Here is a 72,089-nt window from a genome sequence, read left to right on the forward strand (position 1 = left end):
GACGCATTAAAGACTTTATTTCCCTATTTTCTCCCTGAGTTGTACATTTTCCTTATTTCCTTTTCTCTTGTAAATAAACCTTTTATTAACCCTTTTGCGTGTGTCTGTAGTAGAGTATTCATAAGTCCCCTTAAAGCACGCGGGTGAGGACCCACAGCCAGGAACCCGTTTAATATCGGGGTTGCTCTATAACATTAACAGAGCAGGTTCTCTAAGCAGATTCTCTAGCACTCCGTTATGCGTCTTACCACATCAACCTCCCTTGAGAGTCAGCACTGTGTCTTACACTCTTTTCACCCTCTTCTGGGGAGGACCCAGCACAATCCCTTTTACATAGTGGGTCATCAAGAATTTCTTGTTTATGATAGTGGTGATGAAATAGCTTGAGAGAAAGTGACTTCACCCATGTGTGTTGAATTTTTATTTTCTTTAGGACAACACACCCACTTAGTGAAACTCATATTCCGGGAATGTTCTAGAACATTCCTTAGAGCCTAGGGGTCCTGCTCCCTTCAATCACTCACCCTGCTGAACTCTCAACAGTCCCACCTGTTAACAGGTGTGGCCCCACACATGGGCATGTGCCTGCTTGTTCTTGGTACAATCTGAAAATCTCTCAAAGACATTGCTTATGCAAACTATATCCGAAAAATATTTCTTCCACCAACCGAACTAGTGCCTGAAATTTCATTATCACTAATTGTTTTTGAAGATTTATTTATTTATGCATACAAGAGCTGGGGTACAGGCCACAGGTGTGGGGTCAAGATGATTCAGCAGAGACAGAGGGGGGAACAGAACAGGTGGCTTGGCCGAAGTACACTGCTGAGGGGAGCAGTGGGTGAGTCAGGAGAGGTCTGCTGAGCCATGTGGGTTGCTCCCTGGCTGGCCAGGGGATTGAACTCATGCTGCAGAGGCTGCGGACAACTTCACAGGTTGCGTCTTAACTGGTTGCGCCGCCAGGGAGGCCCTCACTTAATTTTTTTGATTAAATAAATAATAACTCTGTTACTGGGGAGAAAAAATACATTGTTAATCATCATCTAATGACACATATTAGTTCTGCTTAGTTTATCTGCTAAGTTTTCCTCTGCTCTGAGGTCCTGCAGCATTTAGGATATCCCTTTTATCATTACGCTCACCATAGTGTGTTAGAATGATCTCTTTCCCTGTTTGCCTAAGCCACTGTGAGCTCCTTCAGGCTGTCTCCAAAATCTAGTACAATGTCAGTGTGGTTCGTAGTGGGCCCTCAAAAATACTGTTGAATTAAACTTAAGTCACCTGATCCTTAAGGAAGCCCTGGGGAGTGCCTAAAAAGGCAAGCCAAGGGATGTAGAGTATTACATCCCCTGAGGAACTGCTCCGCCAAATGCACTGCTTGATTAGATTCTGCATGAGGTGAGAAGCCCACCAACGGCAAACCTGCTCCTGTCAAAACTTTGTCAACCTTGACCAGTGACTCACTTTGATGATGGGTAGATTCTGGTTCCACTAAGATGAAGAGAATTACCCTCAGTAATTAAAATGCACCCCAGCGACAGATCCCTCCTCTCCTCCCATACTGTAGTGTTCTCTGTCCCAAAGAGATGGAGCCTGATTTCTGAGGATAGGATCTGCATTGTATACACTTGTTGTGTTCTTAGAAGTCTAGCACAGAGTCTGGAACATATTAAGAACTAAAAAATAGGGCCTCCCTGATGGCACAAGGGGTTAAGACGCACCACTATGAAGCTATCTACAGCCACTGAAGTATGACGAGTTGGATCCCAGGCCAGGGAGATACCCACATGGTGAGGCAGACCTGTCCTGTCTCGCCTGCTGCTCCCCTCAGCAGTGTGTTCCAGTCAATCTGCCTCTTCTGCTCCCCACTCTGTCTCTGGTGAGTCCTATCACCCCCCACACCTCTGGCCTACAACCCAGTTCTTGTATGCATAAATAAATAAATCTTTTTTTAAAAAAGGAGCTAAAAAATAATAGCTAGCGCATTATATAGTACTTCCCATGTGCCAGATACATTCCTGTATACATTCGATATGTATTAGCTCATTTACACAACATAAGACAGATACTATCATTTCCAGATTACAGAGGAAACCAAAGTACACAGATGTTTATATGACTTGCTCAAGGTGACCAAACTCCAGTCCACGCTTTTAAATACTTTGCCCTGGTGCATTTCTTTTTTCTTTCTTTTTTTTTTTTAAGATTTATTTATTTATGCATGCAAGAACTGGGGTACAGGCCAGAGGTGTGGCGGGTGAGCGGATTCACCAGAGACAGAGCGGGGAACAGAACAGGCAGACTGACCGAAACACACTGCTGAGGGGAGCAGCGGGCGAGGCAGGAGAGGTCTGCTGTGCCATGTGGGTTGCTCCCTGGCAGGCCAGGGATCGAACTCGTGCTGCAGAGGCTGCAGATTGCTTCACAGTGCGGTGCTGAACCCCTTGCACCACCAGGGAGGCCCCTGCCCTGGTGCATTGCAATGGGAGAGAATGAAGAAATCGTTCCCTGAACCGTCTTTTCACAACCGGTTGTTAGCACGTCCCGCCACAACGCTTGAGGCACTTCAGGGCTGTCTGTCTGTCTACACTGTCATGTGCGCAGGGTCATTCCCTACCTCACCCGCCTCAGGTCCTAGAACAGCACAACGCGCAACGTACCTGTGGTCGCCAGGGGGCGCTGTGTCCACACAGTTCTCGTCCCTCCCTCCAGGCCTGCGGCCCGAGAGGGGCGGGCCCGGCCTGGGCGGGCCCGGCGTGGGCGGGGCCATCGTGGGCGGGGCCACCATGGGCGGGGCCGCGTCTCCGGGGGCAGCTATCCCGGCGGGCCGCGCGCGCGGCGGCGTTTGAATGGCCCTGAGTGGGGCTCGGCCGGATCCGGGGCCGCCCTAGCTGCCGGGCGCAGTTCGTCACCGGCCGCGCCGGGCCGAGGCGCCGCGGTACCATGAGGCGCCGGTAAGTGACCGCGGGGCCCGCGCTAGCGCCGCTGCCTGGCGTGGGCAGGGCTTCTCGGGCCCGGCCGCGCCCCGGGCCCACCTGCAGGCCCGCGGCCGCCTCGGCTGGATCGGGCCGCGGCGGGGCGGCGGGGCGGCGGGGCGGCGGGGGCGGGGCGGGGCGGGCGCGGGGCCTCCGGGGTGGCGCGGGCCCCGTCTCCGGCCGGGCTCCGGGTAGAGCGCCCGGACCCGCCGCGGCCAAGGAGGTGCGCGGGCGCCGGCGGCCGCCGGGCGGGGGGTCAGGGCCCGGGGCGCGGGAGGGGATCGGGGCCCGGGAGGAGGTCAGGGTGCGGGGGGGGGGCCAGGGCCTGGGGGTTTGTGGGGGGGGGTCAGGGTCCGGGTGGGGCGCGGGGGGGATCAAAACCCGGGGGGAGGTCAGGGCCCGGGTGGGCCGCGGGGGGGTTCAGGGCCCAGGGGCGCACGGGGGAGTCAGGGCCCGGGGGCGCAGGGAGGGGGGTCAGGGCCCGGGTGGGGCGCGGGGGGGTCAGTGCCCGGGGGGTGCGGGGTGTGATCAGAGCCCGGGGGGAGGTCAGGGCCCGGGTGGGGCGCGGGGGGGTGTCAGGGCCCAGGGGCGCAGGGGGGAGTCAGGGCCCGGGGGCGCAGGCGGGACCCGCCGGCCCTCGCTGTCCGGGTGGAGCCGACACCGCGCCCGGCTCCGCGGCAGGTCGGGGCGCGCGGGGTGCCCGGCGGCCGCCTGGCCCGGCTGCCCGTTCCCTCAGGACAGGGCCGGGGCCCGCGGTGAGCGTCGGTCCAGCGCCCGACTTGACGTGGCCGCGGCCGCACCGCGGTGCCAGGGCCTGTGCTTCCTGCGCGCTGCCCCGCGACACCGCCTGGGCTGCCCCGCGCTCGGAGAGGGGCCTGCATGTGCGATGACAAAGAGGTGGCTTGTCTTCTCGTGAGAACCGAGGCGTCTCTGCTGCTTTGCGGATTAAAAAATAATAACCAATTAGTTCTTTAATCGCCTCCGGTGGAGCCCTCGAGAAAGGCTGAGTAGCCGCTGCGCCTGGTCGCCTGCCCCCGTGTGCGCAGGTGACCCGGCGGTGGGGACCCAGCTTCAGACTTAAATCCCGAGTTTTTACCCGGAGGCCAGGCTGGTAGTGGGCTCCGGCAGGAAACGATGGTTCATGTGTATTTTGTTCTTCTCTATGCTCCACGCTGCTTGGAGAGCTTTGCTTTGGGACCTCCGCTTTCCCCTTATTGTTATTCCCATTTCGATGAGGAAACTGAGGCACAAGAGTTAAGTGACTTACACAAGGTCACACAGCTGAGCTAACCAGGACCCAGTGTGACTCTTTGAGCTAAGCTTTTCACGCTGCTCCTCTGCCACCGTCTTTAGTTGTGGGTCTTTTGGTTTCCAAAGCTCTTTCTTCTCTCCACTGGGCAAGTAATGGCCATGCGAGGTATGTTTGTGTGCACATGCATTTCACACACTATTAAATTCAGTTCTCTGCTCGTGATCATGTTTTTGTGCCCTGAACATAAAGTCCTTTGGATATTTAGGGGTAAATAGGAGTTCATAGAGTTCATGTTTGGTTTGTGGTTTTTAATTTTAATTCCTTTGTCTCCTCATATCCTGAAAGTGTACAAAAACTTGTGTATGTCTTAAAACACACCAATGTATGTTAATGTTTTCCTTGCGAAAACTGATTGAGTGTTTACTCTTGTTTGGGATGATTATGCGTCAGGTATTGCTCCATGATGAGAAATATGTTTCAAAAGCAAAGTCACTTCATATGTTTACACAAACAGTAGAGTTTAAATTTCATTCACCAGCTGTCAAACTCTGATTGCCTCTATGCCCAGCACAGTGTTAGGCCCAGTAGGCTGCCCAAAAGAAATGTGTCAGGGCAACAAACCTTAGGGAGGTTAGTCTACTTTGGGATATGACATTAACAGCTCCATGTCTCTATCTACAAATGTACATGTGAGATTCTTCACTAGTGCAGGGGCTGCCTGCTGAACTGAACAGAGGCGTCTGTCACCTTCTTGACTGAGGATCAGTAAAGCTATAAAGAATTGACAATTGAAGGATAGTAGGAGAACACTGAATAGGAGTGTGGATGCAGAATTTTAGTGAGGAAACTGTGTTCATAGTCTTGGAACTGAGAATGAAAATGATTTTTCTAAGGAACAGTAAGTCTGGTCTACTTGAAAAGTTCCTACAGAGGAAAATAAAGTGGTGTGGGCAAGGCTCTGATTAGTGTTGTATGAGACAAATCAAAGTTGAGAGATGATTTTGGACATTTGTTTGGTTCTCAGCTGGAAAGAGAGAAAGTGCTGGTGCCTCTAGTGCATAGAGACAAGACATGCTGCTGAATAGGACCCTCTTCCCAGCCCTCCATTCCCCCCCAAATAGCAGTAATGCCCCAATCAATGTCAGTGGTGCTGAGGTTGAGAAACCCTGGTTTTTTAAATTTTATTTGTTTTAAACATTTATTTTATGCATACAAGAGCTGGGGTACTGGCCAAAGGTGCAGGGATGGGTGTGTGAGAGAGGATTCACCAGAGACAGAGTGCGGAGCAGAACAGGCAGACTGAGTGAAATACACTGCTGAGGGGAGCAGCAGGGAGACAGGAGAGGTCTGCTGCGCCATGTGGGTTGCTGCCTGGCAGGGGGTTGAACTCCTGCTGCAGAGGCTGTGGTTAGCTTCATAGGTTGTATCTTAGCCCCTTGCACCACCAGGGAGGCCCAAGAAACCCTGTTTTAAGCTAATTGTTTATATGGCGAGCCTCTCTTTCATGTACTGTAGATACGTATGAATGATGAATTTTAGGAGCTTGAGTACAAGCAATATTGAAGTTGGGGGAGAAGCTGGCTTCCAGACGCAAGAAGGAGGTTGATGAAGGCCTAGGGGAAGGGAGAGGCAGTCAGGAGATGGATGAGAGCAGTGAGACATGGACAGATAGTGGTAAAATGAGACAATTATTTAAATAAAAGTTTTTAGGTTTGAAAATTATGCACGTTCACTGTAGGAAATGTAGAGCAAATGTGAAAAAAATTAAAACTGCGTATAAACCTCCTCATCCTCGAGAGAACAGCTGTTAGCATTTTCATGTGTTGGTTTCTCCTATCTTTTTTTAGGCTGGTAACTGTGTTCCTTTTTATAAAACTAGGATTATACAAGTTTTTTCTCCCTGTGGATTTTTTTCTCTTTTTGACTCAGCATATCATGAATATCGCTCATTCTTTGAAAAAATGTTCTTTTTAATGGTCATAGACTTCTTTGTGTGTGAGTTCTTTTGAAATCAGGAGTTTTGCTTTTGTATTCAAAAGAGGCATTTTGAATTTTAGAACATGATGATTGGTTAACGCCATAGAAAACGAGAGGCGGTGAAATTCTATGGTATCTCCAAGGTTTTAAATCTAGGAAGCTAATAGAATGGGGGAGCTACTAAAATAAATTGGAATTATTACAATTATTTTCATATCATATATGTAGCTGCCATTCACAGAAACGTGAGATTTTAATGAGGGCCCTTAATACCTGTCAACTAACATACTCCCTTAAACTACTAATTAATTCATCTTCCTTTTTCTTTTTTTTAACCTTTTGTTTTTGTACTAAATTTATTTTTCAGTTATTTTCTTAGCAAGTCTTCCTCTCTCTGGAAAGTTTATAAGAAATATTTTTTCTACTGGCATGCTAAATAAGGCCCAAGATTGCTGTTCAGGAGTCTTTAGATTGAAAGGTTAAAGGATTATTTGGGGTTTTTTAAAGTGTTTTTACTACGGTTTCTAAGTCAAAGGTGAATATTATCTTTTGGGGGTGAGGGAGGAAGAATTATCTTTAAAACTGCCTGCTCAGTGATTGGATGCCTTATAACATCACGCCAGTCAATATTACATTGCAATTTTTTTTAAATAGAGGCATGTTTTATTTATTTATTTATTTGTTTGTTTGTTTGTTTTGTTTATACATGCACTGGGTACAGTCAGAAGCACGGGAGGGTGAGAGAATTCACCAGAGCCAGAGTGGGGAGCAGAGCAGGCAGAAGGACCGAAGTACACTGCTGAGGGGAGCAGCGGGCGGCAGGAGAGGTCTGCGCGCCATGTGGGATCCTCCTCCGGTGGCCGGGGAGTAGCCAGGGATGGAACCGGCGCCGCAGAGGCTGCGGGCAGCTTCGCAACCCAGCGCTCAACCGCTGCGCCACCAGGGGAGGCCCTACATTGCAATTTTAACATTTTTATACTTGTTCATCTGTATCAGTTAATATGGTGCTTTCTTGGGCCTCCCCTGGTGGTGCAGGCGGTTGAGCGCTGCACTGTGAAGCTGTCCACAGCCTTTGTAGTGCCGGGTTCGATCCCGGCCAGCCGGCGAGGGTCCCACATGGCGCAACAGACCTCTCCTGTCTCACCTGCTGCTCCCCTCAGCAGTGTATTTCTTCAGTCTGCCAGTTCTGTTCCCCGCTCTGTCTCTGGTGAATCCTCTCATCCTCCCGCGCATCTGGCCTGTACCCCAGTTCTTGTATAAATAAATAAATCTTCAAAAAAAAAGAAAAAAAATATGGTGCTTTCTGGAAAAATGTATTTAGGAAGGTCATGATACTTTTACATGATTTTGCTGTTTACTTCATGCTTATTTCTAAGTATGAATAACTGCTCAGAAATGAAAAAAACATGACACTGTATTTAACAGAATACTTGCAGAATCATTGGCCACCCTATCATAAATTTGCTTGCTTCATGGCAGTCTCTCCAGTTTTTAAAAATTTTTATTTATATATTTTTTGCATCGTTGTTCATTTTTATTTATTTATTTTTTTAAACTCACTTCACTTTCCTCACTTTTTTTTTTTTTGAATATTTATTTATTTATACAAGTACTGGGTACAGTCAGAAGCGCTGGAGGGTGAGAGAATTCACCAGAGCCAGAGCGGGGAGCAGAGCAGGCAGAAGGACCAAGGTACACTGCTGAGGGGAGCAGCGGGCGGCAGGAGAGGGCTGTGCGCCATGTGGGACCCTCGCCTGGAGGCCGGGGATCAAACCAGCGCTGCAGTGGCTGCAGATAGCTTCATAGGCCCTGTTTACTTTGTTTTTATTGAGTCTTGTGAGTTCTTTGTCTATCTTTGTGATCAGTCCCTCATCAATTGTATGGCGTGCAAAGATTTTTATCCCAGTCAGTGGAGTCTCTTTGTTTTGGTTAATGTCTCTTTTGCTGTATGGAAGCTTTTTAGTTTGATGCAGTCCCAGGTGTTTATCTTTTCCTTAACTTTCTTTGCTTAAAGATGTTACTGAGGTGTATGTTTTGTAGTGTTTTACCTATATTTTCTTCTATATATTTTATGGTTTCAGGTCTTATGTTCAGATCTTTTATCCATTTTGAGTTGATTTTTATGCATGGTGAGAGGTAGTGGTTTAGTTTCATTCTTTTGCATGTCATGTGGTGGTCCAGTTTTCCCAGCACCATTTATTGAACAAACTGTGTTCCACTGCATATTCTTGGCTCCTTTGTCAAAGATTCGCTGTCGGTATATGTGTGGTTTTATTTCTGTGCTTTCTATTTGATTCCATTGGTCTGTGTGTCTGTTTTTGTTCCAGTACCAAACTGTTTTAATTATTATGGTTTTGTAATATAGCTTGAAGTTTGGACGTGTGATACCTCCATTCTCCTTTGTTTTCATCAGTAGGGCTTTGGCTATTTGTGGTTTTGTGTGGCTCCATATGAATTTCATCAGTATTTGTTCTATTTCTTTGAAGAAAGTCATTGAGATTTTTATTGGAATAGTGTTGAGTGTGTAAATTGCTTTTGGTAGGATGGCCATTTTAATAATGTTAATTCTTCCAATCCATGAGCAGGGGATGTCTTTCCATTTCTTTAGTCTCTCCAATTTTGTCTGAATGTTTGCAGATACTCTCCAGAAAGTCTTTGAGATCAGTCATTGAAACCGCTTTAATTTCTCACTGAAGCTTGGGAATGTTGTCCTAGATTACTTTGCAGACTCTCTAGTGGCTTCCTTGAGGGAGATAGATATGCTCCAGATGTTCCAGAGTTTTCAGTGTGGGATAATGCCTTTTAGTTTTCATCTGGTCCCTCAGTTTGCATTCTTCAGGACTGAAAGACAACATTAATTTATCAGCAGTGGCAGAAGTATTTCTCTGTCGTCATTGACGCTGCTTCAGCTCTATCATTGCTATTACTAGTTCCTTTCCCTTGTGTTGTAAATTTGTGTTAGTATTTGTCACTTGATGTCTGAGGTTTTTGTTTTGTTTTTTTTTTTTTTTTTTTTTTAAGATTTATTTATTTATTTATTTATACAAGCACTGGGTACAGTCAGAAGCGCGGGAGGGTGAGAGAATTCACCAGAGCCAGAGCTGGGAGCAGAGCAGGCAGAAGGACTGAGGTGCACTGCTGAGGGGAGCAGCGGGCGGCAGGAGAGGTCTGCGCACCATGTGGGACCCTCCTCCGGTGGCCAGGGAGTAGCCCGGGGATCGAACCGGCGCCGCAGAGGCCCCGGGCAGCCCCGCAACCCAGCGCTCAACCGCTGCGCCACCGGGGAGGCCCTTGATGTTTGAGTTTTTGGGCTTCTCTCACTTTTAGTAGTTACAGAGTCCACAAAGCCCTGGTGAAAAATGCTCAACATTTTCTGAATTTCTCAGTCATGATAGTGAATGTGAGTTTCTGGTTCTCCATGAATCATCCATGTTCCTTACCATTATGACAGACCTGAGCACGGGTGCTGTGCAGGCAGTCGGTGCTCTTGATCTCTCACAGAACCTGCTCATACCCTGTAGCTGTCTCCAGGGTCCTCTGCCATCTTACCCCACTCCAAGGGGGGATGAAGATGGGGAAAAACTGTCCCCTCCTTTTACTGTTTTCTTCTTTTGCACCACTCTCATTCTAGGCTCCCCAGCTACTGGATTATTTTATTTTAATCCTCACAACACTACTCTGAAAATAGGAGGTAAAGTAACTAAGATTACATAACTAGTAAATGGTTAAAGCAAGACTTAAATCTAAGAGGTCTGACTCCAAAACTTCTGTTTTCTAGCTACACCATACTGCCTGACCTTTTCAGTTTAATCGGATAAGAATAGTACAACTTCATGTTAAATTTTTGTAAGACAGATTGAAACATAATATTGCTTACTATCTGTCAAATTTTCAAAGGTGAAAAACTGATGATATAGAATCTTATGTTTTCAAAGGTGCTTATGGTGGTCATTTCCACCTCTTGGCAGGAGTCCGATTATGGAAGGCAGCTCTCCAGCTCTGCCGCATCTGCCAAGCTTGTGTATTTGTCCAGTTTCGTAAATATAATAATTTTAAATAGAAGCTTACAAACATAATTTCTGTGAAAATTAATTAGAATGCTTTGGATAGATTGAATGAAGGCAGGTAACTCTAAAACTGTCTGTCACATTTGTTGTAAATTAGAAGGCCAACCTAAATGAAGTAAAAGTATAATAATTTAGAATTTTGTACTGGTAGTGCTTTGTGAGTGTTACTAAGTTCTTGAGGCACTTTCAAGACATGGAAAGAAGAAATCATATATGGTGCATATGCATTATATTGTTTTAAATTAAACTGTCTAAAGTACATGACTATCTCTCCATTTTTTAAAAATGAATTCTGTTTTAAATGATTTCTTTGAACAAGCACCATTCCCAGTCATGTTATGGTAAAGGGCTTTTACCATACATTTAAGAGCTCTGTATTCTTTTTTTTTTTTTTTTTTTAAGATTTGTTTATTTATGCATACAAGAGCTAGGGGACAGGCCAGAGGTGGGGGTGGAGAGGTGAGAGAATTCACCAGAGACAGAGTGGGGAGCAGAACAGGCAGACTGGCTGAAATACACTGCTGAGGGGAGCAGTGGGTGAGTCAGGAGAGGTCTGCTGCGCCATGTGGGTAGCTCCTTTGCCAACAGGGAGATCGAACTGGTGCTGCAGAGGATGTAGATAGCTTTATGGTGCTGTGCTTATCAACCCTTTGCACCACCAGGGAGGTCCTCTGTGCATATTCAGAACATCATCTTATCTGTATATGTATGCATCTCCAGAGACTCTTCTTTAAAAAAAAAAAGGAAAAGGAAAAAAATAAAACAACAGTACCATTCAACTAGAAATAACAATGATTAATAATAATTCCTTACTGTTATACATTGCTGATGAGAATGTAAAATGGTAAAATTGTTAAAAGTTTGGCCTCCCTGGTGGCCCAAGGGGTTAAGCAATTCACAGCCTCTGCAACACGAGTTCGATCCCTGGCCAGGGAGCTACCCACATGGCACAGCAGACCTCTCCTGACTTGTCCACTGTTCCCCTCACCATATGACTGAGACATTCTACTCCTAGGTAGTGACCTAAGTATCTGTTCATACTAAGACTTACACATGACTATTAAAGATTTTTTTAGTTATTTATGCATAATTGAACTGGGATACAGGCCAGAAGTGTGGAGGGTGAGAGCATCTACCAGAGACAGAGTGGGGAACAGAAGAGGCAGATCCACTGAAATACGCTGCGAGGGGAGCATCGGGCGAGACAGGAGAGGTCTGCTGCAACATGTGGGTTAGCTCCTTGGCCAGGGATCGAACTTGTGCTGCAGTGGCTGCAGATAGTTTCATAATGCTGTCATAGTGCTTCATAGTGCTGAGATTTAACCCCTTGCGTCACCAGGGAGGCCCACACATGACTATTAATATCTACTTTATTAGTAATACCCAAACTGGAAGCAACCCAAATGTCCATAGCAGGTGAATGGATAAACAAATCATGATATAGCCACAAAATAGAATGCTGCTCTCCAATAAAAAGGAATGGGCTATTGATGCATGTGATAACATGGATGATTCTCAAAGTAATTATGCTTAGTGAAAGAAATTAGAGCCCCCCTCCTCCCCCCACAGAGTATATATGATATGATTCTGTTTATATAAAATTGTAGAAAATGTAATATATGGTGACGAAAAGCAGATCAAGGGGTTGAGGAACAGACAAAGGAAATCTTTGGAAATGATGGATAGGTTCACTATGATGGATGGGTCTGTACATAAAGGTTTTTACATAAGTATGGTGGTGTTTTTTCCCTTTTTATGTAGAAGAACTGGGGTGTAGGCGGGGTGCAATCCTCTGGTGAGAGGATTCACCAGAGACAGAGTGGGAAGCAGAATGGGCAGATCCACTGAAATACACTGCTGAGGGGAGCAGCGGGTCAGACAGGAAAGGTCTGCTGTGCCATTCAGTTTGGTTTAAATACGTAGTTTTTTGTGTCAGTTTTACTTTAGAATTGTAAACAAATAACTTCTGTATCATATATGCAGCTAATATTCAGATTTCCCTGATTCTTATACATTAAAAACAAAACAAAACAAAATACCAAAAACTAGGACTGAAGCAATGTTTGCACACTGTATTTCATTGATGTCTTCTAATATATAAGTTCCTCATTTTTCTTTTCTTGTACAATATTTGTGGAGGAAACTGAGTGTTGTGTTCCTGGATTTTTCTAAATACATCATCCTATTAGAGCATAGAATTTCTGTTTTCTGGATTTTTCTAACTACCTCATCCTGTAAGAGCATAACAGGCTCCTCTATCTTCTGGCTTTCCTTTAAGCTGGTAGTTGGTGACAGGTAATTGAAGCTTGATTATGTTCAGGTTAGATTTTTTTGGAACAGTACTTAATAGTAGTATCATATTGTATTTTCTGTTATATTACATCATTATGCATATATGATGTATGGTTTTTATTTTTCTTATAATGCTAAAGCTGATTAGTGATTTGAATGTTGATGGCCTGATCTATCCTTTATAAAGTTCCCTGTCTACTTTTGTATCTATCTGTGCTTACTTTTCATGATCAAATTGAACAATCAGTACCAGAAAATAACTGAAAATATGTAAAGAAAGCTCTAGTTTCTGATTTTTGAGTGCATTTATACTGATTTTATTGAATTAGTCGTTTCCATGATCAGTTTTTGCCAATCTGAGTTAAGAAAAAAAGTGTAAATTGGTTTCGTCTTTACATATGTATGTCTATATATATATGTGTGTGCATGTGTGTACATGTATGTGTCTATATATATCTTTATATAGCTTTGAAAAACAGTGGGCTTCAACACCAGGAGATCCACGAGAGGCGGGGGGTGCATATATTGGTGCATAAACAATCGAAAATGGGGCCTCCCCGGTGGCGCAGCGGTTGAGCGCTGGGTTGCAAAGCTGCCCGCAGCCTCTGCAGCGCTGGTTCGATCCCTGGCTGCTCCCCAGCCACCGGAGGAGGGTCCCACATGTCGCGCAGACCTCACCTGCCGCCCGCTGCTCCCCTCAGCAGTGTACCTCCATCCTTCTGCCTGCTCTGCTCCCCACTCTGGCTCTGGTGAATTCTCTCACCCTTCTGCGCTTCTGACTGTACCCAGTGCTTGTATGAATAAATAAATAAATCTTTTAAAAAATTATAATTTCTTTAAAAAAAATCGAAAATGATTGTTATTTTAAAAAAATATTTATTTTTTTGCATAGAAGAACAAGGGTGTAGGCCAGAGGTGCAGGGCCGAGGTGTTCAAAAGAGGATTCACCAGAGACAGTGGGGAGCAGAGCAGGCAAATTTACTGAAACACACTGCTAAGGAGAGAAGCTGGTGAGACAGGAGAGGTCTGCTGTGCCATGTGGGTTAGCTCCCTGGTGGGGATCTAGCTGTGGCCTTCGAGGTGATAGCGCTGAGACATAACCCTAGGCTACCAGGGAGGCCCCCTTTGGTTATTTAAATAGAGACTTTTTCTTCATTTCAGTTGTATAATATCCTGTTTGTTTTCAGTATTCAAATCTGGTATGAGATATATTCCTAGATACTTAACTGCCCCTCAATTTAGTAACCTGCCCCTGCTGCCATTCTAGTAACTTGTACTATCTGTTCCATTTCTGTAGCATTTACTGTTTTATTTTTATTGACTTTCTTATCATTCTTCCTCACTTGGCCATGAGTTTCTTGAGAAATAAGCAATGTACATGTCCCCCCAACCCCCAGCATATAGTAGGTGCTCAGCATGCTTAATTGCATACATATGCTGCCTTTAAAAAATGAACCTTAAGGGCCTCCCCTTGTGGTGCAGCGGCTGAGCGCTGGGCTGCGAGGCTGCCCGCCGCCTCTGCAGTGCCGGTTCAATCCCCAGCTTCTGGAGAGTGTCCCACATGGCTCAACAGACCTCTCCTGCCGCGCCCACTGCTCCCCTCAGCAGTGTATTTCATCGGTCTGCCTGTTCTGTTCCCAGCTCTGGCTCTGATGAATTCTCTCACCCGCCTGCGCTTCTGACTGTACCTAGTGCATGTATAAATAAATAAATCTTTAAAAAATAAAAAAAGAACCTTAAAATACTAGTACTTTGATATACAAATTTACTCACTGTAGAGCTTGTGTGTATGTCCCCTCTTGTGAGAAGTTTTGCAGTCTGGCAAGAGGAGATATACCTGGATCAATTAGTGCTAAGTCATGTCTTATATTTATGCCCTCAATTATTTGTTGGTTGTTAAAGTCTTGACCCACATGATAATTGTTAAGTGCCATTAAAAGGTGGTGAAGGAAGAGATCAGTGAAGGTTAGGAATCAAAAAAAGCTGCAGAGAGGAAAATTTGAACTCAGCCATGGTTAGAGAGGTTGTGATAAAATGGAAAGGGACATTTCAGGGAGAAGAAACATTTTGTTTTCATAAAAATGAAACATCAGGAGCGCAAGTATTATTAATACTAAGCAAAACAAAAGCTTCAAAAGTGAGACCTAGTATTATAAAGTATGTGTGAGCCCTAGTGTTATAAAGTATGCTTTCGTTGCGTAAGGATGCTTTTAATGAGCTTACGAGTCCCAATCCTGGTCTGTTTCCACTGTGAAAGCTTTAATGTGGTGTCTTATTTTGCCCTCTTCTCATAACTTGACTGTTTACAAAAAAAATAATTTTGGATAATATATGATTTCTCCACATATAAGTAAAACCATCTGATATTTATTTTTTTTCTTCTGACTTATTTGCTTAGCATTAATCCTTCCAGCTCCATCCATGTTGCCTCAAATGGCATGAGATTTTTTTTTTCTTGCTGAGTGGCATTCCTTTGTGTATATACACCACATCTCCTTGATCCGTTCATCTCTCTAGGGTCCTTCAGGTTGTTTCCATGTCCTGACTATTGTAAATCGTGCTTCAATAAACATAGAAGTGCAGGTTTCCTTTTTGTATTGCTGTTTTTGTGTTCTTTGGGTAGATTACCAGGAGTAGAATAGCTGTGTTATGGCAGATTTATTTCTCGTATTTTGAGGAGCCTCCACCAAGCTTTCCAAAGTGACTGGACCAGTTTACATTCCCACCAGCAGTGCAAGAGAGTCCCTTTTTCCCACATCCTTACCAGCACTTGTTTCTGGTTTTTGTTTTTTTTCAATATGGGCCATTCTCACCCATGTGAGGTGGTGTCTCATTGTGGTTTTGATTCGCATTTCCCTGGTGACAAGACATGTTGAACATTATTTCATATGCCTATTGGCATTTGGATTTCTTCTTTGGAGAGGTATCTATTAGCTCTTTTGCCCATTTTTTAAAAGATATTGCTTATTTTTGCATAGAAGAACTGGGGTGTAGACCAGAGGTGCTGAGAGGATTCACCAGAGACAGTGTGGGGAGCAGAACAGGCAGATCTACTGAAATACACTGCTGAGGGGAGCAGCAGGTGAGACAGGACAGGTCTGCTGCGCCATTTGGGTTAACTCTGGGCGGGGATTGAACTCAGGCCATAGCAGTAATAGTGCTGAGGCTTAACCCCTAGAACATCAGGGAGGCCCTGTCCATTTTTTTGATTGGGTTGTTTTTGTTGAGTTGTATGAGCTCTTTGTAAATCTCTGTTATCAGCCTTTTATCAAATGTATGGTGTGCAAATATTTTTTTCCCATTTAGTGGGGTGTCTCTTCATTTTGGTTCCTTACTGTCTCTTGCTGTAGAGAAGCTTTTTTGTTTGCTACAGCTGTCTATATTCTTATTTGTTTTCCTTGCTTCTGGAAATGAGTTCTTAAAGGTGTTTCTGAAGTTTATGTCATGGAGTGTTTTGCCTGTGTTTTTGTCTATATATTTTATGGTTTTAGGTCTTACATCCAAGTCTTTTATCTGTTTTGAGTTGATTTTTGTTCATGACGTGAGATTACAGTGTAATTTCATTCTTTTGCATGTGGCCATCCAATTTTCTCAGCACCATTTGTGTCTGAGACTTTTCTAGTTTCAATGTATATTCTTTGCTCTTTTGTCATAGATTAGTTGACCATATATGGGTGATTTTATTTCTGGGCTATCAGTTCAATTCTATTGGTCTTTTTTTTTTTCTGTGCCATGCTGTTTTAATTATTATGACTTTGTAGTATAGTCTGTAGTCTTGACATATAATATCCTCATTCTTTCCTTTTTGAACTTTGGCCATGTGGGGTTTTCTGTTTCATTTCTTTGAAAAATGACATTGAGACTTTTATTGAAATTGCATTGAATCTGTAAATTGCTTTGGGCATAACTGATTCTTTTGATCTTTCTGTGAAGTTCTAGTATTCCTGTTCTGCTTTCCCCAAAGTTTGCCTGCTACTTTGTAATTATTTTGATCAAAGTATTTCTCCTTAAATTTGCCAGTTAGCTCATTTGCCTTCCATTTGTTTTATCCTAATTTCCTCTTCTACTTTATTGTTGCAAGTTTTATCCTTTTTTTTTTAAGTGGGGGAGGATAAGTACACAAACATTCATAACACTTATGCATGAATATAGTATTTATAATCCTTAGATATTTCCTTATATGAGGAAAATTAGGCTCAGCTGTTTCCAAGGTCGCATAGCTATTTGAGAGAGCTATATCAACCTTCAAGGTCGAATGAGTCTTTAATTTTTCACCCAGGTAGTGAGTTGTGATACCTACTGCAGAGTAAGCAAAAAGATTCCCAGGGAGATAGGAAGGATTTGAGGAGTCTGGAAACCTTTACAGACCTTTTAACTTTCACTGTTCTCCAAGAGAAAACACTTACCTATGTTATTGCACACAAAGGGGATCTGAGGGCATATCACATCCTCTAGGCCAGGACTAGCTCATACATTTGAGTGGAGCACAGGGAAAAGGAGGCTGCTCTTCGTATTTACCAGTTAAAACAGTTATACATTTCATATACTTCAAGGAATGTTTCTGGGACATCCAAGACTGAAGGGTGGACCAATTTCTTGGGGAAAGAGAATGGGTGTAGGCCCAATGGAGCCATATTTTTCACTTCTGTCAAGCAAATGCCAAGTGTCCAAAGAGTCTAGTGAATAACCAAGATTGTCATATGCTCTGCATCCCAGTTTTCCAAAGTTAGCTTACTAAGGTATCATTTACATGATTTTTGACATGTACCCAATTGTTGTCATTACACCAATGAAGATTTATAAAATATGTGTCTCTGCAAAAAGTTTCTTCTTACACTTTTATGGTTAACCTCCCCCTTCTGCCAGACTTCAGCAACCATTGATTTTTTTCCCTTTATATAGTTTTGCCTTTTCTAAAATGTCATAAAAATGATTTTTTACTACATGTTTCCCTTTGAGTCTGGCATCTTTCATTTGGCATAAATGCATTTGAGATTCACATTGTCACGTTCATAAGTAGTTCATTCTTTTTTATTGCTGAATAGTTGATACATTTTTTAACTGAATTTTTATTTTATTTTTTATATTTATTTTTTAAAATCTCTCATTTTTATTTATTTTTTTACATCATTGTTCATTTTTAAACTATTTGCTTCCCCCCACCCCCTCAGGTGTAGACTCCATAGAATTTCCTTCCCCAATGCACCCGTGCACCATCACCTCAGTCCCCTGTGCTCCTCCCTCCCTCCCTCTGCTCCCTCTTCCTCCCCTGCAGTCTGTCTCTGATTTATAATTGTCCATTTTTGCTTTGTTGTGTTTTTCCAGAAAGAAAAAAAAAAGTATTGATGGTTTCACTTATACCAGGAATATAGGGAAACCAAATAAGACATCAGTGTAAAAATTAGTAGCAGTTGATACATTTTATGGAAAAAAAAATCTAGAAAAGTAAATGTTTTAATTGAGGAGGGTGACCATACATCCCAGTTTGCTTGGAACAAACCTGGTTTATGCCTATTCACTCAGCATAAATTTGAGAGTGAAGTCGTCTTTCACTCTCTGATGTGTCCTTGTTTGGATAAATTATACAGTCATTGTGAACTGAGTGAGAAGATATCGTCTGAGTTCATTTGCAGTCCTGTTTTTCAGATTTGTCTTCCACAATACCAGAATTGTGTTTATTTGTGTTTCAAATAAATATTGAGTGATAATAGCAATAATAATGTACATGTTATTGCAGCACTATTTACTATAGTCAAGATATGGAAACAACACATGTCCCAAAATAGATGAATGGATCAAAAGGTTGTAGTATATTTATACAATGGAATATTACTCAGGGATCAAAAAAGACAAACTCATGCCATTTTCAGCAATGTGGATGGAGCTGGAAGATATTATGCTACCCAAAATTAGAAGGAAAAAGATAAATACCAGATGGTCTCATATGTGGAATATAGAGAAACCAAACAAAACGTCAAGAAAAGGACAAAACTAGCAAGCTAACCATAGAACTGAGGCATACAGCAAAGAAAGGAGGGGTAGGGGGGCAAAACAGGGGAGGGGTGAACACAAAGGAACATGGTGATGATTCATTGGTGATACAGTGGCAGAAGAACTATGGGGACTGCAATGATGTAAGAAAAAATTTAAATAAAAAAGCAATAATTATGTACATGTAATCCCATTTTAATCTTCACAAACAATAGTCCTTTTTTTTGCATTTAAGATTCACAATAGAGTAAATGACCTGCCAGAAATCATAGAAAGTGTTAGAGCCTGCATTATTTGTCTACACATCATCTTTTATATTAACTGAGAGGCAGTCTAATGTACTGGTTAAGAGTAGGGACAGTGGAGACAATGCCTGAATTTCAGTCCTGACTCATTACTTTTTTGCTGTTGGATCTTGGACAAAGTATGTACTCTTTCTGTACCTTTGTTTCCTCGTGATATACTTACAATGTCTGTGGCTCGCATATGGTAAGCTATTGATAAAGGCTATTTTTAATGATATTATTGCTATTTAATTAATACCATTGCGGTGGAACCTCCCCCAACAAAAAAACCCAATCTCTCCCCATAGAAGAAAGTAGTACAGAATATTTGCCTTTTTCTCTTCTAATTAAAAAAGTTATTTTTCTCTTAATAGTATGCTATCTGGGAACCTCCCTGGTGGCACAAAGGGTTAAGCACCGCACTATGAAGCAATCCACAGCCTCTGCAGCACGAGTTCGATCCCTGGCCGGACAGGGAGCAACCCACATGGCGAGGCAGACCTCTCCTGTCTCACCCGCTGCTCCCCTCAGCAGTGTACTTCGGTCAGTCTGCCTGTTCTGCTCCCCACTCTGTCTCTGGTGAATCCTCCCATCCCACTTCATCTCCGGCCTGTACCCCAGCTCTTGTATGCATAAATAAATTTAAAAAATTATGCTGACTATCAAGGGCTTTGCCATTTTGATAGTTTAGTCTTTGTGAGTCAATTGCACAAACCATGTTTGTTGAAATATCTGTTTTTCAAACTGAATACTTACCTGTTAAAATTTTCAAGAATGCAAAATGGTGACTAAGGTTGGGGATCAATTAAATAAAATTATGTGGGCTTCTGAGAGCCTTTAAATGTATTTAATCTCCAACATGTAGATAAACTTGTAGCATATCCACACGTATTTGAACAGAGCAAAACATCTTTTGAAATCTATGTGGATACTCCAAATGTAATTTGGAAAATACTGTAGTAAGTAGTTGTAAGAGCAGGACAGGACACAGTGCAGGTTTTCTGATCTAGCAGACCAGGTAAAGGAGAAGTCAGAGTCCTCAGTGGCTTTTGCAGGTCTTTTATTGGGATTCAGCAGGCATATGGCAGGCAGGGGTGCTGAGGGGCCGGGAGGCTGGCAGTCCTCCCAGCTCCCAGCAAATCCGTACTCTCTCTGGGCTCTCTGGCGTTTTCTGATTCTGCTTCTTTGCTTCTCTCATTGGCTTCTTTCTCAGCTTCTTCTGGCGTCCCCGTGACGCCACCCTTAAAAGCACAGTCTCAGCCCAGGTGAATCCCTGCTACCTATGCCCACAGCCTATTCCAGGTGCCGCCATCAGGCATGCATTCAGGACCGCAAGGATCCATCATCTATCCTGATGGCTGAAGGGCAGAAAAGCCTGACATTTTCTTTACCCTACAGTCCACCCCCTCAGGGTTTTCTGCCATATAGTCTTCATATATACAATTTTCTTAGCAAAGAAACAATGCAGCCATGGCCCACAAAAGCAAACACATCACAATATAACAAAATACAACAGAACACAAATAAGTCCAGGCAGGGCCCCGACCTAGTGGCAAAAGGCAATTATTGGTGCCAGCAGATGAGCCACCAAATCTGCTGCCAAAGGCAGTGCTCATACGAGGGAGGGGAACCACTCATGGCATCTACTGTAACACGCCAGGAGCTGTCAGGCTTCCTGGCCTTCTCTGGCTGTAGTCTCGGCTACAAGCCACATGCAGCATCCACCCCCAGGATGCACTCGCTCTGGGATTGGCGATTCTATTCTGTTGGGGGTAATCGCCAACCCTCAGGGTTTCTGCCTGCAGTCGCTCCAACACTCGGCCTTCATAGCCACCCATGCGACTCGCAGACCCCTGCACTCAAGCCAACCCACTGCACAAGCACATGGGTCGGGGATCCAAACTCTACATGTGGCTTGGGCTCCACCCCAAGCCACGTTCCCCACCCATTCCTCAAGGACGGGTTCCTCAGCTCCTCACCCTCACTCGACAATGAGCAGGACATCACTCACAGGTGATTTTACGAGACTCACAGGTCTTCAGCATACTTAGGCTGCTTAACAGCCGCTCAGGGTTTCCCAAACTTAGCATCAGCACCAGCTTTTGCCTTCTCAGTTGGCTTTTCTCCTCTGCCTGGCTGCTGGGCATACACAGGCTGCTTTTGGCCATCCAGGCCCACTGGCCACCCCCAGATTCTCAAAAAAAAAAACCCATAACCTGCCAAGGTCTTCCGCCTTCTGGCGGGATTGTCAGTCCAAGTTCATCAGTCCGAGTCCATTAGGCCTCTCCCTGCCATCAGCACCAGCGAGCTCCAAATTGTGGTCCTCTCTTCCCAACGATTCTTGCTGCCTCAGGGGTCATTGGCTGGTCCTCTCGGGCATCTCCTCCATGCGAGGTCTCGTCCCATAGCTCCCGGACCGTATCCATCTTCTGTGCCGCCATGGCGCCTCCAGCGTCGTCACAGGCAAACACTGTTACTCCTTAGTCCCTCCAGGTCTTCGGAGGGCTCCAATACCCTTCTGCATGGATCATCTTGCCGACTTACGCAATTGTAGGGGCAGGAATGGACGACTGTGCAGGTTTTCTGATCCCATGCAGTCCGGGTGAAGGAGGAGTCAGAGTCCTCAGTGGCTTCTGCAAGTCTTTTATTGGGGTTCACCAGGCATATGTGTGGGGTAAAGAAAATGTCAGGCTTTTCTGCCCTTTCGCCATCAGGATAGATGATGGATCCTTGTCCTGAATGCATGCCTGATGGCGGGCACCTGGGATAGGGTGTGGGCATAGGTAGATGGGATTCAGCTGAGTTGAGACTGTGCTTTTAAGGGTGGCGTCACGGGGACGCCAGCAGGAGCAGCAGTAGTAGCAGCAGTAGAAGCCCAAGCAGAAGCCGAAAGAGAAGCCGAGAAGCAGCAGAACGAACGCTAGAGAGCCCAGATAGAGTGAAGACTTGCTGGGGGGCTGGGAGGCTGGCAGGCCTCCCAGCCCCCCAGCCAGCACCCCTGTCTGCCATATGCCTGGTGAACCCCAATAAAAAACCTGCAAAACTACTGAGGACCCTGACTCCTCCTTTACCCGGTCTGCATGGGATCAGAAAACCTGCACTGTGGCCAGTCCTGGCCCTTACAATATGGCAGGCAGGGGTGCTGGGGGGCCGGGAGGCTGGCAGTCCTCCCAGCCCCCAGCAAATCCGCACTCTCTCTGGGCTCACTGGCGTTCTCTGCTTCTGCTTCTTTGCTTCTCTCATCAGCTTCTTTCTCAGCTTCTTCTGGCGTCCCCGTGATGCCGCCCTTAAAAGCACAGTCTTAGCCCAGGTGAATCCCAGCTACCTATGCCCACAGCCTATTCCAGGTGCCGCCATCAGGCATGCATTCAGGACCGCAAGGATCCATCATCTATCCTGATGGCTGAAGGGCAGAAAAGCCTGACCTTTTCTTTAGCCTACAGTAGTAGGGAACTTTTGGAGATTTGGAGCTTTTGCCATGAACACTACAGGTGGTGGTTGTATAGAATGATTTACAGGGACCAAGGAGAGATTGGTTGTAGAAAAATCATAATTCTTATAGTAATTTAGACTCGAAGTGATAGGGTTAGAGTTCTGAAAGTGGAAAAAGAAAGGTCATCATTCATTATATATGTTGAAGGATGATTCAAGAAGACTTGGTGATTGGTTGGAATAAAGGAGACAAAATAATTCCCAGGTTTTCAGTCTGAAAGAAATTTCATGCTAGTAATTTGAAATATGGTAGCTAAGAAGGACATTAACATTGGAAGAAATTGAAGAGGTTTGTTTTAGTTGTGTTGATTTGAACCTAGCAATGGCAGATCAGGAAGCCCAGGTTCACAGTACTTGAGAGAGACTGGGTCTAGAGAAGTAACTGAAAATATGAAAGCATATTTTTCTAATTTTGGTATAGAAAGAAAATGTTGCTGAAGGAAAACAAAACAAAAGGAAGTGAGGGAACAAGGAGAGTCAAGGTAGTGCTGCGTCATGTGGATAGAGAGACTCAGGGAGGAGAGTCGGTGGGAATTAGTAATGAAAAGCTAAATGGTGATGAAGAATGAGCAAAGCCTTTAGAGGCGGCTTAGCTCCCATTGATGAGCATCATCTGTGCTATAAAGGCTTCCTTCAAGCTGCAGTTGTTTTTGGTTTGTTGTGTTTCTGTTTTTCAGGTGAGGGCAAAATAAAAGCGAGGTTTCAAAGGGTTAAAGAGAAAATGGAAACTAAAAAGCACTCATTGTAGGACTTTGGCAGGACCGAAGTAGAGAAGAAGTAAGAAGGTGATAGGGGAAACCTGAGTGTGTTTGAAAGCAGGAGAGGAGGAAGAAATTGAAGAAATTGAAGTTTTGTGTGGGCGCACAGTTCTAGTTGAGGTGAGAGGCAAGAGTTAAGAAAAAATATTGATAGATGAATTTGTCCTAATTTTGGAGAAGTTAACATTTTTTTCTACCAAATGTTACTTATTTTGGCATTTACACCTTTCTTTTTTGTTTTTCTATGAGTTGTATAGTTAAGCTATTTTTTATAAGATAGTGACCTCATTCAATTAAAATATTTCTTCAGATTAAAAACAATTCATGTTCATTGTAGAAAATAGAGGAATATGCAAATGAAGAGGGGAAATGTGTTATTCCATTAGCAATGTATAACTTATTTACTAAGAAAGTTAATTTTTTATAAAGCCCTTTTGAATGGACTGATGATATATCTTTTGAAATGGATATATGTATTGGAATGGGTATGTATATGTATGTATCTATAGATATATATGAATTTATATCTGTATATATCTTTGGAAAAACCAGGATTATACTGTCCATTCAGTGTTCTGCTTTTTTTAATTCCTTTTTTTAAAAACTTTCTTTCACTTATAAAACAATCTTAGAAAAATAGGCATTGATTTTAGGCAATGATCCATTTTAGGCAATGATCCATTGGGATCAAACTTGGCGTTCACAGTTCCTTTTTCATCCCCTTGTTTTTTTTAACCTGATCCAGCTTCCATCATTACACATAAGTGCTACAGCTGCCAAGGCAGTAATTGAGAGTCTGGTAGCTAAATTTTAGAGGAAGGAATCAGTACCACATTCCCTAAAAACTATCCCCCCAAAATCTCATCTTTACCTTCTGTTCCTTTTCCCTTCACAGAAATTCCTGAAGGAAGAAAATCCATGTTCATCCTTCTCTTTCCTTTTTTTGTATGGGAGCTGCCTCATGGGTAACATGCTTTGTCTTTAAGCTTTCTCAATCCACTGGTGGACTTTAGAAGAGAGAAGGAAAGGTCACCTGTAGCGGGTGAGGGAAGCCTAGGAGGTAGGGATTCCATGTAACTTGTGTTCACCTGTCCCTTTTGTTTTCTCCTCAGAAAAACTACTACTGCTCTTATTTAGCTTTTTGGGTTGTGCAGGGTGGAAAATATTTATTCTAGGTGGGAATGAATTGGATTCAGTTAATGAAAATGAAGATGTAGTTGAATGGCATAGATTCAGTGCCCTAAATTCTGCCACTAACTAGCTGAGTGTCTTTAGGCTAGTTACTTGATCTCTCTGAGTTAAAAAAAAAAAAAAGATTGAAGCTTTAAGTTCTAAAACCTTTATTTCTTGTTTATGTATTTTATTATTATAAGGTAGTGGTTATAAATTGCTTTCAGCCTTAGACCTTTGGGGAATACCATACATGCCTGTATAACAGCAAGAGTGACTCACTATTGAGTGAAATTGGAGAATTATTGATACCAGGAATATTAATTATAATTCTCTGCTTTTGATTTTCAAGAAGATGAAATTCCTAGTGAAATGCTATACTGTGGTGTATTAATGTGAAAGGAAAGCTTAAGTTAATTTGATCTTGTGCAATAACTTACATTATTAGAGACAGAAGTCCAGACTTGTTTCATTCCTGTACGATGAGTTTTTCTCATTGTTGTGATTAGGAAGGGAGTATCTGAACACTCAGAGACATTTAATCTCTTGATTAGGCTGCCATTGTAGCTGAAGATATGAATAGATTCTTTTTTGTCTTTCTGATAGAAGATAGCTACCTCATAAAGGGAAGGCATCTCTCCAGTTCCTTCTGTGGGCCATTGTTTTTCTATCTTCACAAGAAAATACCTGTATCAATCACTGTATTGTCTTTTTTTTTTAAGATTTATTTATTTTTATTTATTTATACAAGCACTGTGTACAGTCAGAAGCATGGGAGGGTGAGAGAATTCACCAGAGTGGGGAACAGACAGGCAGATGGACAAAATACACTGCTGAGGGGAGCAGCGGGCACGGCAGGAGAGGTCTGTCGCTCCATGTGGGACCCTCGCCAGCGGCTGGGGATCCAACCACCAGCGGCTGGGGATCCAACCGGTGCTGCAGAGGCTGCAGGCAGCTTCGCAACCCAGCGCTCAACCGCTGCGCCACCAGGGGAGGCTCCACTGTATTGTCTTTAAGAAAAGATGCACTCCTGTCAATACTCAAAATAGTTATAAGTAGAATTAGCATTTTGGACTCTTCCTAGAATCTCCAAGCTCTTGCTTTTATTTTAAGGCCTGACTTCCTTTTGCTCTTTTTTCATTAAAAGATTTTCCTTTCCAGTTCCTCTAATCCACTGTCTTTAACCACTTGTAATTCCATTTCAGATTATTCTCTTTTTTTGCATATAATCAAATGATACTTCAGAAACACTTGCAAGCCTCAACACTTACTTTAATCTATTTGAATAGTACTATCAAATGCTCTTGGGTAAAAAGGAAAGTATAATTTACATACCATAAAATTCACTTGTTCTAAATGTACACTTCACTGATGATTATATATAAAATTGTGCAATCATCAACTCCAATCTAGTTTCAGAATATTTCCCTAACCCCTTCACCCCCGGGGGCTGCTATCCCAGCTTTCAGCAACCATTAATCTACTTTCTGTCTCTCTAGATTTTTTTTTTATGGACATTTCATCGCATAATATGTGGTGTTTTGTTCTTTCAGGAAGCATGATAGTCATATGCATTGTAGCATGCATCAGTACATTGTTGCTTTTTGTTACTGAATAGTATTTCATATGAGTAGTACCACTTTTTCTTATTCACCTGTTTTGGTAGACATTTGTGCCATTTCTACTTTTTGGGTCTTCTAAATACTGTTACAAACATTTGCATACATGTTTTTTATGGACATAAGCTTTCATTTCTCATGAGTCAATATGTGAGAGTAGAATTGCTGGGTCATATGGCAAATCTATTTAACATTTTTAAAAATTGCCCAGAAAATCTCCAGAGTTTCTATAGCATTTTATATTTCCACTATAATATATTAGGTTTCCCAATTTCTTTTTTAAAAGATTTATTTATTTATTTTATACAAGAACTGGGGTACAGTCAGAAGTGCGGGAGGGTGAGAGAACTCACCAGAGCCAGAGCGGGGAGCAGAGCAGGCAGACCGACCAAAGACACTGCTGAGGGGAGCAGCGGGAGAGGCAGGAGAGGAGGTCTGCTGCGCCATGTGGGGTTCTCCCTGGCCGGCAGGGAATCAAACCGGCATGGTAGAGGCTGTGGACAGCTTCGTAGCGCTGCGCTCAATCGCTGCGCCACCGGGGAGGCCCCAAGTTTCCCAATTTCTGTACATCCTACTCAACATTTGCTACTGTCTGTTGTTTTTTATTAAGCCCTTTTCGAAATTGTGAAATAGGGCCTAATTATCTTTTCTTTTTTTTCTTTTTCTCTTTTAAAAGATTTATTTATTTTTTTATACATACATACATACATACATACAAGCATTGGGTATAGTCAGAAGCGTGGGGAGTGAGAGAATGCACCAGAGCCAGAGCGGGGAGCAGAGCAGGCAGAAGGACCGAAGTACACTGCTGAGGGGAGCAGAGCAGTGGGCGTGGCAGGAGATGCCTGTGCGCCATGTGGGACTGTCGCTGGCGGCCTGGGATCTGGGGATTGAACCGGTGTTGCAGAGGCTGCGGGCAGCTTCACCAGCCCAGCGCTCAACTGCTGCGCCACCTGGGAGGCCCTGAATTGTATTTTTCTAATGATGGAAAGTCCTCCACCTTTAAAAAATGCTACATTATATTTTCTTTAAAAAAAAAACAAAACAAAACAAACTGATTCTAGGAAGAAGTGAATACAGGTGTACCTCATTTTATTGTGCTTTGTAAAATGTTGCACTGTTTATAAGATCTTCCACCAACAAAAAGATTGACTTAAAGACTTAGATGATGGCTTGCAATTTTTTTTAAGATTGATTGATTTAGTTTTAAAGATTTGTTTATTCATACAAGAACTGGGGTACAGGTCAGAGGTGTGGCGGGTGAGAGGTTTCACCAGAGACAGAGTGGGGAGCAGAACAGGCACATTGAGTGAAACACACTGCTGAAGGGAGCAGCTGGTGAGTCAGGAGAGGTCTGCTGCGCCGTGTGGGTAGCTCCCTGCCCGGGGATCGAACTTGTGCTGCCGTGGCTGCGGATAGCTTCATAGCTTGTGTCTTAACCCCTTCCTCCACCAGGGAGGCCAGGCCACCCATTTTAAGCTTTTAGAATTAGATTTTCAACTGATAACTATAGTAATCTTTGTTTTGTATCATTAAAAGATTTTAGAATCTTAAACAGATATCTATAGCACTACTATTTTAGGAATATAATAAACTTAATGAAATAGGACCATTACTCCAGCTTCAAATTATTATACTTTTGATAGTCATTCTGTAATATTTATTTTAAAAATGTGGCATAGAATACCTCTTTCCTCCAATTACTTTGATTTCTAAAGGTTTGTTTGCAGCAGAGACAACTCCAGTTTTATTGATAAATTGGATACCCATTCATTGGTATATTACAGATTATTTACTAATCAGATTATATCTTTCAAGTAAAAACAAGGGTCTGCTCTTATAGTGGTTAGTTTCTAAGAATACTGTGGATTTGATTCTCTTTTCAGGCCTTTCAGGTTTTGCTTCCTTTATATTTCAGTGGTATCTGATACATACACATTTAAAATTGTTATTTTATCTTGAGGGAGTAAATAATGTTTTGCTTTGCCCTTATATCTTTATTAGATATTAATAAAGCCGGACACTCCCTGGTGGTGCAAGGGGTTAAGATGCAACCTGTGAAGCTGTCCGCAGCCACAGCACGAGTTTGATCCCTGGCCAGGGAGCCAACCCACATGGCGCAGCAGACCTCTCCTGCCTTGCCCACTGCTCCCCTCAGCAGTGTATTTCACTCAGTCTGCCTGTTCTGCTCCTCACTCTGTCTCTGGTGAGTCCTTTCACCGCCCCCCCCCCCACCTCTGGCTTATGCCCCATAAATAAATAAATCTTTTTAAAAAAGATATTAATAAAGGCACTTCTTTTTTAAGTCAGTATTTGGATGTAACATCTTTTACTTTCCTCCCTCTACCACTATATTTTATTTTTATTTATTTTTAGAGATTTATTTATTTATGCATACAAGAACTGGAGTACAGACCAGAGGTGCACGGGGTGAGAGGATTCACCAGAGACAGAGTGGGGAACAGAACAGGCAGACTGACTGAAATACACTGCTGAGGGGAGCAGTGGGCGAGTCAGGACAGGTCTGCTGCGCCATGTGGGTAGCTGAGCTCGTGCTGCAGTGGCTGCGGATTGCTTCATAGGTTGCCTCTTAACCCTTTGTGCCACCAGGGAGGCCCACTTCTACACTATAGTTTGATTTCTTATACATGACATATTGTTAGGTTGTGTTTTTTATTTACCAATCTCTGACTTTTGTAATAAAATTTTTATTTATTGTAATTATTGATATTTTTCCACCATATTTTAAAATTTCTGTTTCTCTATTTTTCTTTGTTTTCTTTTTCTTACCTTCCAGTTCTTACCTTACTTGAACATTTTAAAGCATTCCATTATGATTTATCTGTCTTTTGAGGCTATCTCCTGAGAAAGCTTTTTTGGCACTACTTCTAGATATTACAGTATATATATAGCTTATCAACAGTCTTCTAGTGTTGTCATTTTACTAGTTTGAGTGAAGTGTGGAAACCTTACTTTTTTTTGCTTTCCCCCCACTTACAATGTAATTGTCTTAAATATTTGCATATATTTTGAAATTCATTAGTTTTATAATTTTGCTTCAACTTTCAAATATAATATGCCTTACCATTTTCGTTTGTCTCTCTGATGTTCTAAGATTCCTTCTTTAATTTTCATTCATCTGAAAATGTCTTGCTTTCTCATTCATTCCTCGAAGATATATCCTCTGCATATCAGGCTGGGAATGACAGTTCTTTCCTTTTAGCACCTGAAAAATGTACCTTTGCTTTGTGACTCTCATTTCTCTCCCTCTGTCTAATGAGCACCAGTCATTTATGTGAAGACTTCTGCCTGCATTCTGCTAACTTGCTGCAGTGGTCATCCTCTACTTTTGGTGCACAGCCTCCGTCATGGGATCTTCCTTCATAACTATCTTGAAAATTCCCAACCTATTCTCTCCTATAGGATCTCTGTTGCTTGTATTTCTCATTATCGCCTATTAAATTTCTGGTTGCTATGGGAGAGCATTTTTTTTGAACTTTGAATATCTGAAGCTATCTTTCTTCTACACCCATACTTGATGGATAATTTGACTGTATATAAAATTTCAGGTTCGGGCCTCTTTGGTGGCGCAGCGGGTTGAGCACAGCACCGTGAAGCTGTCCACAGCCTCTGCAGCATGGGTTCAATCCCAGCCGGTTGGCAAGATACACACATGGTGCAGCAGACCTCTCCTGTCTCACCCACTGGTCCCCTCAGCAGTGTATTTCAGTCAGTCTGCGGGTTCTGTTCCCCACTCTGTCTCTGGTGAATCCTCTCACCCTCTCGCACATCTGGCCTGTACCCCGGTTCTTTTATGCATGAATAAATAAATCTTTAAAAAAATAAAATAAAATTCCAGGTTCCCTAAGAAATTTTGAGGCGCTGTTCTATGTTTTTACTATTTGTATGTGACCTAATTTGTGTTCTAGGGTTTACTGTTTTGTTTTTCCTGTATGTTTTCACCTCCTCTGGCTGCTTTTTAGTGCTCTGAAATTTAACAGTGATATGTGTTGTCAGTCTATTTCATGCGGAATGCTGACCCTCATTGTGCCCTTTCAATTTAGAAATTAATGTCTTTCGAACCTGTACAGTTGGTTTGAATTACTTCTTTGATTTCCTGTTTGCTTTCTCTGTACTCTCTGAAATTCCATGTATTTGGATGTTGGTCCTTCTAAGACAGTCTTATGATTTTTTCCCCCTTTATCTTTTACCCTTTATTCTAGGAGATACCGTCAAACTTTCTCTCTCAGCTTCTGTTGAGTTATTCTGCTATCTTGTTATATCATATTTTTAGTTTCCAAGAGTATTTGTTGCAAGGCAAGTGATAGAAAAAACTTTAGTGGTCTCAGCATCTAGTATGTTAACTTGTGCTTGATCCTCCTTTTTAGAATTTGTTCCTCTCATGCTCATTTTTGCTTGGTGTTTCTCATGCCAAGGACTCTTAAATTTATCGTATTTCAAAATGCCAGTCTTCTAGAATGGAAAAGGGATTTTAGGGACCTGTCATAAATGGATACGTCATCATTCAACTTTTTTTTGTTTGTTTGTTTTTCATTCAACTTGTTCTTAAGCCCATCTTCATCCGTACTTTTTTTTTTTTTTTAAGATTTATTTATTTACGCATACAAGAGCTGGGGTACAGGCCAGAGATGCAGGGGGTGAGAGGATTCACCATGGTGAGACAGTGGGGAACAGAACAGGCAGACTGACTGAAATACACTGCTGAGGGGAGCAGCGGGCGAGGCAGGAGAGGTCTGCTGCACCATGTGGGTTGCTCCCTGGTGGGCAGGGATCGAACTCGTGCCGCAGAGGCTGCGGATTGCTTCATAGTGCAGTGCCTAACGCCTTGCACCCCTTCATCCATACTTTTTGAGGTCCTTAGTATTGCCAATTACTTAGGGATTCTGATTTTTCACCTTTCCTCACTGCTTATTTAGGATTAGACTCTCAGATCTGCTAAGCTGTTTATCACTTCGCCGTTGCACTTTCCACAATGTTGTTGCCATTGTCCCACCTTCTCTTTGTCATGTGTGTTTTACGCCTCTAAAAGCTCTTTAACTGTCATGGTACTGGGCTTTCAGGGGAGGATGGAATTAAGTGCATATGTGTCCATTATCCTTAATCCAAAACCCCTTTTTAAGAAAAAAGTATACCTTTTAGGCGAGACCCTTTATGATCTAGCTTCTGTCTGTCTTTTCCAGCCTCATTTCTCCCATTCTGCTGCCCACACCAGCCTAAGCTCCAGTCACATGCATTTCCTTGAGAAATTGCCAGACAGACCATGTTGCTTCATGCCTTTCATTCTGCACATGATATTTTCTCAATATGCTATTTGTCCTCTAAGACTCTCTTCAGTGAAGCTTTGCTGACTCACATGGGTGCCCCTCTGTCAGGGTCCTTATTGTATTATTATAAGCATTTACTTTATGTTTTAAAGTCTCATCCTACAAGTTTCTTAATCTGTGGGTGGAGGTGGAAGGACTCACCATGGGTTAGTGGCAGAAAATGTTAGACTACCCTGAAAATATTGTAGAATTTCATGTGTTTGTACCTAAGAGACATTTTCTTTTTTTTAAGATTGATTGATAGATTGCTTTATACAAGAACTGGGGTACAGGTCAGAGGTGTGGGGGGGATGAGAGGATTCACCAGAGAGACAGAGTGGGAAACAGAACAGGCGGATTAACTGAAATACACTGCTGAGGGGAACAGCAGGTGAGTCAGGAGAGGTCTACTGCGCCATAGGGGGGTAGCTCCCTGGCTGGGGATTGAACTGCTGCAGTGGCTGTGGATAGCTTCACAGTGCTGCGTCTTAATCTCTTGCGCCACCAAGGAGACCCTTCTAAGACACATTTTCTGCTAGGGGTGTGCATCAGAAATACTTGTGGAGTTATTTGTTTGTTTTTAGTGTAATTGCTGTGGGCTTCACCTTGAGATCTGAAGAGTTCCAATGTGCAGTTAGAGCCCAGAAAGATGTCTTTTCAAAAAAGTTCCCAGAGACCTTCCTGGTGGCACAGGAGTTAAAAACAGTGCATTCAAGCTATTGCCAGCCACTGCAACATGAGTTTAATTCCCCTGCCTGCCTGGCAGGTGACCCACATGGCACAGCAGACCTTTCCTGTCTCGCCTGCACCCCTCAGTAGTGCATTTCAGTCAGTCTACCTGTTCTGCTCCCCATTCTTTCTCTGGTGAATCCTCTCACCCCCCACACCTCTGGTCTGCACCCCAGTTCTTGCATAAATAAATAAATAAATAAATCTTTTTTAAAAAAAAACTTCCCGAATGATTTTTTAAGAACATGATCTCTTTCTATCATCTGTATGAACTCCAGTTCCTGGCATAGAGTAAATGTTCAGTAATGTATAAAGAAAGAATGAGGGAGGAACTTGTGTTCAGACCATGACCTGAAATAAATTTCCTGTGTGAAACCTGAGTGCAATAGGGGAAATCACTAATTTCCTCTGTTTTATAAATGAGATATCACATGTATTTTATAACTTTGGATGTAATTGGAAAAATAGGAACATGTGGATTTTTTTTTTTTTTTGAAAGTTAGAGAAAGCTTTAGAGAGCTAGCTATAGGGATGAAAGAAAAATTTAAGGATTAAGCATAAAACAAGTCAGATAGGGCCTCCCTGGTGGTACTAGGGGTTAGGCACCCACTACGAAGCAATCTGCAGCCTCTGCAGCACAGTTCAATCCCCAGCCGGCCAGGGAGCAACCCACATGGTGAGGCAGACCTCTCCTGTCTTGCCCTCTGCTCCCCTCAGCAGTATATTTCAGTCAGTCTGTCTGTTCTGTTCCCCACTCTGTCTCTGGTGAATCCTCTACCCCTGCATCTCTGGCCTGTACCCCAGCTCTTGTATGCATAAATAAATAAATCGTTAAAAAAAAAAGACAAAACAAGTCAGATGCATGTGGTCTGATTTTGGTTCCTCTGACTTACTGTGATTGCATTCCTGTGATTTGATTTCAAAATTTAGGCTTCTTTACATTTGGATACCAGATACCATACATACCTATTATATAGACTTGATTTTATAATGTATAAATTCAAACTTAATATATGGCTAGTGATATAGAAAATGAGATTGATATGTTGCATTGGCAAAAAAAATACACGCTATGTTATAACTGGTTGCAACTAAAAAGAATAGGAAGAGTTTTAATTTCTTGGGATGCTTTACCTTGTGCTTCCTCTGTGTTTAAGGTTTAAAAGAACGTGTAAGTTAGAACTGTAATCTTCTGCTTTACTTGTAAGCCTCTTTTATATAGTATAAAGCTGTTATATTTTTGTATGTGTGTTAAGAAAATAACCAGACTCTTTGCTTTTTGTACTTTCCATTTTTTTATTTTGTTGTCTAGGTATTTAAGAGATTATGGCATCTAAAACCCACAATGTTAAAAAACGAAACTTTTGTAATAATATTGAGGATCACTCCATTGATCTTCCTAGAAAAAGAACCTCTAATTTCACTAATAAGAACATGAAGGAGGTAAGTTCATGGCTTCTAGGTAATTGATAAGACAGTATCATAGTCTGTTCAGTTTGCTGTCACAGAATACCACAGCCTGTGTAGCTTATAAACAACAGGAGTTTTTTCTCACAGTTTTGGAAGCTGTTAAGGCCAAGATCAAAGCCCTAGCAGATTTGGTATCTGGTAAGGGCCCAATTCCTGGCTCCTAGATGGCTGTCTCTTTGTGTCCTTGTATAGTAGAGGAGGCAAGAGAATATTATGGGCTCCTTATGCCAGTTCAGCCCATGAGGTCTCCATCATCATGACCTAATTATCTCCCCAAAACCCTATCTCCAATACTCTGACTTTGGGGTTAGGATCTTCACAAGGATTTTTGGGCACAAGAAATCATTTTGTCCATCACAGATAGTCTAAAACTCTTAGATATTCTGTGATATTCTAGAATAATGTATGAATTGTTCTGGTTAAATTCTGCTTACTGTCTAGAACTAAGTAGAATTAGTGAAATATTGGAAATTGTTTATATTCCAAAAGTTCTAAAAATTTTTTGGCTATAGAATACTGCTTTGACGTGATATGATTTGAACATTAAGAAGAAAAGAAAAACTCAGAGATGCTTTTATTTTCTAGTGCAAGACTCATTAGCGCTGATATATTTCTTCTAAACCATACTAAAATTCAACTTTCTTATTAAGCATCCTGTAAATTTAACATGTGGGGAGTGGCATGGAAAATAGGGAGATGGATATATTGCTTTCCCAAAAATAGTGACACACTATGTTGTTGTAATTAATGATTGAGATTATAGCATTAAAACTGAAAAGGATTTAACTGAAAAACCTGACCAATTTCAGATTTGTTGATATCAATCACATAGTTTATATGTCGTTGTTAAAGATCTTAACTATGCTGCAGTTACCTACTTTTGTTTTTCAGGTTAAGAAATCTCCTAAACAGTTGGCTGCTTACATAAATAGGTAAGAGCTTCTTTAAAGTTTGTGGGAAAGAGCGAATATTGAAAGCTAGTTAAGAGTGAAAATAGGGGGCATCCCCTGGTGGCACGGTGGTTGAGCCCTGGGCTGCGAAGCTGCCTGCAGCCTCTGCAGCGCCCATTCGATCCCCGGCTGCGGGCGAGGGTCCCACATGGCGCAACAGACCTCTCCTGCAGCTCCCGCTGCTCCCCTCAGCAGTGTATTTTGTCAGTCTGCCTGTCTGTTCCCCCTTCTGGCTCTGGTGAATTCTGTCACCCTCCTGCGCTTCTGACGATACACAGTGCTTGTATAAATAAATAAATCTTTTTTTAAAAAAAAGTGAAAATAGGAAAAATAAACAAGTACTCTCTTTTATTATAATACTAGTATTGTCCAGCTGGTCCTTTGTGGAAGGCATGGCACTAACTACACCAGCATTATCACTAAAATCCTTACAGCAGTTGTACTAGATAGGTATCGTTAGCCCTATTATGAGAAAATTAAAGATCAGAGAAGTGAGTTGTTCCTAGTCAGAACCCAGAAAGTGGTAAAAGTGGCATTCATTCTCAGACTCATTATTTTAGTGAGTCTATGCATTCAAAACTATATTAACAAGAATACCGAGATCATGTTTATCTATTTATTTTCTCTCTCCTACAAGTGTAGGAGAGCTTTTGAAAGGCTATTAATCTGGGGCTTCCCCGGTGGCGCAGCGGTTGAGCGCTGGGTTGCGAAGCTGCCCGCGGCCTCTGCCGCGCCGGTTCGATCCCCGGCTGCTCCCCGGCCACCGGAGGAGGGTCCCACATGGCGCGCAGACCTCTCCTGCCGCCCGCTGCTCCCCTCAGCAGTGTACTTCGGTCCTTCTGCCTGCTCTGCCCCTGCTCTGGCTCTGGTGAATTCTCTCGCCCTCCCGTGCTTCTGACTGTACCCAGTGCATGTATAAACGAACAAACAAATAAATAAATAAATAAATAAAAATGCCTTAAAAAAAAAAAATGAATATTAATCTGACAATAGGTTGAATGCAGAAGCAGATATGAGAATCCATCTGTCTTCTGCTAAACCAGATATTAAAATTTTTGCAAAAATGTAAAATTTTTCTCACTCTATTTGTTTTAGAAAATAAAGGAGTTTTTTTGGGTAAAATATTCTATGTTAAAATGTAATGAGTATTATTTTTTAAAATGGATGAACAATTTTTCTCAGTTTTTGATTCTGATATAGTAAATGTCAGTAGATACTGCCCATATAAAAATATTTCTTATCAGACCTCAAGAAGTTGAGCGCAAAATATCTTGAAACCAAAACATTTGAGAACTACTATCCTAAACCATGAAATTTGCTCTTTTGTGGTTTATCTTACTCAAATAAAATTAAATATACTACCTGAATTAAATAAATTTTAAAATATTGGATAATTATTGTGTCACTTTGTTAAAGGATTAGGCTACTAGAAAATGTTTTCATTTTCTTCCGCAAAGCCTATAATGTTTCATTTTAAAAGCATCAGTTATTAGGCCTTATTTTATTGTCATTTGTTGTAAAATATCCTGTTCCTTGCTTTCCAGATGGTTTCTTTTATTTTCTTCTTCAATCTAAGAGTTGAGATTTTTTAAAATGCTGCTTACTTCTAATTTAGTAGGTGTTACCACAGAATGTGGCCTAGTAAATCTTTCTGTTTAAAAACTTTTTAAAATTTTCATGTTCTTACTCATTTATGAAAATCCCTTCTTTTTACAGAACAGTTGGACAAGCTGTGAAAAGTCCAGATAAACTACATAAGGTGATCTATCGCAGAAAGAAAGTTCATCCTTTTCCAAATCCTTGTTACAGAAAAAAGCAGTCCCCTACAAGTGGGGACTGTGACATGGCAAATAAAGAAAATGAACTGGCTTGTGCAGGCCATCTGCCTGAGAAATTACGCCCTGATAGTCGAACATATGTGGTTAACTCCAGTGATTCTAGTTCTCCACAGACAGAAAACCCATCATCAAAATATAGTACATTTTTTTCTGAGGTAAGTAATTTATATGTTTAACTTTATTCTTGTTTTACTATTGGGTTTTTTCTTTACCATACTTTGCAGAATAACAGAGTAGTCCAAATAACAGAATAATTCACCACCTATTGAATTCAGACTTATTTGAATGCTAGTAACTCCCTAACACAATTTCTAGAATAACCAAATTTGAATCACCAGTTTATTCCATTTCTCTCAGTTAGTGATTGATACATGAGTTGGAATGAAATGATTGACAGGCTATTATATTTATCCATAATGACAGATTGGCCATTAGAAATTTAAAGGGAGGTAAAGAAAGAATCTTGCCTAAAAAGTGTACCACCGGAGTCAGACTCCAGGCACATTGTGATGGGTTTTCAAAATCCTAGTGGAAGCTTTGTTCTGATAAACCTGCTGACATGTGATGTTCTTCTGGCTCAGGTAAAATTAGTTGTTTCAGCAAGCACAAGGTGACTTGGAGGCTGGTAAAATATTGTAAAACTTGATTGTGATAATGGTTATACATTTCTGTAAATTTATTAAAAATCATTGAATTATTTACTTTCAATGAGTGTTTTATGTAAATTATACCTCAAAAAAGTAATTAAAAAGATATTTGAAGAAATGACAATAAAATTTAGAAAGACACAAGTTTACAATAATTTTTATTAAATGGGTCTTCTTGGTGGCGCAAGGTATGAAGTCTCAGCACTATGAAGTTATCTGCAGCATGAGTTGAGTCCTGGCCAGGGAGCTACCCACATGGCGCAGCAGACCTCTCCTGCCCACTGCTCCCCTCAGCAGTGTATTTCAGTAGATCTGCCTGTTCTGCTCCCCACTCTGTCTCTGGTGGATCCTCTTCCCTACCCTATCCCCCCACCTCTGGCCTACACCCCAGCTCTTCTATGCATAAATAAATAAACCCTTTTTTAAAAAAAAATAAATGTTTGTTATACATGTCGTGAAAGTTAAACCCAAAAGGAAAAAGTTACTCATAACCTCAACATTTGGAAATAATATTTTTAAATTATTTTTCTTCATGCTATACATATTGTTTGATAACTTTATGTTTATATTATTTATTTTTAAGGATTTATTTATACAAGCACTGGGTACTGTCAGAAGCGCGGGAGGGTGAGAGAATTCACCAGAGCCAGAGCGGGGAGCAGAACAGGCAGACTGACGAAATACACTGCTGAAGGGAGCAGCAGGCAAGGCAGGAGAGGTCTGTGCGCCATGTGGGACCCTCGCTGGCGGCCGGAGAACGAACCAGCGCTGCAGAGGCTGCGGACAGCTTTGCAGCCCAGCGCTCAACCACTGCGCCATCGGGGAGGCCCCAATGTTTATATTTAATATGGTTATTTTTCCATGTGATCAAATAAACTTCTGTAGTTTTTTATGAATATATAACATTACAGTACCTTAGTTTCTTTGTTATTTGGTAAACAGTATTGTTTCTGGCATGACAGCTTTAAAAGCATTTTATGTGGCAGATGAGCAGACAAAAAATCTTTTTAAATTAAAATAGTCATAAGTGTATATAAGTGAATGAAGATGAACATCATATTTAGGATAAATATGGACTAAATGAAAGGAAAGTGTTATTAACTAAAACCATAATGAAATGAGGTAAGGAAAGATTCTAAGTGAAAACATCTTTGGGGCCTCCCCGGTGGCGCAGCAGTTGAGCGCTGTGCTGCGAAGCTGCCCTCTTAGCCTCTGCAGCTCCGGTTCTATCCCCAGCCACTGGTGAGGGTCCTACATGGCGCACAGACCTCTCCTGTCACGCCCGCTGCTCCCCTCAGCAGTGTACTTTGCCTGTCTGCCTGTTCTGCTCCCCACTCTGGCTCTGGTGAATTCTCTCACTCTCCCGAGCTTCTGACTGTACCCGGTGCTTGTATAAATAAATAAATTAAAAATAAAAAAAAGAAAACATCTTTGTAAAAATAATATCTTGGAATAATAGAAAGTTAGCAATGCTAGGGGAGGTGAAGGAAGTGTGTATATTATCTGTAAGAAAAGAGGAAGCAGGGAGAATTTGATTTAATAGTGAATTATCATGAACCCTGGAACATATGATGATAACTTAACCTTAGTGTTAAAGAGAAATTACTGTCATTCTAATTCATCCACAAATATTTATTTGTGGATAAATAATGCTGTGTAATGTATTCTGCAGCCTCTGAGAGATAGATTAGTAAAAAACAGTCCCTCTATTTTCATGTAGTTATAGAAGTGATAAGGCCAACATTTGTCAGATAATCATAGAAACAATATATGAAGGAAAAGAATATGTGAGTAACCCAGAAATCCAGCCAAATTGGAACCTACATTGATTCTTCAATTAAAGTGAGGGAATAAGCACAGTGAGTGCAAATACCTTGAGATGACGTTTCAGTTGTACATTTCAATTAATGCCACAGTGAGACATGTTTTCAAGGACCTCCTTATACTTTGCTCTCTCATTTTGACTTCACCAATCTTCCTTAACCTTGCACTTAGTTAATAGTTTATTGATTGCTCTTTTGTTGTTTCAAACCTTTCTTCCTGATTTTCTAGTACCTGTTCTGAAAGCCTAAACCTAAGAGTGATACTGTATCATTTTGTCAAAGTTCAAATAAATATAACCTTTGATTTAGCTATTTTAATTCTAAAATTAGTCTATTTGTATATGTATGTACATACATCAAGATGTTCATTGATGCATAGTTTTAATAGGGAAAAACTAGAATCAACCTAAATAGGTTACAGTACATAAGAATATAATTATTGGGCCTCCCTGGTGGCGCAAGGGGTTAAGAACTGCACTATAAAGCAGTCCACAGCCTCTGCAGCATGAGTTCGATCCCCGGCCAGCCAGGGAGAAACCCACATGGCGAGGCAGACCTTTCCTGTCTTGCCCACTGCTCCCCTCAGCAGTGTATTTCAGCCAGTCTACCTGTTCTATTCCCCACTCTGTCACTGGTGGATCCTCTCACCCCCTGCATCTATGGCCTCTACCCCAGCTCTTATAAGCATAAATAAATCAATCTTTAAAAAAAATTAGAATTATAAAAAAGAATGTAATTATTACTTAAAAATGAGATTTATCTATGTTTTGATATTAGAAAATCTTCATAATAAGTGAAAAGGCAAGATTTTGAAAAATACAAGTATTATTTTAATTTTACGTGTATCTAATTTGTCTTTGTCTAGAGAATGGTTGAAAGATACATATCAGTCTGTTAACTGTGATTACTTTTGGAGAGTGTAACATTAGGTGGTGATTTTTTTTTTTTTTTATAAAGAAGGTAGAAAGTGGGCCTACCCTGGTGGTGCAGCGGTTGAGTGCTGGACTGCGAAGCTGCCTGCAACCTCTGCAGCGCCGGTTCGATCCCTGGCCACCAGTGAGGGTCCCACATGGCGTGACAGACCTCTCCTGCTGCGCCTGCTGCTCCCCTCAGCAGTGTGTTTCATCAATCTGCCTGTTCTGTTCCCCGCTCTGGCTCTGGTGAATTCTCTCACCCTCCTGTGCTTCTGACTGTACCCAGTATAAATAAATAAATAAATCTTTTTAAAAAAAAAAAGTAGCTTTAAAAAAAAAAAAGAAGGTAGAAAGTATTCACTTTTATCTTTTACAGTTATGCATTATTTAAACTTTTTACAAGAAGAATATACTACATAGAAAAAAATAAATGAATTAAATACTTGTCACAGAACAGAATTTCATGACTCCTAGCCCTCTTCACTAGTAATGACCAGCTTATATATTTATTTTTTCATTAATTCACTTTATGAAATGAATTGTAGGTTTGTTGGTAAGCTAAAATGATTTATTTAATAAATTAGTGAGATTTAAAAGAAAAATGATAGCAAATAATGTATTAAAAATGCCCTCAATTTATTCGTATCATTTGTTTACTATGTTCATCTGCAACTTTGCATAACTTTGAAACGTCTACTGGAGTAATATAATTGAAAAAAACTATTTCATGTCATGTTTCAGTATGTTTTAACAAATTGATTACTGCCTTCCAGGTTTCTCAGGACCATGAAACAATGGCACAAGTTTTGTTCAGCAGGAATTTGAGATTGAATGTAGCTTTAACTTTCTGGAGAAAAAGAAGTATAAGTGAACTGGTAGCTTATTTGGTGAGGTTAGTGTGACTTTTTATGCCTTTTGTTAAATAAAAGTAATTTCCAATGTGTTATCTTGAAGTGCCTCTTCTTTTTATGTTATTATTGGCTAAAATTTTTAACTTTCTATGTTTAGCTTCAGTAGAGATAATATGGTTTAAATTACATTCCTCATCAGTCTAAAAGTAACCAAAATACAGAAAACCATGTGCTTTGTCAGAATGAACAAAGCTGTTACCTTTTCAGACTAAGTTGCATATCTATAAAACGAAGAGATATCAATATGGGAAAACTTAACCTTTAAAAATCGCCTTTATTTGAAAATTTTAATCATTTTAATCATTACCTTCCTTGCTGTTTTCTAGTCTCTTCTCAAATGTTACCTTAGTATGATCTTTTTTTTTTTTTTAAAGATTTATTTATTTATGCATACAAGAACTGTGGTACAGGCCAGAGGTGTAGGGGGTGAGAGGATTCACCAGAGACAGAGTGGGGAGCAGAACAGGCAGACTGACTGAAATACACTGCTGAGGGAAGCAGTGGGCAAGTCAGGAGAGGTCTGCTGCGCCATGCGGGTATTTCCCTGGCCAGGGATCGAACTCGTGCTGCAGTGGCTGCGGATTGCTTTCATAGGTTGGGTCTTAACCCCTTGTGTTACCAGGGAGGCCCAGTGAGACCTTTTTTGACCACGTTCTATAAAAGTATGTATGTCTTCACTATTTCTTTCCTGTTTTAGTTTTCTCAGTAGCACTTAACATTAGTAATATACTCTATATTAATGTCACTCATTTGTTTTTTTTTTTTTTTTTTTAATAGAGGCATGTTTTATTTTATTTATTTATTTGTTTGTTCATTTGTTTTGTTTATACATGCACTGGGTACAGTCAGAAGCGCGGGAGGGTGAGAGAATTCACCAGAGCCAGAGCAGGGAGCAGAACAGGCAGAAGGACCGAAGTACACTGCTGAGGGGAGCAGCGGGTGGCAGGAGAGGTCTGCGCACCATGTGGGACCCTCCTCCGGTGGCCAGGGAGCAGCCGGGAATCGAACCAGCGCCGCAGAGGCTGCGGGCAGCTTCGCAACCCAGCGCTCTACCGCTGCGCCACCGGGGAGGCCCATGTCACTCATTTGTTTTTTATCTGTCTGCCTTCTCCCCCCACTACACATACACACACACACACACACACACACACACACACACAGAGAGAGAGAGAAATACAAGCCCTCTCTTTTCAGGACTGTGTCCCTAGCACCGCACTCATCTTAGACTCTGGGATTTGCTGAATGAATGAATTTCTCAAAAGCTATGTTAATGTTATCATATTAAATAGGAAATCAGCTCTCTAAACAATGCTATTTTTTTGTACCCACAGGATAGAAGACCTCGGTGTTGTGGTGGATTGCCTGCCTGTACTTACTAATAGGTAAATCTGAATATTTTTCATAATAAGGTCAGAGAAGGACAAATTATGTCCTGCACATATTTTTATAATTTAGTATTTCTTTATTTTAGTTTACAGGAAGAAAAACAATATATCTCACTTGGCTGCTGTGTAGATTTATTGCCTCTAGTAAAGTCACTACTTAAAAGCAAATTTGAAGAGTAAGTACTAATTCCTATTTTTCTTTCAAAATCCTTCTCTTTGTGACTTATGAGTGCATAATAATAGCTTGAGCTCCATGAGACATACATGGTTTCTGTTTTCAAGGAGCTTAGGAATATCCAATTAGGAAAAGAATATGAAATAGCTCAAGAACAATTAAAAAACCACTTATAGATAAGTTACATATGTACATTTTCAAGGCGGGGAGAGATCAGTGTGTCTATGTGAGGTTTTGGGGGGGCAAGGGTGGAGGGGAAGAATCACCTTTTGTAAAGGCTTCTTGAATGAAAACACTTGAATTTTGTGACAAAATGTCATTTCAGATATGTAATAGTTGGTTTAAACTGGCTTCAAGCAGTCATAAAAAGGTGGTGGTCAGAGCTGTCATCCAAAACAGAAATTATAAATGATGGGTAAGTACACATTTATAGGTAAACTCATGCCACTAAATTTTTTTTTTCTTATCATTGTTGTTCATTTTTGTACAGTATTTAGTTTCTCCCCTCAGGTGTGGTCCCCGTGGTTCTCCCACCACCAGAGCACCCGTGATCCATCACCACAGTCCCTTGTGCTCTTTCCTCCCCTGTTTTGACCCTCCTTCCTTCCCCTCCCTTGCTGTTGGCCTCAGATCTATGGTCAACTTGAAGGTTTTGTCTTTTTCCTGAACCTTTTTTCGGTTGCTCTATATTCTGCATATAAATAAAACCAGCTGATACTTATCTTTTTTCTTCTGACTTACTTCAGCTAGCATAAATCCCTTTCAGCTCCATCCATGTTGCAGCAAATGGCATGAGTTTGTCTTTTTTTGATCGCTGAGTAATCCTCCATTGTGTGTATGCACCACCTCTTGCTCCATTCGTCATGTTGGGGCATTTGGGTTGTTTCCCTGTCTTGGCTCTTGTGAAGAGTGCTGCAGGAAACTAAGGAGAGCAGGTTTCCTTTTGAATTAATGTTTTTGTGTTCCTTGGGTAGATTCTTAGGAGTGGAATCACTGTTAGATCCAATTTCAGTGTTCTGAGGAATTCCTCACAGCTGTCCATAGTGGCTGGACCAGTTTGCATTCCTACCAGCAGTGTTAAGAAGGTTCCTTGCCTCCACATCCTTGCCAGCATTTGTTGTTTCCAGTTTTTTTAATGTGGGCCATGCTCACTGGAGTGAGGTGATATCTCATTGTGGTTCTAATTTGCATATCCCTTATAATTAGTGATGTTGAACATTATTCCATACGCCTGTTGACCATTTGCATTTCTTCTTTGGAGAAGTGTCTTTTTAGTTCTGCCCATTTTTTTTTGATTGGGTTGTTTCACTTTGATTTTGTTGAATTGCGTAAGGTCTTTATAGATCTTTGATATCAGTCTCTTATTAGTTGTATGCTGTGCAAATATTTTCTCCCATTTCATGGGATGTCTCTTCCTTTTGACTACTGTCTCTTTTGCTGTCTACAAGCTTTTTAGTTCGATGTAGTCCCAGCTGTTTATCTTCTCTTTGTTTTCCTTGCTTCTGGAGCTGAATCCTCAAAGATGTGTCTGATGTTTATGTCGTGGAGTGTTTTGACTGTGTTCTCTTCTATATATTGTGTTCTCTTCTATATATTCTTACATTCAAGTCTTTTATCCATTTTGAGGGTTTTTTTTTTTTTTATATGGTGTGAGACAGTATTCTAGCTTCATTATTTTGTATGTTGCAGTTCCAGTTTTACCAACACCACTTATTGACAAGGTTTTCCTTGCTCCAGTGTATATTCTTTGCTCCTTTGCCGTAGATCAGTTGACCATATTTGTGCGGTTTTATTTCTGGGCTTTCAATTTGATTCCATTGGTCTGTGTGTCTGATTTTGTTCCAATACCATCCTGTTTTAACTTTAATGGCTTTGTAGTACTGTTTGAAATCTGGGAGTGTAATTCCTCATTCTTCCCCCTTTTAGTCAGGAGAGCTATTGCTATTCAGGGTGTTTTGTGATTCCATATGAATTTCAACAATATTTGTTTCATTTCTTTGAAGAATTCCATTGAGATTTTTATTGGAATTGCATTGAATCTGTAAAGTTGCTTTGAACAGGAAATATTTTTCCATTTCTTTGGGTCTTCTAGTTCTTCAAATGCCTGTTTGTTTTTTAAAGTCTGCTTTAATAACTAAGTAACCTATACTTCCGTAATAGACATGTACTATTTTAAAGAGATGTTTGACTTCATATAGTATAATTTTCTCCTCATAAATACTTGAACATTTTAAAACTGTTTTCATTAGGAGTTTTTGCCACCAAAGTTCATATCGTATTATACTGGCATCTTTTTATTTCATCTAGAAATATTCAGATTTTAAAACAACAATTAAGTGGATTGTGGGAACAGGAAAACCATCTTACTTTGGTTCCAGGATATACTGGTAATATAGCTAAGGTAAGCTTTATTTAAACTTAACATGTTAAACTTAAGATCTGTATTTAAGCTTATTTTAAAGTTAGGAGTAATATGTTAGTAATCTGCATTTGTGAATGAATCTTTCAAATCTCTCAGCAAAATAATTCAGTTCTGTTCTAATAAGGTCTGAAGTTAATTTCATATCAGTAAATGTTTGACATCGGCTAGATCTAAATGTGAACTCAGGAATTAGCCATTGAATATATTTCATATACAGAAACACAGATAATGTGCAGAAGATATTTAATGACTTAGTTTCAATTAAAGAAAAATATTTGAAAAAAAGTTAAGACTCCAGGAAAGAATGTATCAGAAAAGAAAGTGATGCATAGAAAGCAAGAGGTGAGGAACACATTCAGAAGGTTTGGGCTATTCAATTTTACTGGACTTTTGTTGATATCATGCTTTTTAGGGAAAGTAAACTGTTCAAACCACAGGATGAATCTGACATTGGTCTATATCGATTTGTTTTTCTTAGTATTTTAATATTTAAACTCGAGAAAATATTGCTAGTAAAAGTATTATTTCAGTAAAAAAAAATCATTGTTAAAAAGTGTTTCCATGCTTTTACTGGGCATACTACTGCCATAAATGGGCTTTAGTCAGAAATATAAAAACATTCTTTGATTTAAAAAAAACAGGTGGCTTTTTTACATAGACTTGTAAAATTCTTCTTGTATACCTTCAAGAAAATAATCAAAATGATATTAACCCGAAAGTTCAGGAGACTATTAAAAAGGCAAAGCATGTTTAGTTGGATTCAGAAAATTGCATTTCAGGTTACACAGATTTCAGGTAGAAAAGATGTCTACAGGTGGGGCAAAGCCAGGTTTTTCATGGGAAGAAAAGAGGAAGATTAATTAAAGGGGTCAAAAACAAAAAGTTTGTAGTTAGGATTTGGAAGCAACCTAAGTGCCCACTATAGCTGGTAGGCTAAAGAAGAAGTGGTATGTACACGCACAGTGGAATACTGTTCAGATTTAATGGAAAATGAAATGTTACGATTTACAGCAAAATGGAAGGACCTTAAGAGGATTATGAGAAGTAAAGGAAGTCAGAAAGATAAAGACATACAGGATGATTTCACATATATGAGTAAAAATGTAAGGAAACAAAGGTGAACTGACAAAGCAAAATAATTATGAAGTAGCAGACACTGACAACTGAAGTTTCTGAGGTTAGGAGGGAGAAGGAAGGATGAAAGGATCATAGCGATATTAAGGGTGGTGGTAGGAGGGAAAAAAAGCAAACAAATCATTTGCAGATATTAGAATACACTGCAAGCTAGTATAATCAGTACTGAAGGTTAATGGAGTAGAATTAAACTAATGGAAAAGAAAAAGTTGGTTAGTGTTAACACACTTAAATTATTCTTGGTTATGCATAGCTAGTTACCGATTCTCTAGACAGGATGAAAAGAAAGATAGCTAGCAGACATTGATAACTGAAGTTTCTGAGGTTAAGAGGGAGAGGGAAGGGAGAAAAATTCAAGGGAACACTAAAGACAGTGGTAGGAGGGAATCTGTACTTCTGGCTTAAAGTCCATTATAGCCAGTTCTCATGACCTGGATGACTTCTCCAACAATTGCTTGATGATTTCTTAAAACAATTGCTTTTTGGTCGCGTCCAAAGGTCTTTAGCCCAGTTCAAATGAGACAGGTAATGTAATTTCACTGTAAAGGCTCCCAGCCGCCGCTTTGAAAACTACTTCACAGATGTCAAGTTTTCACCGTTATATCAAGCAAGTGTGTTACCACTGTGTATAAATGAAATACAAATGTGGAATTGTTAATGTTGAAAATCTTAATAACAAACATCAATTTCCTTCAAGTTTTTGTTGTTTTGTTTTAATTTGTTGTTATTTTGATAGTGGGGGTTGGGAGTGAAATGAAGTAAAAGTTGATAGAAAAAGAGCATTTAAGATATATCAACTATGTTCTAGAACTCCTTTATATTCTTGATATATAACTGAACAATTACCATTTCCCTAGAGATTTGCATTGAAAAGTTTTTCTTTCAATTATAATTTTTTGCAAAGGAGAAACTACTGAACATGGTCTTAAGATATTGAACACATTAATTACTGAATATTGATTGATTAGAAGTTCTGTGAAGTTCATTAAATCATAAAACCTTGCAATATTAAACCTTTAAATATAATTTTTTTTTAAAGATTTATTTATGCATACAAGAGCTGGGGTACAGGCCAGAGTTATGGGGGGTGAGATGTTTCACCAGAGACAGAGTGGGGAACAGAACAGGCAGATTGACCGAAGTACACTGCTGAGGGGAGCAGCAGGTGAGACAGGAGAGGTCTGCTGTGCCATGTGGGTAGCTCCCTGGTCCAGGATCGAACTTGTGCTGCAGTAGCTGCGGACAGTTTCATAAGTTGTATCTTAACACCTTGCACCACCAGGGAGGCCCCCAAATATCATTTTCTTGAGTGTAAAAATCAGGCTATCATCAAGCTGGTCTAAAATTTATGTGACACTGAAGAAATTACTGTGAATGATTTAGTGATTTTGCTTAGGTATTGAAGCAGTTGTTTTAGCACAGGAATCAAAACATTCAGCACCTAGAAAATACATATTCAATATGGGCTATGTATGAGACCCAATGCTAAACATATATAGATAAAAAAGATTTCTTAAGGGCCTCCCAGTGGCGTAGGGGTTAAGTCACAGTGCTGCCAAGCTATTTCCAAGCTACTGCAGCACGAGTTTGATCCCTGGCCAGGGAGCTGACCCACATTACACAGCAGACCTCTCCTGTCTGGCCTGCTGCTCCCCTCAGCAGTATATTTCAGTAGATCCACTTGTTCTGCTCCCTACCTGTCTCTAGTGAATTCTCTCACCCCCCCCCTCCCATCTCTGGCCTACACCCCAGTGCTTATATGCATCAATAAATAAAATAAATCTTAAAAAAAAAAATTCTAAGACACATCTTTTACCCTCAAAAGGTCACAAAGGGAAATGAAGGCATTTCAAGTGGTAAAATGGGAGAGGAAAATGGATTGTGTATATGTGTATTTACTGTACTGGCTAATGAATTATTTTTGTTTTATTCTCTAAGGATGTAGATGCTTATTTATTACAGTTGAATTGAGAAACTTTGTCTACTAGAGAGCATTTGGTTACTTAAAACATCCCTGGACTATATGATTTCCATTAAGAATGTATCATCTGAGAACCAAATGTGGAAGAAATCAAACCATTTTTTTTCTTTAAGAAGCTACATAATGAAACCACTAATGGAAGCTAATCATCTACTTCACATTGAAGTGGAAAAATATCTGAAAGGAGCAGCTTCAGCTTCAATGAGGTGAAAGTGCACTATGAAGATTGTTCGCCTTTGCTGCATTTGGGATTTACATGGTGTTTGGTAGCATTGTTTAAGAACTACTGGGTCTTATTGCAATCCTGCATAAGAATATAATTTATACTGTGTGAAAAAATAAGACAGGACTTATTTCTAGGAACCACAAAGACCACAGTCTTTTGAAGATTGTGTTTTATAAAACACTTAAATGTGTGCAGCTATTTTCTTATGTTGGAAAGACTTTGAAAGTTAAAAACATCATCGCAAGTAATCAATACTAAAAATTTTTTGTCCACACTGAGATACTGTGTATACAAAATGCCTTAATTATTAATAAGCCAATGTGTATGATACCAATATCTGTTTAAAAAAAATTTAAACCAGACATGTTTCTGGCATGATAAAATCATGGAATTAAATCAGGGGTTTCCATTTATATAGAATGTTATTAAAACTGTTCCACATCATTTTTAAAGCTTGAGAATATTTCAGAATCTCTGATTTTTTTGCCAGAATTATGTATGTATGTGTTACTCCTATGTAAAAGAAAAAGATGAATATGTATTTGTATGAATGCTTATTAACTGGAACTGTCTGTGGAATTAGCTAATTTATATTCACTTTTCATTGTATATAAATTTCTAATATTTTCAGTTCTGTATCATTTAAGCGCCCTTCACTTGAGTAAATTCACTAAATATTTCTATTTTTTGCTTTTTTATTTTTTATGAATTCTAATTTCTTTTCACTACATATGTTATAAAGAATTAAATATGATGCTTTAGAAATGTTTACAGTTAGTACTGACCTTGTATTTTAAATTCCAACACTTTATATTACTACCTCCTCCAGTGGTTTGTATGAAATGCCAGCAGACTGTATGAGGTTTTTTTTTTTAAGTAACATTTTTAATGTCAATGGACCCTCTTCTGTAATGCCTGAACAGCTGTATCTGACCTACCTTAAAAGTAATTGGGTTTAAATACCACTATTGGTGGTTTGTATGTCATCTCATCTTTAATAAGCCTGAGAAGGATCTGAGCAAAGATTTTTAGTAATCGAATTTTTCTGCAGAAGTTCTTCAAGCACTTGAATGTAAGTCTTTAACATTTACCTAGTTAGCAACTACTGATGTGAATCACATATAAGCATCTTTATTGCTTTAAAAATTTTACCTTTCACGGAGTTCTATTATTATGTAGCTATATTTCAAATAGGTATGTATCACAATGAATATAAGTTGTAATAATTGGTTATTAAAATTTTAGATTAGAATAATTTCAGATTACTGCATCTCTGTGATTTGACAGTTGAATTACTTAAAAAGTCATTTTTCAGGAGGTAGGATTTAAATTGTAAAACTCATCTCTGAACCTCACGGTGATGAAATACCACCTTTTTTGTTCCTATTCCTTTAGTTATCACCATCTTATCTAACAATTTGAACCACTTGGAGCTTGGTGCTAATGAGGCTGATGGCAGAAGTTTGATCCTTTTATAGACCCTTTACCTTTATACTCATATACAGAAATAGTCACAGCTATAGGTTATACCTTCTTTTAGGTATCCATCTCATAAATTCAACTCTTAGTCACAGGAAGGATGGTGTGTATAGGGTTAACATAAAAACTTCACCACAAATGAAAAGATAACTCAAATAATTGGTATATGTGATATTACAGTTTTAATATAACATTTAAAATAATGTTAAAATAACATAGGGCCTCCCTGGTGGCACAAGGGGTTAAGTCTCAGTACTATGAAACTATCCACAGTCACTGCAGCTCCAATTCGATTCCCAGCCAAGGAGCTAACCCACATGGCGCAGCAGACCTCTCCTGTCTCACGCACTGCTCCACCCAGCAGTTTATATCAGTCAATCTGCCTGTTCTGCTCCCTACTCTGTCTCTGGCCCCCCACACCTATGGCCTACACTCCAGCTGTTGTACGCATAAATAAATGAAATCTTAAAAAAATTAATATAGTTAAAATATTGTGTCATTATTGTTTCCTCTGGGTTAGATCATTGGCAAAACAGTACCTTTTAAAAATCAAACTTCATAAATAAAAAAATAAAAAAGTAAAAATGAGGGCCTCCCTGGTGGCTCAAGGAGTTAAGCACCACACTATGAAGCAATCCACAGCCTCTGCAGTGCAAGTTTGATCCCCGGCCAGCCAAGAAGAAACCCACATGGTGCAGCAGACCTCTCCTGTCTCGCCTGCTGCTCTCCCCTCAGCAGTGTGTTTCAGTCAGTCTGCCTGTTCTGTTCCCTACTCTGTCTTGAGTCCTCTTGCCCCCCATATCTCTGGCCTGTACCCCAGCTCTTGTATGCATAAATAAATCTTTAAAAAAAAAGTTTTAAAAAAATAAAAATCAAACTTAAGTGAAGCAAACAGTAAAAATTAAGTACAAATATAAGTGAAACATAGTAAGAAAAGGTACTATCCTGTTAACACTGAGTTCTTGGGCCTAAGTTTGGGTTTGTTGAAAGAGAACAGATAACTTTCCATTTTATATACTCAGTTATTAAGTCAGCAAAATCTTTAATTCACAAGGGTTGTTTTGTAGCACACACTCCTGATTTCTTGGCCTTTGCAGTTTACCTTAGTACCTACCTCTCTCAGTTACTGATTTGTAATTAGTATTAGGCGATTTTAAGATTCTTGGATAAAAGATGTTAGATAAATATTGTTGAGTACTTCTGTTGCTCTTTGTGCTCTTCTTTTGCTATTTAATCAGAACAGTGTTGATCTTCAGAAAGAGCCAAAGAAAGTGTTTACAAAGTATTTTGGCTGTTGTATTGACCTAGATGAGGACAATTGCTGTCTGTCATTGCTCATTTGTTGCTGTGCTGCTAAGCAGTGTACAGAACTGAGGGACTCCCCGCGATCTTTATGCCTTTTACCTTTTTTACCTTTGCAGGTTTTTCTGTACCTTTCTAATTTGGCAGACAAGTAATGTATTGAGCTGGTAAGAGGGTTATAATCAATTTGCTCCTACTAGGCATTAAAGTGGATGGATTTTGTAATGAGTGATCATGATCAGAATAAAGGTTAAGTTAGGAAGCAAGTTTTCTCAGATGGTTTTTAAAATTATGTTTTTGGAGTAATTTTAAAGGTAACATTTATGGGACTCTTGAGATATGAGGGTGTGGTTATAGATATCTGTATACACTTTGGGGGATTATTGATATCAACACTGAACTCTAGGGAACACTGAGAAATTAAATCCTAATGCTCACAATCATGCTTACTTAGTACACATCATGTCCTATTCTTAAAAATAGTTGTGTAGGTTCAGAGCTGTATTTCTGGCATTTAAAATAGAATTCAAACTTAGAATATTTCCATATTTGGCAAGTCGTTAGGATTAACTTTAATGGTAATTGATTTGAGTAATGATTAGCTGTTAAATGCTTACTATAGCAATCACATTTAAATGTTTATTTTGTTAAATTAGAGTTTGAAAAGCAAAAATTTAAGTTAATATAGTCATTCCCAGTTGTGTTTCTTCCTATTTAAAAATAAGGTGGTAATGTCAGTTGCCTTTGTTTATTTAAAGAAAAAAAAATAGAATCGCAAGCAGCTGACTCAACTGGAATGACCCATTTGGCTGTACTACTTATCTTTCAACACAGATTTTTCTTTCTGGATTACTTCAGATGGAAATAGTTTTGCTGGACATTTGTTGGTAGGTATTTACTCCTATGTTATTATTTCCCCCTTACTTTCTAATTCTACTAGCTATGAAAATTGTCATAAAACTTTATGATATATTGTCCCCCTCCTTTTTTAAAATCTTTAATAGGATAGACTAAAAGTTTATGCCTAAACCAGTATACTTCTAATTTGTAATATAGCTTGATTCAGTAATAGCAATATATGTACAAGAAAAATAAACAACTGTGTATCATATACCCAGTATACTATGTTTTCCAATGTTGTACCTAAAACAATATTTAAAATAGTGTAGTCATCGTAATTTTCTCTGGGTCAGATTATTTACTTAATATTCTGCTAATACCAAACTCCAGTAAATTATGTACAGCTACAGGTGAATAAATATGCCACAGTATTTTTTTCTTATAGACTGTAATTAGTATTAACACAAAAAGACATAGTTTCTGTGTAAACCACAGCTGCTAGTATTTTGCAAAGATAGTTGTATATTATTGCTTTGATATGCAGTTACTATTCTCTGAATTAGTTTTTGAATGGTAGATGTATGCAGTCTAGATAAGGATTCAGCTCTCAAATGCACTGAGCCTAGTGTTGATTTTTATGCTTAACGGCATTCTGTTTTTCATTCAGATTTAACCAGGTTTTGTTGTTGTTTTTTTAACATCCTGGACCTGGCTAAGATTGTTGCAGTATTACAAATTTACACCAAAGCTAGTAAGATTTGATCTGAAGTATTTTCTAGGATAAGAAAAACTGTCATGGGAGATCTGGACTACACTGAGTTACCTGAATTCCTTGCTTCTGGAGTAAACCTATTCCATGTATCAACTGAATTTGCAATATGGAGACTGGATTGGTATTATGTCACCTTCCAGGAATCAAGAACATAGGCAGCTTCCACTTACTCCTTTCAGTTTAAAAAGGAAAAAACTTCATTATGCCTTTGTATGAAAGTTTTTGAATGGGTGAGTAAGGCTTGCCTCACCTTGACTTGCCTTGCAGTATACTCACCAGCTCTTCTCAGTGCAAGTGCAGCTTAGCCTCACAACAGCCAGAGAGATGGAGGCTGACAACTTCCTTTTTGGAGATTTATAAGTTTCTAGAACTTACAAAAAGTTTAGAAGAGGCCTATCTTTTCCCCTTAGCCATTAAAATTCCTTTTACTTAGATGATTTAAAGAAATGAGTAAGGGGGAGAAACCAACTCACATCAATCTTTTTCTGAAGGCTTCTCTAACCCATAGACAGTGGTGGTCTTCAAGGTTCTGTGTAAAGGACTCTTCTTATTCGACCATGTCCTTGAAAAATGTTTATTCCCATGACATTTTTTACCACTACATTAATCTCATTTTGGGGTTGGAAGGGAGGCCAGTTTTTGCTTGATAAAATGGACATGGATTTTTAAAAAGATTGAGAAAACACTGAACTATATATCATTCTGAAAATACGTAGCTTGCCCCTAATGTAACTCTAAGCTCATAAATCCAATGGAATATCTATAGGCATCCTAAATTCAATATATCCAGAATTTACCTTAATCTTCCTCTATTTCCCTCCACCAGCCTTTGCACCTTCCTCCACCTGGAAAAAAAAGTTTGTTCCTGCTGACTTCTGGGTTTCTGTTCTCATTGAAAACCATAATATCAGTATTTATCAAACCACAAATCTGTGAATCATCTCCAAATCACTTATAAATCCTGCTGGTATAACCCCTTAACTTAATCTTTCTAAATTATTTCAACCGCCTTCTGACTAGTTTCTGTGCATCCCTATAACCTCTTCTCCATACCTGGTGCCCTGGAATAATCTTACAAATCTTACTGTGTCACTCCTTAAGTTCTCTTAGAGTCTAAACAGTACGGTTTAACAAAATCTCTCAATAATACCTCTCTTCATTGAAGGAACTTATGCCAGTTTCTGGGAAACCATACACAAATGATTAGTTTGCCTAAATGCTCATCTCCCTCAAGTTTATCAACTTCTTAGCATTCAGGTCTAGCTTAAACAGTTTCTCTGGGAAGCTTCTCTGAAGCCTCTACATCCAATAGAGGTCTCTGCCATAAACTTTTACCTCAACCTTTTTCTTAAACACTTATATTTGCTCTTAACATGTATAATTGCTTATTCTGCCACCCTAGCTAGATTGATTAGCTTCATGATCATGTTCTGTCATATCTCCGGTTATCTAGAACAAAGCTTGACAAGTAAAAGGCATTTAATGCTTGTGAATAGATTCAAGGGTATGGCATCATTGGGTGTAAGGGGTCCCCCTCCCCTTACATTCTCTGCAGTTTTTTGCTTTCGTTGGTTTCAGTTACCAGCATTCTACCTGGTCAGAAAATATTAGGTACAATAAAATTTTGCAAGAGATAATGTTTGTGTAGCCTTTAGTACAGTATATTGTAATCATTGTGCCTAATTTATAAATTAAACTATCATAGGTGTGTATGTATAGGAAAAAATAAATATCCAGTTGAGTACTCTTTGCAGTTTCAGGCATCCCTTGGGGTGTTGGACCATATTCCCTTGCTGATAATGGGAGACTGCTGTATATTTATGAGAAATTGAGTAATCCAAAGCTATGTATAATAACATAGCAGCTGAAGATGAGTAGTTCTAGAATAAAAATACCCAGTTTTCTCCTCTCATTTTTTTTGTAAAGTTTTAGATAATTGGTCTATAATTGTTCATGCTACAAGAAAATAAAACCTTAGCTGAAATGTGTATTATCCTTAAGTGTTGTTACATTTGTATTTCTATTGTATGGTTTCCGTATTCCACACAAGATCCATGCAAGTGAGGACCATCTGTAAAGTACACAACTAAGGTATTTTCATGTAATGTGTAAAATACATAAATTTGGGGGGAGTTGAGGGTATATCTGGTGTTTTGTGTTCCTCTTCTGCTTTCAAAGTGAGTAAGAATTATGTGGAATATAGTGTTTTTACTCAATTTTTTAATTATAAAAGTCTTTTTTACTTCTGAAAATAGAATAAAAAGGAAATTAAATACCCCTAATCTCATTTACCTAGAGGAATTATCTCTCTAGATTGTCTTCTATGTGTGTGCATATTTTTAATGCAAATATATCCATAATCTACATACTGACACTTGGTGTATTTCCTACTTTCCATACACAAGGGACGATTGAAGGTAGTTGAAAATTTTTGTCTATTAAATATGTTCTGAGCAGTTACTGCTCATTTCTTTGGAGAAATTGCAAGAGGGCAAAAAAAATTTGAGAATTACTTTTAAAGTATTCTCCGTATAGGATTTTGGATTTTTTGACCATTGCTAGTCATTACCTATTTTTTTTTTTTTATGTTAGGAAAAAGACAAGAAGAAACTAATTTCATATTTTGAAAAGAAATGTAAATTTTTTTAAATGAGTAAGTATTTAGAAACAAAATTTCAACTTGTAACTGGTGTATTTTCTCTGGCCATCAAACATAATTTTCTAAGTAAATCATATGTATGAAACTGACATAACAATACCTAGCAATACTACAAATATTGATTAAGATCTGATTTATAAGATTCAGCCCTATACAAACAAATCAATTTCTAATAACCTCATACTCAAAGCATTTTCTACAAAGTCTATTTAAGGAGATACTTCTAACAGAATAACTTTCTCTTCTGCCCAAATTGTTCTTTAGCTTCTGTGTTCTTAATTAAAAGGCTATCTTTGCATTCTTTCCTGGAGGAAAGTCACTTAATGCTCGAAATGGAGGAAAAAAATGAATGGTGAATAATAGGAACCGGAGGTAGGTAAGCTAATTATTATATGCACGCTGATATATTTATGTAAATTATGTAATATATATTTGTGTAATATACACACATATGTATAGTATGAATATTATCCTCTGCAATAATCAAAGATTAGTACAGGCACACCTTGTTTTATTGTGCTTTACAGAAACTGGGTTTTTTTTTCCCAGTTGAAGGTCTGTAACAGCCTGTGTTAAAGCAGGTCTCTCAGTGCCATTTTTGGCACCAATAGCATGTGCTCACTTTCTCTGTGTCACATTTTGGTAATTCTTGAAATATTTCAAACTTTTTATTTTATCTGTTCTAGTGATCTGTGATCAGAGGTCTTAGATGTTTCTATTATAATTCTTTTGGAGTACCACAAGCTGCGCCTATATAATATGGCACATTAATAGCAGCAAAAAATTGATGTGTGTGTGTTCTGATTTAGCACCAAGCAGCTGTTCCCATGTCTTTCATCAGAACCCCCTATTCCCTGACACAACAATATTGAAATGAGGCCAATTAATACCCCTGTAATAGCCTCTAGTGTTCAAGTAAAGGGAAGGGCCATACATCTCTCACTTTAAACCAAAAACTAAAAGTATTTAAGCTTAATGAGGAAAACATGTTGAAAGCCAAGGCTGGACTAACGCTAAGCCTCTTGCACTAAACCATCAAATTATGAATACAAAGGAAAATTCTTGAAGGAGATTAAAAATACTACTACAGGAACTCCCTGGGGTCAGGGCTCTGAAGGGATCAAAGTCTCAGTGCCATCAAGCTATCACTGGCAGCATGCATTCAATCCCTGGCCAGGGAGCTAACCCACATGGCGCAGCAGACCTCTCCTGTCTTGTCTGCTGCTCCCCTCAGCAGTGCATTTCAGTAGATACGCCTGTTCTGCTCCCCACTCTCTCTGGTGAATCCTCTCACACCCTGCACCTCTGGCATACATCCTAGTTCTTGTATCCATAAATAAAATAAATCTTTAAAAATAATATTTAAAAACAAAAGTACCATTCCAGTGAACAAGTGGTAAGAAAAGCAAACAGCCTTTTTGCTTATATGGAGCAAAAAAGTTGCTTAGTGGTCTTGTTAGATTATCAAAACAGCTACAACATTCTCTTAAGCCAAAGCCTAATCCACAGCAAGGTCCTAACCAGTTCTGTGAAGGCTGAGGAAGCTACAGAAGAAAAGTTTGATGCTATCAGAGGTTAGTTCATGAGGTTTAAGGAAAGAAGTCTTCTCTCTAGCATCAAAGTTTAAAAGTGTAAAAGCAAGTACTGATGGAGAAGCTGCAGCAAATTATTCAGAAGATCTCACTAAGATAAGGTAGCTACACTGAACAACAGATTTTGGGTGTGCACAAAACAGCCTTGAAGATGTCATCTAAGTCTTTCATAGCTAGAGAAGTCAATGCCTGGCTTCAAAACTTCAAAGGACAGTCTTTTGAGGGACTAATGCAGCTGGTGACTTTTTAGTTGAGGTAACATTGATTTATAACACTATGTGATTCAAAAGCATAGGATCATACCTCAGATAAATGTCACCACACCATACTCACCACCATAGCACCCTCAGCCCTCCACCATAGTCCAATATCCCCTCCCCTTATGGTCTTTGTTTCCCCCACCATCTTCCATGTCTTGCATACTCAGTTCCACAGATTTCTAGGATTTGCTGGTTGGTTCTGAGCCTTTTGTTTCTATGCATTCCACATGTAAGTGAAGCCACGCAATATTTCTCTTTCTCCTTTTGACTTAATTTCATTTAGCATAATCCCTTCCAGTTCCATCTGTGTTGTCACAAATGGCGAGTTCATCTTTTTTTTTTATATGCAGTGACTAAGGTGAAACCAGTGCTCATTTACCTCTCCAATATCCTAGAGCCCTTATGAAGTATGCTAAACCTACTCTGCCTGTGCCATATAAAAGGAACAACAAAAACCTTGATAACAGTACATATGTTTGCAATAGTTTGCTATATATATATTTTAAAGATTTATTTATGCATACAAGAACTGGGGTACAGGCCAGAGGTGTGTGTGTGGGAGGGTGAGAGGATTCACCAGAGACAGAGTGGGGAACGGAACAGGCAGATCTACTGAAATACACTGCTGAGGGGAGCAGCAGCAAGACAGGAGAGGTCTGCTGCGCCATGTGAGTCAGCTCCCTGGCCAGGATCGAACTCCTGTGACAGTAGTTGTGGATAGCTTCATAGTGCTGATGCTCAACCCCTTACGCCACCAGGGAGGCCCATGCCCTGCTTTTCACTTTTCCAGCGGGAGCAATCTGGAGCCCAGGTCCTATGCTTTACTACAAAGACTGTAGGGAAGAAAAAGTTTCAAGAAAACTTGTTTCTTTATGAGAGCCAAATGACTTTGATATTTCAGATCTTTCCTATGCCCTCATGCTGTAGCCAAAATTCTACAGAAATTGATGAGTTTGTGGAGTCTATTCCTACAGTGTCAGTGTTTGAGAGAATTGGCTCCAATTTTGAATGAAAATTTTGAAAGAAATTCGGTGGATATATGCTATCACAGTATCACATGCTGTAGAATCATCTTTCATGAACAGATATTCTGCACTGTAGTCTTATTTTAAGAAATTGCCACAACCACCCAAACCTTCAACCACCACCACCCTAATCAGTCATCAACATGGAGGCAAGACCCTCCACCAGCAGAGGGACAATGATTCACTGAAGGCTCGGATGATGGTTAGCATTTTTTACCAATAAAGTATTTTAAGGTTATGTACTTTTTAAAAAGACCTAATGCTATCATTGCACACTTAATACACTACAGTATAGTGTAATAAAATTTACATGCACTGAGAAGCCTGAACAACCAAATCAAGTATTTGTTGCAATATTTGATATTCACTTTTATCGCTCCAGGATCCGAAACTAAACCAGCAATATCTCCTTGGTAGGCCTATATTTCTTTTTTTTTTTTTTTTTTGTAATTTACTTATATATTTTTATACCATTGTACTTTTTGTACAACATTTGATTTCTCTTCTCAGGTATTGACCCCATAAAATTACCACCACCAAGACCCCCGTGAACCATCACCATGGGCTCTTATGCTCTTCCCTTCCGCCTGTATTTCTTTATGTGGAGTGCAAAGGGAGGGAGATTTTCCTACAAATGGACACTCTAATGACTTTTTTTGAATATCCATTCTACATCATATTGGTATTTTTGCTCTGCTAACAAGAAAAATTCCTTCATCATGCGGGGAGGGGAAGGTAAGGAGGGTTCACCAGAGACAGAATGGGGAACAGAATAAGCAGACGGATTGACTGAAATACACTGCTAAGGGGTGCAACAGGAGAGACAGGAGAGGTCTGCTGCGCCATGTGGGTCACCTCCCTGGCCGGGGATGGAACTTGCGCTGCAGTGACTGCGGATAGCTTCATAGTGCTGCGATTTAACCCCTTGTGCCACCAGGGAGGCCCAGTTCTGTTTCTTAAAACACTCATTAAACCAATTGATGGCAAATCAGATCAACAGGACACTTTTACTACTTTTTGGCTTTGTCATTTATGAGCTTTTTAAAACAAAAATAAAATTAGTTTTTAATGGTGACTATAGCAACTGAAACAAAATAAACCTAACATGTTAGACTTTTAAGAATGTCTGGTAGCATTGATCCAGGGCCACATTATTGTTGCCTTCATCTAATAATTTAATCATTTCTGCCTTTATGAGGAGTAATGTAGACTTCATGGTACAAATCTCAAAATATGAAACAGCAAAAGTTTTAAAGAGCTGTTTAGGATAATTAGAAATTATACTTTGATAAAGTTATTTCTCTAAACCAGTTCTTTTCTGTAAATTCCATTAACTGAACTATTGAGATACATTTGGAATTAAATGATGAACGCTATGGTGATTATAATAGTTGACATGTGTTTGGTGTCATCTTCAAGACAATAAATAATTCTTCTTCAGATTTTCTTGGACAAATGAGATACTTTTGTAATTTGAGCTAAAATAAATTTCATGACTTTCTTTTTCTGTTTTCTCTATTAGGTAGTAGGAGCTAATAATTCTTTGAAAATGTAAGTTAATACGAGAGGACTCAGTTACAAGTTTTGTGTTTAAATGACAAAAGTAAGCGCTTTGTTTAAATGTGAAGTCAGCTGTTAGACTAGTGTGATATTTGAGGAACTGCATTTTATCTTTGAAATCAAATACTTTAATTAAAAGATATTTATAAAATATACACAACTCCCATGAGCTGTTGCAGCTGGCACATTTGTCGTATCACTTGTGGTGTGAATTTCACGTCTGCTACTTTTATCTCTTGATCAGTCTTTTCCACCTAAAGGCAACAGACAACTATATAGAAGGGAAAGCTTCCTCAAGTATGGTCTGGTCATATTTACTAGCAGTGATATGGGAAAACTGTTAACACTGATAGTTTAGAAATACATACATTACAACCATTTTAAGTCAAATGTTTAAAGAAACTAAAGAAATATACTTGGTTTAAAATTAGCGATTAAATTTTTAAATTTTTTTTTATTTTTTAAATTTTAACGTTTATCATTTTTTACATTTTTTAGACAATATACAAGAACCGGGGTACAGGCCAGATGCGCAGGAGGATGAGAGGATTCACCAGAGACAGAATGGGGAGCAGAACAGACAGACTGACTGAAATACACTGCTGAGGGGAGCAGTGGGCGAGACAGGAAAGGTCTGCTGCGCCATGTGGGACCCTCGCTGGCCGACCGGGATCGAACCGCTGCTGCAGAGTCTGCGGACAGCTTCACAGCATGGCGCTCAACTGCCTGCACCACCAGGGGAGGCCCAGCAATTAAATTGTTAACAAGTGTTTATGTTTTTACAAATAACAGAGCTTCAAAATTAAAGTTGGATTTATTGGAATTTTTTTCAAGTTAGACTAATCAAAATTTCTTTTCTCTTGTTACTCTGATTATTCTGATTACAACATCTCTAGAAGTCATATTTCAAGTAATGTTTCCCAAAACTTCCTGGAAAATGAAGGTGGTGACATGGCAATGAATGCTAACAGGTGTGATTAAAACTATAGCTAAAGTTCTGCATGTCACTGTTGCTGGATGATAAAGAGGCAGTGAACTACCCCAAAGAGACCCCATGGGTAATAAGTGTCAGCGGTTGAGAGAGTGAGACTGTCCATATTCTGCAGATAAGCTAGATGCTTGTTGATGTGAAGCAATTGGTTGAAGTAGTAAGGCTGTCCATAATCAACAGGTCACTTTTTGTGTGCTTGCTGATATCAAACACAAACATTAAACATCAAAGAGTTCTACAATACTAAATGTCTATGATTCTAAAACCATACTTACTGGAAAAAACTTTGAAAGCTTTAGCTCTCACGTCCTTTTAGGAAGATCCAAATAGAAGCAATTTCTTTATGTAGTGTGTGTTACTCTTTACTAAAAGATAGTTGGCTGTGGAAAATGGAGGCTTTTTATTCGCACACATGTTGATAGCTTTATAGTAAATTTAATAGAGTTTTGTATACCTTGGCTATGCCCTTCATTTCTAAATTAGATATACAGTATTCATGCTTATCTGTTAGCTCATTGTCCACATTGATGTTTTTGGAGAATAAGGACAGTGGATTAAGGTACAATTTTTTTTTTAAGTTTATTTTTTTTTAAGATTTATTTATTTATTTATTTATTTATACAAGCACTGGGTACAGTCAGAAGCGCGGGAGGGTGAGAGAACTCACCAGAGCCAGAGCGGGGAGCAGAGTAGGCAGAAGGACCGAAGTACACTGCTGAGGGAAGCAGCGGGTGGCAGGAGAGGTCTGCGCGCCATGTGGGACCCTCCTCTGGTGGCCGGGGAGCAGCCGGGGATCGAACCGCCGCTGCAGAGGCCGCGGGCAGCTTCGCAACCCAGCGCTCAACCTCTGCGCCACCCGGGAGCCACTAAGGTACAACTTTAAAGGACATTTTGTCTTGGTTCTTTCCACCCTTCCCTGCAGATTATGACTTGGATAACTAGTAGCTGCAGAAGTTTTCCTTATGAGAACTTGACCTAAAAGAATTCTGATGACACTATTTTCAGATCATCTTAAATTTTAACTTTTTTACCGCTTTATTGATATGTGATTGATATACAGAAACCTCACATAATGTCATGTGTCGCGAGATTGTTCAGATAAATGCATCATTAGGTGCTCATGGCATTATGAGAATGTCATAGAGGATAATTACAGAAACCTAGTTGATCTATACTACTCCATACCTGGGCCATTATCCTATATGTGGTCTGTCATTGACCATAATGTGAAGTTAAAGTTACAGTTACACAAGATGAATAAGTAGCAGAGCTCTGCTGTATAACATAATGCCTAGTTAACAATAACAACTGTCTAAATATCGTTTTGAAAACTGAGGTGAATACTCCATTAAGGAAAGTAATATAATTCCAATTTTTGCTAAAAATCAAGTTCATTTTCCTTTCCTTTGTGATACTTTATTTTCTTCTACATGCCATATACATCCTTATTCATTTAATTTACATTGTAAGCTTACTATACTATGTCCTTGCTCAGTGCTTGTGCCCTGCATCATACTACTATGTAAATGACTGCTTGGTAAATTCACAGTCTCCATTTTTTCTTGAATTGTTGCACCAATATTCTTTCCATATTGCTGCTTTTGGCTTTTCAGGGAAAAGTCACATTTTAATTATAAATGCTAATATAAAAACAAAACTGTAGCTCTCCTTTGGGCTTGTCATGCCATAATTTGTTTAGTAAAGACATTGACATGTAAATTATGTAAGTCATCTCCTTTAAATGTACCTAGTCCTCACTTCCTCCCTGAGATTCCATTTTAGCTAAAATACCATTGCCTGGTGATATTAGCGTTGTACAGCGATTATGCAATGACTGGAGATTGCATTTCTTTTTCTTTCTTTTTTTTTTTATTTATTCATTTATTTATACAAGCACTGGGTATAGTCAGAAGCGCAGGAGGGTGAGAGAATTCACCAAAGCCAGAGCGGGGAACAGAACAGGCAGACTGACTGAGATACACTGCTGAGGGGAGCAGCAGGCGGCAAGAGAGGTCTGTGCGCCATGTGGGACCCTCGCTGGCCGGGGATCGAACCAGCGCTACAGAGGCTGCAGGCAGCTTCGCAGCCCAGCGCTCAATTGCTCTGCCACCAGGGGAGGCCCTGGAGATTGCATTTCTTAGTGTACAAAGTAAAGCCATGTGCCAAACACACTCCCTTTGTAGGGGTGTGGTAAGCCTACAATAAATAAATTCCCAGGCCTCCCTGGTGGCGCAGTGGGTTGAGCACAGTGCTATGAAGCTGTCCGCAGCCTCTGCAGCACCAGTTCAATTCCCGGCTGGCCAGGGAGATTCCCACATAGTGCGGCAGACCTCTCCTGACTCACCCGCAGTGTACTTCAGTGAGTCTGCCTGTCCTGTTCCCCACTCTGTCTCTGGTGAATCCTCTCACCCTCCCGCGCTTTTTGCCTGTACCCTAGTGCTTATATAAATAAATAAATCTTAAAAAAAAATAAATTCCCTAAAATGTCTCAAAAGAAATAGCTAAAATTTGAATTCCAGACAAAGTTGCTTATGATCTGGGGAATTTGAGCTTTTCCTTTGAAGGATTCAGAGGGAACAGTCCCTTAGTATAAGCAAAATCAGAAATAATGTGACAGAGGAGAAGGAGCACTGCATTAGAATCAGGGCCTATGAGTTTTAAACATTTAAGAAAACTAGGCTCAGAGAGATTATCAGGTGAAGTAGGTTCTATTTATGTGGCTTAGAAGAAATGAGTCTGACTCAATGCCCCCAAATAATTAACTGGTTGGTTGACTTTTTTCTTGTTGTTAATCATATAGACCTCAGCATACTTACTATACAACTTCTACTTTGAAACCACAGAGGAAGATAGAACTATGTCAGATTTGGCTTGGAAAGACAATATTTTATATCAACTAAAACGATCTTTATATATCTAAAAGCTGTGCCGGAAGTAGAGCTAAATCCTTAACAAATTTAGCTCCTTTACCATAGCCCAATCTGCCCATTTTTTGTATACTTAAGATATTTAAGGGCCTCCCTGGTGGCACAAGGGGTTAAGCACAGCACTGTGAAGCTATCCAAAGCCTCCTCAGCACAAGTTCTTTCCCCCTGCCGGCCAGGGAGCTACCCACATGGCACAGCAGACCTCTCCTGTCTCACCTGCTACTCCCCTCAGCAGTGTATTTCAGTCAGTCTGCCTGTTCTGTTCCCTACTGTCTCTGGTGAATCCTCTCCCCACCCCCCACCTCCCACCCCTCACCTCTGGCCTGTATCCCAGTTCTTATATGCATAAATAAATAAATCTTAAAAAAGGTATTTAAGATTGCAAGAAATATGCAACTAGTTGATTATAACCTTTGGGCTTTTGTGATTATAGAAACATTACAACACTTTATTGTAACAATAAATATATTGCCCTCTACCAACAGCATTTGCTGAGTCACTTGATTCAGTCTGTGATCCCTTCAGCTCCTTTAGGGAACTTAAACTTTATTTCTCTGAAGCATCAGGAAATCTGTAATCACGTCCCACAAAGTACATTTTTGGCCCCTACATTCAAATCTTAATTTCCACTCATGAGCTCTTACAGCATTTTATAGGTAGCTACCCAAACAGTTTGCCCAAATCAGCAATCTATAAAATCAGGTCATTTCCCTACACCACCCGCCCCCGCCTTTATTTTTCTTCCAAGATTTGTGAGTATTTAATGGCAGCTTTACATTAATGTTTTGCTAATCATTTGACGTCTCATTGATATTGCATATACATTTGTGTTATTACAAATCAAAGACAATACTAAAGGACACAAACATTTAAGATTTTATAGAAGCCCTTACTATGAGTGAAGGCCCTCAGAAGAATAAGAACAGCTAACAGTGGGTGAATATTAACTATGTGCCAGGCAGCGATTTGAGCATTTTATGTGTGTTAACTCATTTTGTCATCACGACTATACGTAGATACTATAGTAGTCCTTACGAGGGAATGGAAGTACAGAGAATCTCGCTGGCTCACCCTAGGCCACCCTGTCCAGAAGTGGCAAAGCTGGCAACCAGACTGTAGAATCTGTGTTCAATCATTAAGCTATATTCTTTCCCCAGATAAGAGAAAGGAGCTTAGTACAAGTGGGACAGGCTAAGCAGAATTTGACCTTTGAATATGACATTTAATTAGTTATTAGTGTTACTCTCAATATATGTGAACTGTCGTTCTTCAAAGATTCATTCTCTTAGGATATGCATCTAATATTTTTTTCCTTTGTATGATACATGTTAAATTTTGCATAGATTTTTAGAAATAAATGTTTGTTGTTTCAGCCACTAAGTCTATGGTATTTTTGCTATAGCAGCCAGAATGGAACAAGAGGAAGTATCAACAGCCCAAATGTCCAAATGGATACGTAAAATGTAGTGTATCCATAAAATGGAATAGTATTTGAAAATAAAAAGGAATGTAGTACTGAAACAGGCCACGTCATAGATGAACCTTGAAAATACTGTGCCAATTTTGAATAAATCCAGTCACAAGAGATGACATTGTATGATCCCTTTTTATGAAATATCCAGAACCGGCAAATCTAGAGACTGAAAGCAGATTTTTATTTGCTTGAGGATAGGGTGGCGGTGAGAGAATTGGGAAGTGATAGCTATAGGGGATAGGATTTTTTGCAGGGATAATGAAAACGTTCTAAAATTGATTATGGTGATAGACACAACTCTGAATATCCTGAAGCCACTGAATTATATATACTTTAACTGGGTAAATTGTATCTCAATAAAGTTTATATTTTTTATTTCGTGGCATAAAAAACAACCATCATTATTTTGGGAGCTGACTATTTTGGGAGTTAGGAATTTGGGCAGGGTACAGTGGGAACAGCTCATCTCTGCTCCACCAATGCTAGGCCCTAAACTGGGGTGACTCAGTTGACTAGAGTTGTCTGGTATGGCTCAACTGTGATCCTAAGCCTTGGTATGTGGAAATAGCTAGCACAACTTCTAGGAAAGCCAACATATCCCCACTCCACCTTCAGAGGCATGATATGATAGTTGTAATTGGTCATGGAGGAAGTAGTTACACTAGGATAATTGAAAAATGCTATTAATCATGATTTCTTGAATTGAATATTAAAGAACAAGAAAAAATAAAATGGAATGACACCGGGTTCTAAAAGAAGCCTGCAATCATTTTGCACTTCATTGTTTTTGTTTTTAACTGAGGTTAACATAAGGAATACATTTTTAACATGTGTCACATGGCACATTGAAAATTAAGACTTAGAACATCCTTGTGCTTTAGTAAAGCGGCCCTCTACCATGACCTGCTCTTTCAGAAAAGTACAGGGTGGTAGCCTAGTTCCTGAGTACTGCAGAGCAATGTGAAAAGCCTAGGAATCCTCATTTATACTTTAAGGACAACAATTATGATTTCAGATATTTTAAAAGTCAAGTTTTGGGAATGGCACATGAAATATGTGCAATTAGGATCCTTTTGCAACCCCCTGGTCCATGTCGAGGATGAAATCCTTTGAACTGATTTGTTTAGAAGTTTGCACTGTTTAACACAAAAGTCTGAAAGAATTATGAATTCTGAATTAATCAGATTTTGAAGTGTTTGTGACCAATAGATTGCTATGCATATGCATGCGGTAATTTAAAACCATCCCTTTATTGAAAAAGGGAGTCTGTTATATGTGCAAAGCTCATGTGCAGAGCTTTGCAGAGGTCCTGTAAGGAAATAAGAAGTAAAACAAGTGGCATAAAGCATTAGGAGGGGTGTGGTTTGTTTTTATTGTGTGTGTGTGTGTTCTTTTTGGCGGGTGTAGTTGGTTGCTTTAGTCTAAAGAGCCCTAGGAAACATGTTCTCTGTGCTCGAATTCACGATTTCTGGCTATATGAAATATCAAAATTTTCACACAAATACTTTGTAAGCTTACTATGCAAAGAGTATCTGTGTTCTTGTTGGAATAATTTTATTACCAGCATTCACCAAACTTCTGTGTTCTTCATATTTTACAGTTAATTGGGGATAGACAGGTTTTAGAAAGATACGGGGGAAAGCACTAACACCTAATACAGAGACAAAAAAAGCCCAACCCTCTTCACCTTGGCTCAGAATCTGCTCAGGTTTAATTTCTTCAACTCACTGCTTCTCCTGACCTCATTGGAACCTCCTGGCACCTTTAAAGGGTTTTGTAAATTTAGAAAATATTGTAGGCTACGGTTTGAGATGTTAAAACTTTCAGAACCTATTTGATAGGTTGTCTTTGAGGAAGGCATTTAAAAGAATGATTAAAGCTTCTCTTTTGTAACAAATATCTAGACGGGCCTTTCCAATATGTAAGAAGATCAAGTAATTTCTTGATTTAAAACACCTCAGAAGCTGTCCATTGCCTCAGGGTGAGCGCCTTTGAAGTAATTTCTTGATTTAAAACACCTCAGAAGCTGTCCATTGCCTCAGGGCGAGCGCCTTTGCTTCCTAGGCCCTTCAAGTGCTTGGCTTTGCGTTCCTCTCCAACCTCATCTCCTCTTGACATCTCTCACATGCACGTACACACCCCACCGCGTGCCAGCGTCCTCTTCTTTAGCCAGTTCGGCGGGCACACCCTGCAATTTCAGTTCCAAATTTTCAAACTTGCTGTTCCTTCTGCTGAGCACACCCCTCTCTCGCTCTCTGCCTTTTCCCTCTAGTTGTCCCCATGTTCTCCTAAAACAACTCTCCTTGAAACTTTGAGTCTCAGCTTAGTACTTCACTTAGTTCTTCACTGCTAGTTTTTATTCAGGTCAGGTGTTCCTCCTTCATGCTCTGAGGGCGCAGTGCACCTCCCACATCATGGTACAGATGTGTAATTGTCTAGACTGCGTTTTACCTGTTTACCGATCAGCAGCCTCTTAGGTGGCATCAGTCTGTTTAAAGTTCACCATTTTATCCCCTGCTCCCGATCCCACGCATCCTAAATAAGAAATGTTCAATACAAATGTGTTGAAAAATGAGTAAAGGAAAAAAGGACTCCTGGGTGTTTTTATGAAAGCAGAATATGCAGACAAGACCCAGGTGCTGCACTTATCAGTCATCCATCCTTCCTGTCTGTAGCCACCAACTAGCAGCTGTTTCATCAAGGGAAAATTAACTCAGTAATAGGATTCTGGTAACAAGGCCCTGCCGCGCAGTCAGCGAGTGCATCTGCAAACCCTCTGTAACGACCTTTGGGATTTGCTGCCTGCCACATATGGATCATTAACTGTGAGATGCCACTTGTTGCAGAATTAATGTCAAATGCTAGCTCAATAAGTTCCCCAGCACAATTCCCTTAAGAAGATAATTGATAGGTGTTTGCTGATAATTAAGATAAAACCCAGCAGACCTTTAGCAGCTCATCAGGACCTCTATTTGTAGATCTGGTGTGACGGTTCTTGGCATATGCGTTCCTCCTCTGGCCTGGCCCCTGCCTGGCATGGAAGTGGGGAGCTGAGCACTCTGTCGGCAACTGTCCATCCCATTCAGGACCTTCACGATTAACTTTTAGGGCCTTTTCTGCCCTCCCATCACCCTTAGCTCCATCCGCGCAAAATCATAAAGCGTTTGGGAAATAAAAAGTTATTCTTATAGAAAAAGATGAGGGAAGTTTGAGAACCAGAGTTGGCTAAGTCTGGGATGGAATCGAACTCCTCTGGTGGAAATAGTTACTTAACATACCTCATCTGAAAGTTGTTCATATTCATTTTAAGGTTCAAAGCACTCTAGATTTAAAAAACTATGATTACTGCTATTTGCTGATTACTGTTGTCACCTTGCTTTCTGGTACTAGGGAATAACTTTTCACCACTATGACTTTTTTTTTTAATAATAAATTTTATTTTTATATTCCCCATACAATTTCAACCCCTCCATTCTGACCCCAATCCCTCCCCTCCCTCCCCACCCCAAAAGTGTCTCTGGTTCATAATTTTTGTTGATTTTCACTTTCTTATAGTTATTCAATTTCCTGGTCCCTTATTTAAGTTTTCTAGATTCCTGCTATGAGTGAGACCATCCGGTATTTTTCTTTTTCTTTCTGGCTTATTTCGCTGAGCATGATCCCTTCCAGCGCCATCCATGTTGCTGCAAATTGCATGTGTTTATGTTTTTTCAATGCTGAGTAATATTCCATGGTATATATGTACCACATCTTCTTGATCCAGTCATCTATTTTTGGGCATCTGGGCTGTTTCCAAAGCTTAGCTATTGTAAATAGTGCTGCTATAAACATAGGGGTGCAGGTGCTCTTTGGAATGGATGTTTCTGTGTCCTTTGGGTAAATACCTAGGAGTGGAATTGCTGGATCATATGGAAGCTCTATGTTTAGTAGTTCCAGAAATCTCCACACAGCTCTCCATACCACTATGACTTTTTATTTTAGAAAAGCGTTCTGTTTTTGAGGACTATAAAATAATTTTAATACTGGGTTTCCATAGCTGATATCTGCTGCATGGCAGCAGATATGACACAAATTCCCATTTCAGGTCATTAAATTTTTTTTTAATACATAGTATTGATTTTTATTGATTTTTATTTATTTATTTTTAAAGATTTATTTATTTATTTATATAAGCACTGGGTACAGTCAGAAGCGCGGGAGGGTGAGAGAATTCACCAGAGCCAGAGCGGGGAGCAGAACAGGCAGACGGATGATTTACACTGCTGAGGGGAGCAGCGGGCAGCAGGAGAGGTCTGCGCGCCATGTGGGAACCTCGCGCAGGGGATCGAACCGGCACTGCAGAGGCTGCAGGCAGCTTCACAGCCCAGCACTCGACCGCTGCGCCACCGGGGAGGCCCAGTCATTAAATTCTTTCTGAAAATGATCACCTGATGTGACTATAGGGGAGTTTATTTTTAAGTGATATAAATGCCGAAAGGGACTGTATACAATCACTGTAAAACAGATAAAATACGTTGTTGTGTGTACAAAAGAAACACATGCATGTTTCACTCCTACCTGAAACAAACACAGGGTCACAAAAACCTCATTAAATTGATCCTGTTTCAAATCCTGCATTCATCACAGCAAGGTCACACTGAAATCATCTAGTAATTAGTAACAAGTTAATGATAGTACCTCCATTTTTTGAGTGCTTTCCACATGTCTGTAGCTGTGATAGACACCTTCTTACACTGTTTCATTTAACCCTCAAAACAACCCTCTGAGATGAATACTCCAATTCCTGTTTTTCTCACAAGTGGAAATAGAGGCTCAGCCAAGTGAAGTGACTTGGCCAAGGTGTCACTGTTAGTAATTGACACAGCCAAGTTTTAAAATCTGGCTGGACTCCAAAACCTCTGTGTACATCCTTAACTCCTGTACTGTTTTAAGTGTGGAATTGAAGCAGGAGAGAAACCTGTTAGTGATCTGATATACGGACATCATAATGTCTGGTTCTGGAAATTTGCTAAGAATAGCCACATGGGCTATTCTACTTAAAATTAAAGCTCAGCATTTGTATTGTACTTTGTCTCCTAAGAGCTTTACTGGACTTATTTAATGCAAATATAAGTCAACAGCTTTCAAACTTGGGGTGCATCAGAATCACCTGAGGAGCTTGTAAACGCCGAAATGCCCAGGGCCCCATCCCAGTTCCACTGAGTCAGAATCTCCATGGGTGGGGACCAGGCATCTGATGTTTAATAAGCTCCTCAGGTGATTTTGACACGCAGAATTTGAGACTCCCTGAGGTCTATGGAGGGTAGTTGGGATTTTTAAAAATGACAATTCTCAGTTTTGTTGATTTACTTAGGGCCTCACAGTAAGTTTGGAAGTGGGTAAATTATAGCACATAAATTCCAAACCATCATCCTGTCTAAATTTAATTGTCAATTGGCATCATTTGAGGCACGACCAAGCACAATGGAAATTGTTATCTCATTTTCCCTTTTTCCTGTTTAGAGGTTGTTTATTAATGTTGTGAGTATTGAATCTTTTTCATTTGGCATGTGATGGTTGTTTCCTGTTACCACTTTAAAACAACAACTGTTCAGACTCCAAATAAAGAATCACAAAATCCTAAGATTAAGTCATCATGTGCAGCCATATGTTACTTGAATTCTCCTTTATGGCATCTCCACCAAGTGGATATCTAATTCTCCCATTAAATAGCTAGCAAGCACATCTTGAGAACAGTGTGTTCTTTCAACTTTAAAGTTCTTCCCTATGTAAGGTGAAATAAATTTCTCGAGACCTTCCATACATTAGGTCTAGTTCTAATTTCCTTATCAGGACTTCTTACTCAAATCAGTTAAAACCTTTGCTCAAGAAAGCAAATCCCATGGGCCTCCCCAGTGGCGCAGTGGGTTGAGTGCTGTGCTGTGAAGCTGTCCGCAGCCTCTGCAGCGTGGGTTCGATTCCTGGCCAGCCAGGGAGATACCCACATGGTGGGCAGGCCTCTCCTGCCTCGCCCGCTGCTCTCCTCAGCAGTGTCTGGTCCATCTGCCTGTCCATCTGCCTGTTCTGCTGCCTGTTCTGTCTCTGGTGAATTCTCTCACCCTCCCACGCCTCTGGCCTGTACCCCAGTTCTTGTACAAATAAATCTTAAAAAAAAGGAAAGCAAGTCCCTGATTGTTATGCTCTGGAAGTGCACAGGATGCCTCACGATTTGATGTAAGCCACATTAGTTCCACGGCCAGATCTTGTCGGGCTATTTTCTGTACATGGGCACTTACTTTGGTCTAGGACTTAAGACTAAATTCATGATTCATATTGATGTTTGTAAAAATAAATTTGTGTAACTCTATTTAGAGATATGTTATGGGTTTTTAAATATAGAAGCCCAAAAAAGGAAAAAGGACAGAAAAAAGGAATGTGATCTTACATTTCATCACTGCATCTAAGTTCCATTTTATATTCATATCATTAACATGGTATGTCAGATTTAAAGTTGAAGCAAACAGATTTAAAGTTGAAGATGTTTACTTTCTGTGAGTTATTTAGAAACTTGTCTTTTAAAATCCTGGTGGTTATTACTAGTGCTCTTCAAATTGAGAAATCTATTTTACCTCAGGTTCCACTGATTCACTTGCTCATTTGAAGCTCAAGAGGGAGGGACCATTTGTGCCCGCCCTGCTTGAGAATTTCTAGTTCTCACTTTTTTATTGAGGTACACGTTTTCTTCTCATCACCCATTCCCACAGGCCAGAAGTTGATCTGGAGCCTGGGAAAAACACATCACAAAAAACAGTAAATGCATCACTATCCAGTTGCCACTGATGTCAGTACTCAATGATCTGAATCCAATTAGGGTCAAACACAGCAACAGCTAAAATAGTAAGTCAGGTTACATTTGGGAAGAGCTATTTTCCTGGTAAGACCTCCTGATAGGTCCTTTTACATTTAAGGTCCAAATTTTAGAGAACAAGTCAGAAATTGCTATAGCCATTCAGATTGGCTGAGCAGGGTGAAATAACTTTAAAACATTAATCATAGGTGGAAACTACAATATTAAAACAATTTTTGTTTTTTTGGCGTAGAAGAACTGGGTATAGGCCAGAGGTGTAGGTGGAGAGAGGATTCACCAAAGACAGTGGGGAGCAGAACAGTGGATTTACTGAAATAAACTTAGCTAAGGGGAGCAGCGGGCAAGACAGGAGAGGTCTGCTGTGCCATGTGCGTCAGCTCTCTGGCCGGGGATCCAAGTCAGGCCACAGCGGTGATAGCACTGAGACTTAACCCCGAAGGCACCAGGGATGCCCAAAAGAAAATTAGCAGTTCAGTTATAATGGTGAAGGTCAACTAAGTATCCAAGAGAAAGTACCTTCTTCAATATCCTTTTCCTGGGGACGGAATGAGAAGC

General features: G+C 40.0%; 1 protein-coding gene across 3 annotated transcripts; it reads left to right on the forward strand.

Moving 5' to 3' along the window:
• The first annotated feature begins 2,812 nt into the window (after positions 1–2,812).
• Positions 2,813–48,489, forward strand: KATNBL1 (katanin regulatory subunit B1 like 1). 3 transcript variants are annotated; one of them, XM_054700219.1, is made up of 11 exons: positions 2,871–2,954; positions 23,984–24,148; positions 33,243–33,373; positions 34,292–34,332; positions 36,067–36,343; positions 40,346–40,464; positions 41,815–41,865; positions 41,955–42,044; positions 42,369–42,458; positions 44,351–44,444; positions 47,538–48,489. In XM_054700219.1, exons 3-11 carry the CDS (start codon positions 33,257–33,259, stop codon positions 47,568–47,570), a joined length of 912 nt encoding a protein of 303 aa, XP_054556194.1. In that variant the 5' UTR covers positions 2,871–2,954; positions 23,984–24,148; positions 33,243–33,256; the 3' UTR covers positions 47,571–48,489. The 3 variants fall into 3 exon arrangements, with proteins under 3 accessions (XP_037358046.1, XP_054556194.1, XP_054556193.1); XM_054700218.1 differs by lacking the exon at positions 23,984–24,148 and adding an exon at positions 27,882–28,083; XM_037502149.2 differs by lacking the exon at positions 23,984–24,148 and having other exon boundaries at positions 2,813–2,954.
• Positions 48,490–72,089: the final 23,600 nt, after the last annotated feature.

Source organism: Talpa occidentalis, unplaced genomic scaffold, assembly GCF_014898055.3.
Source record: "Talpa occidentalis isolate TD23 unplaced genomic scaffold, MPIMG_talOcc4v2.1 talOcc4.11, whole genome shotgun sequence".
In the NCBI taxonomy this organism is placed as follows: Eukaryota; Metazoa; Chordata; class Mammalia; order Eulipotyphla; family Talpidae; genus Talpa; species Talpa occidentalis.

Coding starts and splice junctions, on each gene's coding strand:
- KATNBL1 (XM_037502149.2), top strand. CDS start 33,257: ATGGCATCTAAAACCCACAATGTTAAAAAACGAAACTTTTGTAATAAT. Junction 33,374..34,291: donor CTAATAAGAACATGAAGGAG/GTAAGTTCATGG, acceptor TTTGTTTTTCAG/GTTAAGAAATCTCCTAAACA. Junction 36,344..40,345: donor ATAGTACATTTTTTTCTGAG/GTAAGTAATTTA, acceptor ACTGCCTTCCAG/GTTTCTCAGGACCATGAAAC.